Below are 72,089 nucleotides of genomic sequence, written 5' to 3' on the forward strand. Positions count from 1 at the left end.
CAGTAAACAATGGGACTGATATAGTAAAAACCATTAGTGACAGAGTATTAATAGATTGGCTAAAATCTATTTAAAAATTGCTCATTCCAAATATGCAGTGTTCCATGTAATAGAATATAATGCTAAGCTAGAAATTTGGATTTGCTTATGTAAATCTGGCTTATTCCACATAAATAAGATATGTGGCTTAAGCCAGTGACTGAATTGTGAATTTTTGTTGAATTTCTCTGGATTTATTTAAGATGAAATGAATATTGAATGAAAGTACCAGAAAATGTATTACTTTACTTATAAGATGATATGGTTTGGCTGTGTCCCCATCCAAAACTCATCTTGAATTGTAATTCCCATAATCCTCACGTGTTGTGGGAGGGGCCTGGTAATCAAATCATGAGGGCAGTTACCCTCATGCTGTTCTCGTGATAGCAAGTGAGTTCTCATGAGATCTGATGGTTTTATAAGGGACTTTTCCCCTTTTGCTTGGCTTGCTTGGCACTTCTCCTTCCTGCCACCATGTGAAAAAGGACATGTTTGCTTCTCCTTCTGCCATGATTGTAAGTATACTGTTTATCTCCAAGCTGATCAAGTTGTATATTTTAAATATGTAAAGCTTTTTGTATGTCAGTAATATCTCAGTAAGTAATTAAAAATAAAAATTTGGTCACTCCTATGTTTAAAAAAGAAAATAAATTTTCTATCATTGCCATTTTGCTAATAATTTCTAAAATCCTGGGTGTTAAAATACGTGAGATCCTTTTGTTGTGTCTATTTGTGTGAGCTTATCTTTTGTTAACGTAATACATTGTTTATTTGCTTTTTGATTATTAAAGCAATTTTGTATTCCTGAAATGAAACTTAGCCGTGATCTAGAGTACTTTCTATACATTACTGAGCAATTGGATATGCTGTTTTTTCTATTTTCTGCATGTCTGTTTATGATTTTTATTGCCCTATATCTAATATCTTTTTAATGCTGTTGTCAGATTTTGGTATAGAGCTTATGCTGGCACGAAAAAGAGTGAGAGGTATGCCCTTTTACTATCCCCTGAAAGACTGTTTTGTAAGATTGATGTTAGTTGTTACTTATAATAGAAAAAGATATTGCTAAATCTATCCTTTTTGAAAATTTTCACTTGCAGGTTCAATTTCTTTAATAGACATAAAGCTCTACACATTTTCTATTTATTCTTGGATCAGAATTGGTAAGCTTGGGCTTTTATAGAATTTTTTACTTCTATCAAAATTTTCAAATGTTTTTACATAAAGCTGCCATAGAAATTATATTTGTAGTATTGGTATAGAAGTAAACTTTTTTTATTTCTGATGTTTGCAATTTATAATTTTCATTTTTAAATTTTGATATTGATTTATCATATTTATTAGTGTGTTAATGAACTAGTGTTTGGCTTCATTAATATTTCTATATTCTATACTTGTGTTCTAATTCATCTATTTCTACCATATTTCTTTTAGTTCTATGTGAGTTTAATTTGTCACGTTATCTTCTAGCCCCTTGAAATGAATGCTTAAAGACATGATATTCAGTCTTTCTTTTATAAAATATACAGGCAAGGTATATATTAAATATATATATGTATATATATTAAATATATATATATATATATTTGTCCCTAAGTCATGTCTTACTTAATTCTTACAAGTTTTTTTGTGCCACAATTTTATTTCCATTCCATTTAAAATAATTTCTAATTTCCACTGTGATATCATTTAAAAAAATGGGTTATTTAGATGTGTTTTGTTTTAAAGTTAGAATTTTTTGATTGATTTTTTTCACTTCATACCACTGATGCTAGAGAAAATGCTCTTTATGATTCAATCATTTGAAATGTATTAAGGCCTTCTCTATTTTTCAATATGTGGTCGATGTCTATGATTATTATTTGTAATTTTAAAAGCAGGGATAATGTGCAGTCATTGAGTGCAGAAGTCTATATATGCCTATTATGTAAAGTTTGTAAAATAAGTTTTCAATCTTCTGTATCCTTAGTTCCCCTATATTCTCACCAGTAACTAAAAGGTATGTTAATATTTTCATATTATTATTGATTTATTTATTTCTTATACACATTTTATCAACTTTGTAATTTATACACTTTAAAGCTAAATTTTGGTACTTAGATACATTTAGGATTGTTATATCTTCCTGCAGAATCCATGCTTTATTTCATAAAGAAATGCCCTTTTTATGTCTTGTTATGCGTATGATTTAAAATCTTTGTCTTTTGTTAGAAGTAAATTAGTTTTCCTGATGATTTCATATATTTCTCAATCTTTTTACTTTCAACTGTTCTGTCTCTATATCTGTAATTTTTAAATACTTGTTAATGATGCTATTTTTATTGTTTTAATCCAGAATCTGATAGTTTTTTTCTAAACAGGAGAATATGCTCAATATCTATTTCATGTGTTTAGTGATCAATTTCAGTTTATATCTACAATTCTATAATTCCTTTGTTTTTATAGTTCTTCTCCTTATTTGACTTCATTTGCTTACATCAATATTTTATTGTTATATTTTGTTCTATTTATCTGATAGTAGTGTATTCCTTAATATTCCTTGGCATATTAGAGTCTAATTTAAACCATGCAATATTAGAATTTGGATATTATAATGCTCTGACCACACTTATTCCCTTTTTATATTTTGTGCTATTGTTGTCATATGTTCTAATTCCTTATATATTTTAAACCTCAGCATTTCATGAATTTATTATTTTAAACAGACAACATTCATTTTTTGAGGTTTTTTTTTTTCTGCAATACTGGATCAATGTCAGAGATAATGTTCCGTCTGTGTAAAGACCTCCTTTTAGAAAGAGGTCTTTCTATTGATAGTAAATTTTGATAATTCCATATTAATGATTATTTATTTTTGATATTCTGAAGATTTAATGTAATAGTTTTTTATACTTTCATTGTATCTCTGAGTTTTATTTATCTTTTGAGATAAACATATATGTTATTTATAACATATGTCTTTGAGAAATAATATTTAAGAGTCAATTTGTTTTTAAAAAGAGTCATTAGTGAAATGTTAAACTGAAGAACAAGCCTTAATAGGTTAAGAATACATTTGAGGTGAGACAGAGTATAGCTTACTGTATCTGATTAGCACCATAATTTGTTAAAATTACGGTGGAAGAAATACCTCAAAGAGAGAAAAACAGAAAATATTTACGTGAATATGCTATGCAATATGTCAAACCTCATATTGAACTTAATGCTCTATATATTTTCATCACTCTTTCCAGAGTTCTCTCTTCTTAAAATTCTTTCCTTCTGGCCTACCACTGATTATATGCAAAATATTCTAGTCCTAGTCGAAATTACTGGCTCAACTACACTGAGGAAAATAATATTTCCTTCTAGCATAGTGTCCAGAATGAATCTAAGTAGAAGAAGGGAAGACGAGAAGGACACAAGAAGGAAGACAAGGAAAAATGTCGACCTCAAAGAACTAGAGGAACAACACTGGAGTTATACGAAACACCCAGAATTAGAATCAGAGCAATTTGACTGGATTTACAACAGCTGATTCTAGATACAAGAACTTTACCGAGCCATTTACAATTTTTGTGCTTCAATTTCATCATTTTAAAACAGAAAGAAAGAATTTACCTTATATGCTTGTTGCTTAGATTATGAAGGAATTATCTATACAAAAAGTACAATAAAGAAGAATATAAATGTAAGAATGTAGAGGGTCACAAACATAGTTTGAAATATCCATGCTTTTCATTTTGGAGTGAGAAAAGGAAAAATACTAACTGTAAAATTAAATTCATTACTATATCAAAGTCAAGCCTGCCTATCAAGTCATTTGACAGTTAAAAATGTTTTGTTTATTCCATAAACTTTATGAAAAAACTAGTTCATTGCCAAAGGGATGTTGCTTAACGCAAAATCTCTAGAAGCTCTGAAATAGAATTTGAGTTTTATTTGCATTTTATTTTTACATTCTTACTACTCTACTAACTACATTCTGCCTAAGTAAATATGCTCAAAGCTTTAAAAGTAGGCTGAATGAATCACTGGTGGAAAAATAATGACCAGGAGCCAACATCAAGCTGAAAAAACAAGAATCCATAATCTCCATATGAGAGGAAACTGTGTGGTAAGATGGATTTAATGGGTCTGGGCTAAAATGGTAAAAGTATAATGGATGTAGCTAAAACAAACAAGGTCCAACTCTAAACCAGCACAAGAAAAACAGAGCAAGGGCATTTGATTTCATTTAAAAGAAATTAAATTTTAAATCAAAGTAAAAAATGTAAGTCATTACAATATTGAGGTAGTTAGTGGAGTTGACTGTATAAGAAATTGGCTACTACTTTCAAAGGGCTTCATCATTTTAAAGCTATACAAATATTTGTCTTGGATAAGGTTAAAATTATAAAGACATCAAAATTCAAAGAAAGTTCAATGCCTTTTGGGGGTCAGAAAGTCTGAAAATCAAAAATTCATGTATTTTCTTTTGTTCATAAGAAATGAAAAGTGGTCTTTCATTTTCTCCCATCTAATATATCAATACAGCAACTTTTGTCAAACAAAGGAGATAAACATCTGGGTTGCTATGGATAAGTTTTTCTCTTTTTTTTCTTAAGGGCAACCATGCTTTCCATTTGTCTGTAATACTAGAAATATTTCACTGTATTTTTCTACTCTATGCCTCAACTCTATATTTGACTTCATTAGATTTTATAAATTGTCTCTAAATTTTATTTTGTGTTTACACTCTAAACAAATTTATACTTTAGGGTTTTTGCCTATGGAGTCAAAATAGTTTATCATTTTCTGACTGTAATTCCTATAACATATTTAAAAATTAAAAACTAACTTTTTTCATGTTGAATTATATTGGAACAATGTTTTCTTTCTTCCTTATTTTTATATTTTTTCTTTTAAGTTTGTTCCCAATATCAACAAAAAATATATTTTTAATGTGCCTTTATTTTATCTCCACTCACATAACTCCTGGGAAAATTTTTTTTCTTGAGGATGAGGAACTATTTTAAAAATCCTATTTTCTGTTCTTTATGATGCAAAACACTCTATGCCAATCCCTTTATTTGCCTTGTGGCCAGTCTCAGTATTTAAGATGGTTATTAGTAAGCTATCCAAAGACATGTAAAAACTGAAGCTTAGAGAGGCTAGGTAATATGCTTAGCTATTAGCTTGGTGCAAAAGTAATTGCAGTTTTTGCCATTACTTTCAACTCTAAAAACCACAATTACTTTTGCACCAACCTGATACTTAGCACAACCAGCTAGTTACTGAGCAATGGAATCAAAATTGGAACTCATTTATTAAGCCAAGGTTTCTCTTTGTTCTAGTATATGAGGTTGCCTGTGGAAGAGTCAAAAAATTAAAGATCTGACTGTAGCAGTTTTGCAGTTTTTCTGTTTCATCATTTACAGTTTTGCTATTGGGGTTTGTTTTCTATGTATTCCTTATTATTTAAATTTTCAGTAACATGACAAGTTACTGAAAGAGTGAATAGTGTTTTATAAGTTAAAGGCCTACACAGGCAGATAGCTTGAAGTCAGGAGTTCAAGACCTGAATGGGAAACATAGTGAAATCCCTTCTCTACAAAAACAAAACAAAACAAAACAAAACAAAACAAAACAAAACAAAACAAAACGCTGAGTGTGGTACACCTGTAGTCCCAGCTACTTGAGTGGCTGAAGTGGGAGGATCTCTTGAGCCCCAGAGGTTGAGGCTGCAGTGAGCCATGATCGCACCACTGCACTCCACCCTGGGAAACAGAGCAAGACTGTCTCAAAATAATAATGATAATAATAGTAGTAATAATAAGAAGCTGAAGGGGTTTATATGATACAATTTATGTTATGTATTATGTTGTATATGTGTTATGTAAAAAAGAGAAAAAGGAATCACAAGATTTTCACCATGAAACCAGAATGTGTTAGTGATTTTTCTAATGGAGGTGTGATTACAGATAATCTTTAGTTTCTCCTTCATGCTAATCTGTGTTTTTTTAAATTTTCTACAATGCCTACAGATTATTTTGATACATATTATTTTCAAGAACAACTGTTACTACAAATACCAAAGTGTGCTTAAATTATCCCTATCTCATTTGTCTCAAAATATGGGAACTGAGAATAATAGTTTAAAGTATAAAGGAGATCTATCTTTATTTATGTTATTTATTATACTTTAAGTTCTGGGATACATGTGCAGAACATGCAGGTTTGTTACATAGGTATACATGTGCCATGGTGGTTTGCTGCACCCATCAACCTATCATCTACATTAGGTATTTGTCCTAATACTATCCCTCTCCTAGCCCCCCACCCACAAACAGGCCCTAGTGTGTGATGTTCCCCTCCCTGTGTCCATGTGTTCTCATTGCTCAACTCCCGCTTATGAGTGACAACATGTGGTGTTTGGTTTTCTGTTTCAGTGTTAGTTTGCTGAGAACGATGGTTTCCAGCTTCATCCATGTCCCTGCAAAGGACATGAACTCATCCTTTTTATGGCTGCGCATAGTATTCCATGGTGTATATGTACTACATTTTCTTTATCCATTCTATTACTGATGGGCATTTGGATTGGTTCCAAGTGTTTGCTATTGTGAACAGTGCTGCAATAAACATATGTGTGCCTGTGTCTTTATAGTAGAAAGATTTATAATCCTTTGGGTATATACCAAGTAATGGGATTGCTGGGTCAATGGTAATTTTGGTTCTAGATCCTTGAGGAATTGCCACACTGTCTTCCACAATGGTTGAACTAATTTACCCTCGCACCAACAGTGTGAAAGCATTCCTATTTCTCCACATCCTCTCCAGCACCAGATCTATCTTTAAATCCCATTTTGCTCCTAGCATTTAACTCCTACAGTTATGAAGTTTAGAGAGACAATAAATATAAAGCACTTGAGACAGTGCTTGGCATGCAAGCGGTGATTAATTAAGCAAGAGCAATTTTGTAAAGTAGCATTTTATCAATTTTATGAGATTCTGGGGTGCATTCTATGTTAGGAGGGATATCAGGGCACCCTAGAATGGGGTTTCGTTTGTGATTGATAGGATGACAAGGAGAACTTATGTGGCGTAGAGCTGTAGCTATGCTAATTTTTTATTTTGCTGCAGAGTTGTAACATGTCTAAACAATGCCCTGCCAACTCAGAAGCCACAAATAAGGGCACACAATTTTACAATTTGCTGAATCTTCTTTCTATTTGGAAGCTATGGGATATGACAGAGGAGGCCCTTTTAGGGAAGCTTCATTCAGCCTGTCCAGTGAGAGAGTTACTCACTTCATCCTCAAGGTGAAACTACAGAAATTGCTTTGCCTTTGCACTGCCCTAGGAACTGCTGACCACTCTACACTATTTCTAAAATGCTGATCAGATCACAGTTTCTCAATCAACTCTTTCTTATTAAATTCCTTCCAAAGCTTTCTCTGTGCTGCTTATGCTTCCATTAAAACTCAGATATTTAATTTTCATTTGTTTTATATGTCTATTTCTCCTATTACAAACAATAAACTATGCAGAAAGGGATTGTGCAACATTAGTCAATGAATTGTAAAAACTTAAAAAAAATCAGTATTTATGGATTGCTTGGAGAATGCATTGTAGTTAACTCTAAATGAGTAGATTATCATTTTATTTATTCCAAGGAAATGAAATAATCAGAGGTTTAGCAGGGGGTACTAAAAATGTTTAAATAATTGAAACTTTTCTCAATAATTCAAAAGAATAGGAAAACATTTTTCTTAGGGGACAACTTGAAATATTTCTTAGGCCATTTCTGTATAAATAATATGACAGTTGCAACAACTTTTTAGCTTTTCAAAACAAAAGAGTTACACTTCTTCCTAAATTAATAAAATATAATAGCAACATCATCTGTCTGTAGTACACAATTAAACTATACTCAAAGGCATAAATAATAAAATTCTGTTTAAGCAAATGCATTGCATTTGTTTTTAAATGGACTATTAAAGTGTGGCTTTGAAACAAGCAGCAAATAAATCTATTGTCAGATTTTTCTAAGTACTATTCTTTACTAAATTTAAGTATTCCTTCAATCATATATTCATTATGATCACTGTATATAGCCAAATGCAATCTCCGCACACATGAAAAAAAATTCTGGCAAAAGCTATGAGGCTAAGTTAGTGAATTAAAAGTCTCAGCAATTCTAATTTTTTTTCTTTTAGAAATAATTGGTGAACGTGTTCAGATAATAGAAAGGGAGAGAAAAAAAGATAAAGGCCTCCAATATTTTGTTAGGTGGGACAAAAAAGAAATAGGAATTGCTCTTTGTTGCAGAAGTTGGAGACAAGTGGTTCATCCAACTTTTGTAGTGATTTTCTAAATAATTAGATCATTTGTTCTGCAAAGTGTTCTCTGTTACCACCGATCTAAGCCTTCTCATTTGTTACTACAGTTGGAGAATTCAGGTAAGGGGTATATTTAGGATTGTTCTTTTGTAACATATATAGAGTAACTGAAAGATTCCTAGGAAACTCTCTTATAGTTCTTGTTAAAGACACATTTAGATCCCAGGCTTGCTGATGATGTGGTGGGCATGGGAGAAATGGCTGCTTTGCATAAGTGTGTATGGGGGAAGAAGGATAGAATTTAAAATTATACCCCTATGCCAAATAATTTTACTTTGTTTAGATCATCCTCTATTTTGCTACAGAATTTAATGTCTTAATTTAATTAAACTTTATGCTAAGTATTTTTCTAAATTTTACACTACATATATCCATCCCAGAGTCTCATATAGCATGTTTCATGCTTGATGTACACTAATACTAAACAAAGTAAATATTGTAAAAATTTTAACCTGTAACAATAAAAAGTGAGACAGTTGAGTTTAAAAATAACAGATCTTTCAATATTAGGAAACATAATTTTAGCAATCTGATATGGTTTGGCTGTGTCCCTACCCAAATCTCATCTTGATTTATAGTTCCCATAATCACCACGTGTCATGAGAGACACAGTGGGAGGTAATTTAATCATGAGGGCGATTATCATGCTGTTCTCATGATAGTGAGTGAGTTCTCATGAGATCTGATGATTTTATAAGGGGTTTTTCCCTCTTTTACTCAGCACTTCTCCTTGCTGCCATCATGTGAAGAAGGACGTGCTTGCCTCACTTTCTGCCATGTTTATGTTTCCTGAGACCTCCCCAGCTATGCAAAACTGTGAGTCAATTAAAACTCTTTCCTTTATAAATTACCCAGTCTTGAGTATGTCTTTATTAGCAGAATGAGAATGGACAAATACAGGAAACTGATATGGGTAGAGTGGGGTGCTGCTGTAAGGATACCTGAGCATGTAAAAGCTAATTTGGAACTGGGTAACAGGCCGAGGTTGGAACAGTTTAGAGGATTCAGATGATGACAAGAAAATGTGGGAAAGTTTGGAACTTCCTAGAGACTTGGAGGTCTCAGAAGACAGGAATATATGGGAAATTTTGGAATTTTCTAGAGACTTGTTGAATGGCTTTGACCCAAAATGTGGACACTGATATGGACAATGAAGTCCAGGCTGAGGTGGTCTCAGATGGAGATGAGGAACTTGTTGGAAACTGGAGCAAAGGTGATTCTTAACTGTGCTTTAGCAAAGAGACTGGTGGCATTTTGCCCCTGCCTTAGAGATCTGTGGAACTTGAAATTGAGAAATGATTTAGGGTATCTGAAAGAAGAAATTTTTAAGCAGTAAAGCATTCAAAAGGTGACAGAGCATAAAATTTTGGAAAATGTGCAGCCTCATGATGGTGTAGAAAAGAAAAATGCATTTTCTGGAGAGAAATTCAAGCCAACTGCAGAAATTTTCATAAGTAATGAGAAGCCAAGTGCTAATCTCCAAGAGAATGGGGGAAATTGTCTCCAGAACATGTCGGAGACCTTTGCGGCAGCCTCTCCCATCATAGACCCAGAGGCCTAGGAGGAAAAAATGGTTTCCTGGGCTGGGTCCAGGTCCCACCTGCTGTGTGCAACTTCAGGACTTGGTGCCCTGAATTCCAGTCACTCCAGCCATGGCTAAAAGAGGCCAAGGTACAGCTTAGGCCATTGCTTCAGAGAGTGCAAGGTCAGCCATGCTTAAGTGTGAGTCAATTAAACCTTTTACTTTTATAAATTACCCAATCTTGGGTATGTCTTAATTAGCAACATGAGAACTAATACACCATCCTTGTGAATAGACACAAGTCTTTTTAGTCTGAGCTAGAAGAAATTGTTCAGATAAGTATGTGGGTCTCTAAAAATACATTTAAAACAATAAAGGGCCATAGAATCTTATAATTATTTGTACTGAATTGAATGAATTTAATACTATACAGCTTTATTTTCAAAAATGTAACATACATAAAATATAGAAACATATTCCATTAGTCTGTGACTCTTCAAAATAAGAAACTTCTAGCATCAATTAATAGTAAGTAGAGACAGCAAATATGCATCATTCCAAGGCTTTTAAATATTGTTGCTATTCATCACAAGGCTATTATGTATTATCAAATGTTCAATAATGACTAATATTGTAATTAGCATTTATTTCAAACACATTATGTTATATATCAAAGTAATTATAATGCATTTAGCCTTGTTTTCAGATTTATTGCAAGTACTAAATTGTAATCATAGCTAAAATTTATTTCTGATTAATGTATTAATCTTATGTTTTATTACTTTCATAGAATGCAGGTATAAAAAATACATTTTTCAAACTTACTTCAAACTTAGTTAAAATTATATTTGTAAAATAAAAAATACCTTTGATAAGACAGCTGAAGTAATGTGTGTTTGATGATCAGAGGTTTGAATGCATAGCCTACAATTTTTTTACAAATAATATATTCACTCAATATACAAAACTCAACTGTTTTATGTATATTAACTTTAATCACCAAAATATGCAAATATTGTTTGTCTGCCTCTTTTTTTAAATCCAGAAGGTCTCATTTTTCCCATATGTGTCTCCAAATCAGATTCACTTATAGGAAAACTTGTGCTGTGCTATTTTTTATGATAATTGATTTTATTGTTTGGTAGTACATGACAGAAGAGAGAAGAGAAGCTTGAGGGAGGGCCTGTATCCAGAGGCTGGAGACCCAGTGCAAGAGCTTTCGTAGCTTGTATATAGCTATGTCTTACAGCTTTGAGTGCATGTATATTATTTGTAACTGCTTTCATATGTGATAATCTGGTCTAAATTTAGTGCAAAATCACAGGAAGCAAATATATATATATATATTTATATTTAATTTATATCTCTGAAAAGAAACAGTCCAAGTTGGGGAGTAAACTGAACCAAAATTCTGATTCAATTAATATATTAAATTGGAATCATTCCCTGAAGCTCTGGGATTACTCTCTGCATAGATATTGGTTTACTACATAGATACTGGTTTACTACAAAGAGAACTATTTGGATATTGTAGTCATCTGAAACAATGCTAACTGAAGGAATAGAGAAACCCATAAATCCATCTGTCTTGGAAGAATTAGTAAGGTAAGAATACATACATATTAGATAGAAGGAATTAAGACATTTAAAGTAACATTTCTCAAACTATTTTGTTTGTAAAAATGTTTCTTTGGAAAAGGGATATGGAACAAAATTATAAAACATCCAAGAAAAAAAGATTGTAAAAGAACCATTGCCTTGCATAGACCAAGATTTCATATACTCACACAAAAAATCTTAATGCAATGTAAATTTATAAATTGGAATATACTAAAATTAAGAAACTGTGTTCATATAAATGTAGTATTTATAGAATTTTTAAAGACTATATATGGGAAGAAAGCATTTGCAATATATACATTTGACAAAAGACTCTTATCCAGTATACATCTCTCTATGTGTGTATGCATGAATTCCTTCCAATCCAACATATTATGCCACTGAAACCCCACTAGCATGACTAACATGAAAAAGATAGATAGTTAATATTAACTACTGGGAAATATGTAAAAAGTGTCATTCATTTTCTTTCTTTTTTATTTGGAGACGGAGTCTTGCTCTGTCACCCAGGCTGGAGTGCAATGGCAAGATCTTGGCTCACTGCAACCTCTACCTCCTGGGTTCAAGCAATTCTGTTGCTTCAGCCTCCCAAGTAGCTAGGATTACAGGTGCCCACCACCACACTGAGCTAATTTTTGTATTTTTAGTAGAGATGGGGTTTCAGCATGTTGGTCAGGTTGGTCTCAAACTCCTAACCTTAGGTGATCCACCTGCCTCAGCCTCCCAAAGTGCTGGGATTACAGGCGTGAGTCACAGCACCTGGCCATTTTCAATACTGGTAAATTATTATGACCAGTTTAGCTAAAATTTTGGTAATATCTATTTAAGCTAAGCATGCATATTACCTATAATTCAGCAATTTTATCCTGGGAATTATTTCCAACAGAAATTTATTTATATATTTGCCAAAGTATATAGCAACCTTTTTGTAGTAGTTAAAAACTGTCAAACATACAAATGTCTATAATTCTTAGAATGGATAAATTATGCTATGTCCTTTACAGGTCATGTGAAGCCAGTAGTACTCTCATACAAAAACTGAACAAATAAGTATAAAAAAGGAAATGGCCGGCTGGGCACGGTGGCTCATGCCTGTAATCCCACACTTTGGGAGGCTGAGGCAGGTAGATCATGAGGTCAACAGATCGAGACTATCCTGGCCAACATGATGAAACCTCGTCTCTACTAAAAATACAAAAATTAGCTGGGCATGGTGGTGCACACCTGTAGTCCCAGCTACTTGGGAGGCTGAGGCAGGAGAATTGTTTCAACCCAGGAGGCAGAGATTTCAGTGAGCCGAGATCACACCACTGCACTGCAGCCTGGTGAAAGAGTGAGACTCGGTCTCAAAAGAAAAAAAAAAAAGGAAATGACCAATGTCTCTCATGAACTTAGACACAAAAATTTTCAACAAAATATGATCAAGTGGAATCTACCAATGTATAAAAAAATTTACACACCACAGCCAAGTTGTACTTATTTCTGGTATGCAATGCTGGTTTGATATTCAAAAATTATTCAATGTAATCTACTGTATCAGCCAACTAAAGAAGAAAAATTATTTGATCATACTAATTGGCCTAGAAAATCTAACATCCATTCCTGCTAAAATTCTCACCAACTTAAGAACAGAATAAATACCTCAACTTGATAAACAACATATACAAAGAATCTACAGCCAGTATCACACTTCACAGTGAGAGACTGCATGCATTTTCTGTAAGACTGTTAAGGAATGCCTGTTCTTATCACTTTTATTAAGTATAGTACAGAAACGTCTAGCCAGCACAATAAATAAAGGAAATATAAGATACACAGAAAAAAAGAAGAAATAAACTGTCCTTATTTGTAGATGGCATGATAATAAACATGGAAAATGCCAAGGAAGCTTACCCTTCAATCCACCCCAACCCCCCGCCCCGGCCATAAAAAGCCCTATCAGAAAAAAAAAATGAATTCTTCCAGGTCACAGCATAAAAGTCAACAGACAAATCAAATTTCAATTTATCTAAACTAATAATGAACCTTTGGAAACAGAAATTACAAACACAATACCATTTGTAATTGTTCTAAAGAAAATAATATACTGAGATTAAAAACTTCAAAAATATGTATAGTACCTATATGCTGACAATTTGAAAATGCTGATGAAATAGTTTTTTGAAAGACCTAAATAAATGGAGAGACATATCATATGCATGAATTGAAAAAGTTAACATAGTAAAGATGCAAATTCTATCAAAATTGAGCAATAGGTTTTATACACTTTCTATTAAAATACCATCACTTTTTGGTGTGTGTGTGTGTGTCTGTGTTTGGTATACACGACAAAATGTAGGACTAACATTCAGAAAACTAAAACTGGACCCCTTCCTTACACCTTATACGATAATTAACTGAAGATTAATTAAGGACTTAAATGTAAAACCCAAAACCATAAAAACCCTATAAGAAAATCTAGGCAGTACTATTCAGGACATAGGTATGGGCAAAGATTTTATGATTAAATCACCAAAAGCAATCGCAACAAAAGCTAAAATTGACAAATGTGATCTAATTAAACTAAAGAGCTACTGCACAGCAAAAGCAACTATCATCAGACAGAACAGGCAACTTACAGAATGGGAGAAAGTTTTTGCAATCTACCCATCTGACAAAGGGCTAATATCTAGAATTTACATGGAATTTAAACAAATTTACCAAAAAAAAAAATCAAGAAGTGAGCAAAAGACATGAACAGACACTTCTCAAAAGAAGACATTTATGTGGCCAAAAAACATTAAAAAAAAAAGCTCAACGTCACTGATCATTAGAGAAATGCATATCAAGACAGAAATGAGATACTATCTCATGCCAGTCAAAATGGCAATGATTAAAGTCAAGAAACAGCAGATGCTAGTGAGGCTGTGGAGAAATAGGAATGTTTTTACACTGTTGGTGGGAATATAAATTAGTTCAACCATTGTGGAAGACAGTGTGGCAATTCCTCAAGTATTTAGAACCAGAAATGCCATTTGACTCAGCAATCCCATTATTAGGTATATACCCAAAGAAATATAAATCATTCTATTAAAATTATAAAAATGTAAAAAAATGTAGGGCTAGACAAGACAAGGAGTTATTAGCCTTGATGCTAAAGGCATGGTCCATAAATGGCAAAATTATAAATTAATTATACCTCACCAAAATAAAAATAACTTTTGCTCTGTGAAGAATCTGTGAAAAAAATGAAAATCAAGCTACATGCTGAGAAAAAATATTGGCAAAATATATATCTCACAAAAAAGTTTTTATATCTAGATTATATAAAGAACTATGTCTCAAAATAAATAACTCTTATAACATTAAGAAATAAACCAAGTAGAAAAATTGGGCAAAAGACATAAATAGACATTTTACTTAAGAATATATACAGATGGCAAACAAGAACATGAAATTATTTTAACACTATTAGCCACTGAAAAAATAAAAGCACAATGAATGAGATACCTATCACAATGGCAAAATTTTTTAAAAAACTGTGAAAACACCAAATGACAGCAAGAATGCGGAGAAACAGATTTGCTGATACATTGACGGTGGGAATGTAAAATAGTACAGCCACTCTGGAAAATAGATTGGCAATTTCTTGAAAAATATTAAGCATATATTTACATATCAGCCAGAAATTACATTTCTGCTCAATAATCCCAGAGAAATAAAAACTTATGTTTATACAAAAACATATGCATGAATGTTCAGAGCACCACTATTCATAATAACTCAACATTGAAAACATCTAAAATGTCCTTCAATGGTGAATTTTTAAACACTGTGCAACATCCATACCATGGAATACTACTTAGCAATACAAAGGAACATATTATAAATATATGAAATAACTAGGATGAAGCTCAAGGCAAATATACTTAGTGAAATAAGCAAATTTTAAAAGTTCCATACTATTTCATTACATTTATTTAACATTCTTGAAGTGACAAAACTGTGGCAATAGCAAATAAATTAGTAGTTCCAGGGGCTAAAGATAAGGGTGGGATGGTGGGAGAGAATGCTGTGCAGGTGGATGTAGCCATCAAAGGGATATCAAAGCAGGAAGATCCTTGTGAAGTTGGAACTGTTTTATATCTTAAATATGGTGACAGTTACATAAATAAAAAAATGTGATTATATTAGTCAGGGTTCTCTAGAGGGACAGAACTAATGGGGTGTGTGTGTGTGTGTGTGTGTGTATGAGTTTATTAAGGTTTTGTTTTGTTTTTTAGACGGAGTTTCACTTGTTAACCAAGCTGGAGAGCAATGGCACGACCTTGGCATACTGAAACCCGAGCTTCTAATTCTTGCTAATATGTTTGACAACAAGCACAGATTTATTAATGATCCATTATGGATCTAGAATGCTCCAGAATAGAAGCTGAATAGATGTAGGTTTTTTGTTTGTTTAAGATTAAATCTAAAAACACACAAATACAGAATTCTCTTCTCTGTTTACTCATTTTTCTATAAAGCAATTGAATGGTAATCTTTTTCAAAACTGTGAATATTTCTGTTTGGAATGATTATCTCTCTGACATATTAGTCTAATATTTTCAAGCTGAATTTCATTTTCTTGTTTCTTACTACATTTATGACCTCTGTAGGTAATTTATTTCTATGTTTATTATAGTCTTTTGTCCACCTACCAATATACTATAATTCATGTGTTCCACAAACATGTAGTTTGCCTTTCTTTTAGATTTTAATCTAATGTTAAAGAAGATTAAAACTCACACCAAATCCTATAGAATTTTCTCTTTGGAAATATTCACATCCCATTCAATGACATGTGTCATTACTCTTTAGGAATTTTGAGCCCTTTTTAATCTATGAAATTGTTCTTCTCAAATATCATAAGTCAATTCTGAAAATACTATTTTATGATGTCATATCAAATATTTCATACACAAGATTTTACATGAGATAATACTTATGATACCTGAAACATCTGATTAATTTTCTCTGGAAACAATCTATAGCTATATACGGTCATCTATATTTTAAGCTGCTCAGCAGTCATTTTGAAATATCAAGTAAGCAGAGATATAAGTAGTTCCTTACAAATTTAGTCAGTGTCATCGTATAGATGTATATACATACAATTACACATGTATATGTGTATATCATATATATGTACAATTGTATGTGTGCAGACACACACACATACGCTTTGATAACTTCTATTTAGTTTAATAATCCCATTTGAAATATAGTACCAAAAATATTCTGACTCATTTTTTCACTCAAATATATCCCCCATCAACAATATAGGCAATAGAACCCATTCCTGGCAGTTTTTCAGATCTATTAAAACAATATTGATATCCAGAATACAATATATTTGCTAATTTCTTTCAGTTTCCTTAAATTATGTAAAGCACTTTTTATAATGTGTTTTGTTAATAGCGTCTAGCATAGTACACAACTTTCCACAAAACATTTCTTGTTGATAGTGCTGTTTCCTCTTCTTTCCATTAATTAATGAATGAATAAACAAGTTTGTATATTAGCATTAGTTTTACAAGTTAAGTTGATTAATAATCTCATCTTTCTTATACATTTGTCAAATAGTCTATCACCTATTATTTTTCATGTACAGATTAAGATATAATAGTAAACAATATTTCAAAAACTCAATTTTCAGGACATAATTGTCTGCCTAACAAATATTTCTAAGGTGATATTGGCCCCCTATTGGATATAAGGTTTGCAAATCCATTCCCCAGTTTCACAGGTTTCATTTCACTTTGTTGATTCCTCCCTCTGCTGTGTAGGAATTTTTAGTTTGATATATAGTTCCCCTTGTTTATTTTTGCATTTGTTGCCTGTGTTTTTGAAGTTATATTCATAATCTCTTTACCAAGACCAGTGTCAGGGAGATTTTTCTTTATGTTTTCTGCTAGGAGTTTGACAGTTTCAGGTCTTACATTTAAATCTTTAATCCGTTTTGAGACAATTTTTGTATAATTAGCAGAGAGATAAGAGTCCAATTTTATTCTTCTGCATGTGGGTATCCAGTTTTAACAATGCCATTTGTTGAGGAGACTATCTTTTCCCCATTGTGTGTTCTTGTCAACTTTGTTGAAAATAAATAGCCCATAAATGCATACATTTATTTCTGAGCTCTCTATTCTGTACCATTGGTCTGTGTGTCTGTTTTTATGCCAGTATCATGCTCTTTTGATTACTATCAGTTTTTTTCTTAACAAATTGTTTTCATTGTTTAAACAGATTGATATTGTATTTTATAAGAACTCTGCACATAAAAACCAAACACCGCATGTTCTCATTCATAGGTTGGAATTGAACAATGATAACACATGGACACAGGAAGGGGAAAATCACACAGCGGGGCCTGTTGTGGGGTGGGGAGCGGGGGGAGGGATAGCATTAGGAGATATACCTAATGTTAAATGACAAGTTAATGGGTGCGGCACACCAACATGGCACATGTATACATATGTAACTAACCTGCACTTTGTGCACATGTAACCTAAAACTTAAAGTATAATAAAAATTGTTTAAAACAACATCAAAATAGTAAAAGGATTGAATACAACATATATGTATGTGGAAAAATTCTATATATGTTAAATAATGAATACCAGAAGAATTCTATAACTTGCAGGTCTCTGGTGAAAAATGAGAACAGTAATATATTCTATATTGAGTTTTTGTGAGCAATAAATTAGGCTGAAATTTAGAATATTGTACAGTGTCTATTTCACAGTAGGTACTAAAAATTATAACTATTTTTGGTATTCTTATGGCTTTCTGATAACTGTAGCTTTGTGGTATATTTTGAAGTCAGGTAGCATGATGCCTCTGGCTTTGTTCACTTTGCTTAAGATTGCTTTGGCTATTCAGAGTCTTTTGTGGTTCCATGTGAATTTTATAATTTTCTTTTTATTTCTGTGAAGAATCTCACTGGAACTTTAATAGGAGGTTCATTAAGTCTCTAGATTGCTTTGGGCAGCACAGACATTTAAACAACATTAATTTTTCCAATCCATTGAACATAGACTATCTCTTCATAAATTTGTGACTTCTTCAATATCTTTTATCAGTATTTTATAGTTTTCAGCTTTACAGTTTTCATCTTCTTGGTTAAATTTATTCCTAGTTTTATTTTAATTTTTATAGCTATTATAAATGGGATTGTTTTTTCAGCTAGCTTTTTGTTAGTATATAGAAATTATGGGTTTTGGATATTGGTTTTATGTTTGAAATTTACTGAATTTGTTTTAGTTCCAACAGTTTTTTGATGTAGCTTCAGGGCTTTTTATATATAAGATTATGTCTTCTGAAAGCAGAGACAATGTAACTTTTTCCTTTCTAATTTGGATGCCTTTTATTTTTCTCTTGCCTAACTGTTCTGGCTAGGACTTCCAGTATCATATGGAAAAGAAGTGATGAGAGAGTGGGCATCCTTGTCTTGTTGTGATTTAGAGGAAAATATTTCAGCTTTTCATTATTGAGTATATTAGCTGTGGGTTTCTCAAATATGGTCTATTGTATTGAGGTACATTTCTTCTATACCTAATTTGTTGAGAAAAATTATCATGAAAGTATGTTGAATTTCATCAAATGCTTTTTCTGCATCTATTGAGATGATCGTATGATTTTTGTCCTTCATTCTGCTAATACATCACATTTTTAGATTTGCATATGTTAAATTATTCTTGCATCCCAGAGATAAATTCCATTTGATCATGCGTTGTTTAATTTTCTATGCTAGTATTTTGCTGAGGATTTTTGCATCCATGTTTATCAAGTATATTGGCTTCTAATTTTCTTTTCGTGTGATGTCCTTGCCTGGCTTCAGTATCAGTGTAATACTGGCCTCATATAATGAGTTCAGTGGTGTTCCCTCTTCAATTTTTGGAAGAGTTTGAGAAGGACTGCTATTAATTATTATTTAAATGTTTGATGGAATTCACCAGTGAAGCCATGTAGTGTGGACTCTGTTGAGACATATTTGATTAATAATTCAATCACCTTGCTCGTTATTAGTACGTTCAAGTTTTATATTTATTCATGAATTAGCCTTAGTAGGTTGTATGTTTCTAGCAATTTGTCAGTTTTTTCTAGGTTATTCAATTTGTTGGTGTGTAATTGTTTATACTAGTCTCCTATGATCCATTGAGTTTCTGTGGTGTCAGTTGTAACGGCCCCTTTTTCTTCCTGATTTTTATGATTTGAGCCTTCGTTTTTTGGTATTCTTGTAAAAGATATGTCAATTTACTTTAGTTTTACAAAAAAAAGAAATGAGATCATTTATACTCTGTGGAAATGTAATTAGTATAGCCATTATGAGAAACATTATGGAGATTTCTCAAAAAAAATAAAAATAGAAGCAACATATAACCTACTAATTTCATTTCTAGGTATATATACTAAAGGAATTAAAATCAGTATCTCAAAGAGATGTCTGCACTCCTATGTTCGCTGCATAATTGTTTACATTAGTCAAGATATGGAAAACCTAAGCATCTGATGATAGATGAGTAAAGAAAATGTGTTACGTGTACACACAGAAATGTATTAGGACATACTTGCATTGCTATAAAGAAATACGTGAGAGTGGGTAATTTATAAGGAAACGAGGTTTAATTTGGCCACAGTTCTGCAGACTGTGCAAGCATGGCACTGGCACCTACTCAGCTTCAGGAAGCCTCATGGGGAAAGGCAAAAGGGGAGCAAGTGGGACAAAGAGAGAGAGAGAGGGAGGTGCCACACACATTTAAATGTCTTCATTCTCAATTGTGAGGACAGCACCAAGGGCATGATGCTAAACCATGCATGGGAAATCTACCCCCGTAATCCAGTCACCTCCCACCAGGCCCCACTTCCAATGCTGAGGATTACATTTCAACATGAGATTTGGACAAATATACAAACTATATCACATATTGAAAGATTATTCAGCTTTAAAATAGGATGAAATCTAGCCATTTTCAATAATGTATATGAATCTAGAAAACATTATGCTTAGTGGAATGAGCCAGGCATAGAACCACAAATACTGCATGATCTCACTTACATGTAGAATCAAAAGAAATCTAACTTGTAACAGAGAACAGAAAGATGATGGCTTGAAGTTGTGGGGAACAGGGAGTAATGAAAATTAGGGGGATTGGTCAGGCATGGTGGCTCACGCTTACAATCCCAGCACTTTGGGAGGCTGAGGTGGGCGGATCACTTGAGGCCTGGAGTTCGAGACCAGCCTGGCCAACATGGTGAAACCCTGTCTCTACTAAAAATACAAAAAATTAGCCAGGTATGGTGGCAGGTGCCTGTAATCCCAGCTACTTGGGAGGCTGAGGCAGGAGAATCACTTGAACCCAGGAGGCAGAGGTTGCAGTGAGCCGAGATCACGCCATTGCACTCCAGCCTGGGCAACAAGAGCAAAACTCCATCGAAAGAAAGGAAAGAAAGGAAGGCAGAAAGAAAATTAAGGGGGTTTGGTCAAGGGGTATAAACATTCAGTTATAAAATGAATAAGTTCTGGAAATCAAATGTATAACATGGTAACTATAGTTAATAATCATATATACTTGAAATTTGCTAAGTGTTTTCACTACACACATAAAAAAACAGTAACTATATGAGTTGATGGATATGTCAATTTGATTGTGGTAATCACATCATAATGTGTATGTACATATATATCAAAACCATGTTGTACACCTTAAATATATTCAATTATTTTTTTAAAAATTATACTTCATTAAAGCTGGAGGAAAATTTTATACTGGAAGGCTTAAGTTGTACCAATATGTACCATTTCAATTATAAAGTATACATTAACATACAGCTCCACTGCTGCTTTGAAAAACTTAATCTGTAATATACTAATCAATTCATGAATACTTTAATTTATATTCTTTAAAAATAAGTGCTCCACTTAAATAATACACAAATATATGTTGCCAAAAAACACATAATCCATCTAAAGAAATATAAATTGTAATAGACTAGTTCTGTGGAAAAAAATTAACTCATAGAAAATAGATCTTGGCCGGGCGCGGTGGCTCACGCCTGTAATCCGAGCACTTTGGAGGTTGAGGTGGGTGGATCACGAGATCAGGAGATCAAGACCATCCTGGCCAATGCGGTGAAACCCTGTCTCTAACTAAAAATACAAAAAAAATTTGCCGGGTGTGGTGGCGGACGGCTGTAGTCCCAGCTACTCGGGAGGCTGAGGCAGGAGAATGGCGTGAACCCGGGAGGTGGAGCCTACAGTGAGCTGAGATCGCGCTACTGCACTCCAGCCTGGGAGACAGAGCAAGGCTCCGTCTCAAAAAGAAAGAAAGAAAGAAAATAGATCTTAAAACATAATATTTGTAAGGTGAGAGTAAATGGAAATCTTATAAACGTATACTGTAATTTTAGTTATGCTAGTTTTTTTTCACAGGACATTTTAGTCATTTTGGTCATGTGCAATAAGCCTAGGTCATATATTCTCTATGAAAATATTGTTGCAATTAGCAAAACTGTAAAATATAAACAACTGGGTATTTCCATTTACATAAAAATAATTTCCATTGTATTGCTTTAATATTCATATTCTTAAAAAATATTAAACTATATGTAGTTTTTTATTTTTTTCTCCAGAATGAGAATATGGCTCTTTATGCCTTTTTCTCCTGTGTACTTCTTACTAATCATTTTCCATGTGCACATGTACCCTAGAACTTAAAGTATAATAAAAAAAAAAGCCATACAAAAAGGAAAAATAAAATAAAAAAATTAAACTGTAAAAAGAAAATGCATTGAAATTAAAAACCAAATTAGCAATAATAAAAATTTTCAATAAAAAGTTTACAAAATAATTTTTAAAAAGAAAGGAAAAAGCTAAATATCACCATATTGGAATATATTAATAGTTTTTATCTTTTTTCTAGTTATAACCAAAACTTCTGTCTTCTTTGTATCATATTCTCTACTTTCAAATATTTTGTTAAGTAATACCTAATCTGTAAATATATATTAAATATTTGCTATCAATTACCATATACCAGGCACTGTGGTAGGGATGCCTTCATGTCTTCAAGTCTTAACAATATAATATCTTTATAAGCTGGAGCCATCAATTTTTAACTGGAAGTACATTCCACACTTATAAGTAAGTACAAATACAAATTCGGGAGAAGCAATCTAATACTTTGATCTTTGTTTCCATTATACTCATACTCTTTGCCTCATTTGGTGACATTGATACTTGTTTCTTCTTTGCCTCCCCCATACCCCATTTCCTCATGACTTGACTCCCCTTATTCATACTAGAATATCTGCTTCTAATTAACCTTTTATCTCTCCTCTCAGCTCTGGATTTGCCATATATCTAGAGCCACAGAAGAGAAATTTCTCCATCTCGAATCACATGGGATCTTACTAGATGGACAAGCATCCCTGGTTGTCAATATGGGGGAAAGATTAATTTCAGCCTGAGCACCAAACAGCCTAGCTCGGAAACATCTCTAATATATTTCTTTCTGCTTCAATCAATGTCACCTTCATTATCATTTCCCCCATCATCATCAATCATCAATACCATTAAACATTTGTCATGTAACTCCAAATATTCAGGACAAATAAACAAAAATAAATAAATAAAAATAAAATAAAATCAATTTTTTTCAGGGATCACAAGGTTTCTCATTTTTATTTGGCTGACTATAGTATTTTTTTGAGGTAGGTATAAATACGATATCTTATTACTTAAAATTTAATTATCTCCCTGATGAATATTCAAGCTCCTAACAACTTCTACTATGTCACACTTACGCCTACATAACTTCTGCTTTCTTGTGCCATTGTAAGTTTTACAGGAGAATGAGTGAATTTCAAATCACTCAATTTTACCACTTCTTAGCAATTCTTGGAAAATAATTTGAGGATTGAAATTTCTGCTAAAGTCAAGGATTGGTACAACTTTGAAGTATTCTTTAACACTTAAACACTTCCCATTAAAGTAAAAATTATTTCAAAGAAAAATATAGATTTATTTTTGACCCCAAGGTCAACTTATTTATTAGGTACAGTGCTTAGGATGCTCATTACTTTTAGGGGCACAGAAAAATGTTTTAATTTCCTTTAAAATGAGAAGAAAATAATAAACTTTTAAGTCAAAAAATGTGTTAATATATAATATTAATAATTTGTTCGTTATACTCAGGTAGCTGTGAAACATAAATCTAAATATTTGTGTGTGTGTTGTATGTGTCGATGTGTGTTTTAATAGAGAACGAGGCCAAAGAAGACAAAAATAGCTAGGACCCACAGAAGTCAGAATGGGGCCATGATTGATTCTACTTAAAATATATGGAGATCTATGAAATTGTTGGTGAATCTAATCGCTGAAAATACGCAGAATATTTTTTCTACAAGACATTCATATTTACCATTATATTTTCTCTATAGTTGATGAGTAAAAACCATTTTCAATCTTAAGAAAGGTATAGAAACAGTAAATTTGCCTGTGAATCTACGACAAATTTAAAAAATGTACTTCCATGGAAAAACATTTTATAAAACTTCTAATTCTCACTATTTTCTTATATTAAAGAAAGAATTGGTGTGAGGGAAATACAGTTGAATTGTCAAGCTGATTTTGTGTCCAGGAGAACCTCAAGTAAACCCTAATATATACAAGCTTACTATAATACAGGTTTATCTATAAACAGTTAATGGAGGAAAAGGAAGACTTGACCAAAAGTACTGAATAACTTAGTTTGTCCTGTGTGCAGCTGTGGCAGTCTTCCAAATGTTTATAAAATCTTATTCTCAATGATCTCTTCTGTATTTTGGAGATAATTATGTACAGACATGTTTCAAAACTAGCTCAGAAGTCACTAGTGAATACTATTGTTAGTCCTTAGGGTTAATAAAAGAAATATTAGAAAGAAAAGTGCTGGCCGGGCATGGTGGCTCATGCCTGCAATCCCAGCAGTTTGGGAGGCCAAAGTGGGAGAGTCACCTGAGGTCTGAAGTTCGAGAAGAGCCTGGCCAACATGGCGAAACCCACTCTCTACTAAAAATACAAAAATTAGCCAGGCATTGTGGCAGGTGTCCATAATCCCAGCTACTAGGGAGGCTGAGGCAGGGAGAATCGCTTGAACCCGGGAGGCAGAGGTTGCAGTGAGCCGAGATTGCGCTATTGCACTCCAGCTTGGGCGACACAATGAGACTCCGTCTCAGAAAAAAAAAAAAAAAAAAAAAAAAAAAAAAAAAAAAAAGTGCTACATTATATTATTAAAGATCACAATCTTTCTTGCATGGTCATAATTTTTTTAATCTTAATTAATAACTTGGCCTTCTGTTTCTATCCTTAATACTTTATCCTACCTTCAGATTTAAGAATAGTGATATTACAAAATACAATTAAACAGTCTAATTGAAATACATGCAATTTAATCATACTGAACTTGGTGTAGAAGCATTCAAAACATGCTGCATTTTAATTTTCTTAAACTAGGAAGCAAAAATATACTAGGCTTTAAACTGTGGATTTTTAATGTTGTACATTTATTCAGGGACCATCAGAAAGAAGCACAGGTTGTTTTGAAATGTGGTTCAAACTTTGTGACTTAGGGGTGGGGGCATTCCAGACAAAATTAATATCCATTAGTACGATCCTATAAACTCTTATTTAAAATCTTCTTTTAACATGTATTCAATATTAAAAGAAATACAGTGGAGCATGGGAGAAAGGCAATAGTGTAATTACTCTGGCTAGCTAACCCACAGTGTATGTTTCTTGTGGGTAGAGGTACAGATTGAATTGCATACGGTGATTTCTGAAACTGATGAAATTAACTAGATAATTGGGGGTGGTTTGTTATCAACAATAGATAACTGGGACTGGAAAAAACATACTTTTCTTATTCTAGACTTTAATAACAATACCTTGAAAATGCCAATACTAAATTCTATATTTGGAATAGGTTTTGATATTGGCCATTAGCTCATTAATGTAAAGCCTTTTTCTTGCCTTTTCCAGCTTCTGGGAGCCTTCTGCATTCCTTGGCTTGGGTCCCTTTCCTCCATCTTCAAAACCAGTCTAACAGCATTTTCATATCTCTATGATAATAATTTCCTCTTTTTTGAGGCATAAACATATTTTCATTGAAAATCGTGAAGAATTGAGAAGGAAAGGAGCCTGAAATTTTAAATGGTGAGAGTTGTATGTTTTATTATCATTATTATTATACTTTAAGTTCTGGGATAGATGTGCAGAACATGCAGGTTACATAGGTGTATAAGTGCCATGGTGGTTTGCTGAACCCATCAACCCATCATCTACATTAGATATTTCTCCTAATGCTATCCCTCCCCTTGCCCCCCACTGCCTGACAGGTCCCCATGTATGATGTTCCCCTCCCTGTGTCCATGTGTTCTCATTGTTCAACTCCTCTTTCTGTTAAAAGAACTCCTGTGGTTACATTAGGTTCACCTGGATAATACATGATATTCTTCTCATCTCAAGGTTCTTAATTTAATGACATCACATTTAGCCATTTCCCATAACACATTCACAGGTTTGAGGAATCTGGACATGGAATCTTTGTTGCAAGGGGCAATTATTCTGCCTCCCATACCATCCAATTTCCAAATGATGCTAAAAATAACCTTGCCTTTGATTTTCATAGTGATAGTCTCCAGGTGTCCATTTGGCTCTACCTTAGTAGAAGACTTGCACAGAAGATAGCCTTAAGCAGATTGAGGTCAAATCACAGCATGGACAGGCTTGTGCAAGAAGTATAGGGTAATGAAGATTTTCCTGTCAGATCTCAAAGCTACAGCTTTGAACGATGATAAGTTTCAAAGTGGGATCACTTGAAAAAGGCAGCAGGAGAGGCTAAGGCTTGGTTTAGGAAACAAAGTTCTGAGGCAAATAGATAATTTAAAGGATAGCCAGGCAGCTTTATCCTGAACAACTCAGCTCTTTTACAGAGAGCCCTGCTGCATAAAGTTGAAGTTACATCTTACCTACATATTGTACTGCCACACTTTTTTCAAGTAAATTAAGACTTTATTATCTATGAAAAGCATATAACCAAGAAGGCTGGCTTATCAAAGTAAAGGACCCTTCATCTACTTTATCTTCTCGGAATCCCAGGTTTTTTGAAAGATGTCCCTGCCTCCAGGGAAATCTGGTACAGTAGGTCATCAAATAATGTCATTTTTTTCAAAGTCTTTCCTTGTAACATTGATGAGAAATAAAAAAAAAATTGATTCCCTGGCAGAACCACCATCTGTGCAGTTTGCAGCTTCTCCACGTCTGTATGGATTTTCTCCAGGCACTCCAGTTTCCTCCTCTATCTCAAAGACGTGCAAGCCAGGCATACTCTAACGTCTAAATTGTCTCAACTGGAGTGAGTATGGGTATGGGTCTGAGTGCACCCTGTGATGGAATGGAGTCTTTTCAAAAGTTTGTTCCCACCTTGTGCCCTGAGCTGCTGGGATAGACTCCTGCCAACACAAACCTGAACTGGAATGAGCAGGTTGAAAAATAAATGAAATAATACAAATGATTGCCAAATAAAAATTCATTACGTAGACAATAATCATGCAAATGCACAATAGACAATACAGTAAGAGAGCATCAGTGAGCCTGCCATATTTGAGTTTTGAAATGTATGGTGATAGGAAGTGCTTCTTACAATATTTTCTTTTAATAAACATTTACTCCTTAATTTAACCCACCACATTGTCATTGCCATCACTCTTTGATTCAGTAAAAATTGAGTAAATAATTATATTTTTGTTTCTATTAATCTTTCTTAAATGTATATACAGCTCACATTTATTTCAATATGTAATATTAGAAGTTTTTTGGGTCTTTGTTTAGAAGTTTGGTGATGTTTTGTGACCAGAAATATGCTGTAAAAACTTAACTGTTGTTCAAATCAATTAGCCTATTGTAAAACAGAGTTTGTTATATGTCATTTAAGTTATAGTTTCCAAGAACTTATAGATGACATTGAGTGAGTACATCTGTATTTAGCTAACACGTGGGGAGCCAGTGATTTCTCTGTGGACACTAACATTAGCCAGCAACTTTGGCATGTTAGTCAATGGCAAAAAGATAAAAACAAATGGCTGGGGGAAAAATTTATCAACATTTTGAGAAATGAACTCAAAAGGCAGATTCCTCACTAGCAGCAAGATATCCATTGTGTACCCACTTTTACCTGTATAGACAGGAATTTGTTATAATTTGTTGTATTTATAATTATTTTTATTTTTAAACGTAGTTAACTAATTCCACCTTAGTTTTTTTAGGTGAGATTCTACAGGTCATCAGGTTCTTTCTTGCTGGCTAAGCCCTAACCTCTGGAATTCATAATCGGAGGACCTCATAAGGATTATGGAAACAGAATTTCATGGTAAAATAAGTGGAAGTGGTAAACTCTCAAGGAAACATTAACCTTTAACAGTGCTTGCTTCTAAATTTCCAAACATAAGGTTATAATTCTGAGAGGAATAGAAGGAAGAAAAACTTTTGTCCCTAAATTTTCCACTTTTCTCCTCGTTCTCTTGTCCACATCATATGGTTAGACATGACCACTTTGAAATGAAGGTGATGTTGTCTTTCTTGGATTCCATTTCCCACATGTTGAACTCATTTGGTGCAACTAAATGCTGCATGCAGAGACTTAATGAATACTTTGGATGATTATGATGACAAGGCACTAACATGGCAGACTGAATTTTCCCTCATGGGAGAAGAATCAGATACTGTATAATGGATTGAAATGCTTAAGTTCATGGCCAGCTTCAAAAGTAAGCTGAAGGAAGGACTACTTTTCAAATGAAGAAGCTAATTATTTGTGCTTGATTAGATGATGTGGGAAATAGTGTTTCTGTTTTCACTTTTAAATATCAACAAGCAAGTCAACTGATTATAGGTTACGAGTTGCTCTTTAGAAATTTGGACAAAATGATATTCCTTGTCATCGCCAATAGCTCTTGTTTGCACAAGGTTCATTTATCATCTCTTCTTGTTTTCAGGTTTGAGCATGAGTCATTGTGGTAAGGTTCTTGTATGTGGCTGATCATATTGAATGCTAATTCAGAACATGTTGTAGAATAGACATACCAAACTTCAATAATGATTAATTTTATTTAGTCTATTGCTTGAATTACTTGTAAAATATGGTTTATTGTTCTTTAAAGGATCAAATATTCTATCGAAATCCAAACCACATTAATCATCTGTTTCTAAATACTATATATCCATGCTTTGTGTAAATACAACTTGATATCTAAAGCTATTAAACTAAATTTTAAAATTCCTATTTTATATCAGATATAAATCAGCAGTGCAAACTCAAAAATGCATTCACATAAGCCATTTCTTTAGATGAAACTCATTTTATTGAATATCACTCTTTTATGTCTATTGAAACCCTTTTTTGTTGTTGGCATTTAAAAATATACTTTCATTCTGAGAACACGTCTTAGTTCTAGACACTTGAGGTCAGATAATATGATAGCACAAGAGCTTTAAAAAATTTTTGCAAACTAGTTAATCTCTGAGTAGCTTGTCCTGTTTTTTTCCTCAATTATGATTAAATATTTATGGCCTCTATCATTCACTTGCTCCTGAACAGATTTTTCCTTATTGATATAAAATGTCCTCATATTTTGCCTATATGTGCTCCATATGTCAGCTACATATTGAATCACAAATACTCATTAGCTTTCTTTGTGTATTACTCAGAACAAGAAGATGAAACATATGACTAGGGCAAAACTCATGAACACTCCAGTAATTATCATAAAAGGCACATCCTTCACGAGTAGCTGATTATTGTATACAAATTTCTACTTGCAAAATAGAAATTCACTATGCTTTGTTATTTTATTTTTAGAATTAATCCTTCTTAAATGTATTAGAGTGAAACATTAATAGAATTATGTCAGAGGATAATTTTGCATAAGATATTGAGGCATTATACCAGTACAGAAAGGTTAGAAAGTATATTGACTACTTTTAGACTTTTGTCTTATGTATATTATAATTTACTATGTCAGACATAGCAAATTTTTTTCTGAAGGAACTCTTGGAATGGAAATGATCTTAAAAGACCTGAAAAAACAATTCTTCTTTGCTGGGTTTAGGTCAAAAGTCAGCATCTGGGAGCACCATGAAATTCAAACCAAGGAAGGGAATTTTCCCAGTAATGGTCCCAGCAAAATGGGTGGTCTTATGCCAGAATAGTGTGTTTAGAATGACTATGTGTACTCTTTAAAAGTTAGGATAATAAAGAAGTGGGTCAACCAGTGCACTCATTATTTACAACTGGAATGATAATGTAGCAGCAAAAGCTCCTATGAGAATGTATTGAAAGACTATTATACTTCAACCCCTGTACATATCTCCTTCCATATGATTTCTTATTGTCACAATTCTATTACATTGTAGAAATAAAATCTGAGCAATATTTTGAACCTCATTGATAATGTATAGAAGGGATGAACTCTTTCTACCCGATAATATTTTTTAAACTTTACCACTTGGTGATTAGAATAACATCAACAACAAATAAATAATATAGAATAAAACTCAAGCAAACACTGAGTAGAATAAAGAAGCTTTATTAGATATAGGGATAGATTATGGCAAAAGAATAGTTGCTTCCAGATAAAGTTGAGGCTTTCTGAAGCATTTTTAAAAATCTGGTCAATTTGGCTGCTGTTCCAAGTCCCAATCACACCACACTGTAAGAAGACAACATATTCAAGCCTCGAAGAACATTCCATGCTCATGGGTAGGAAGAATCAATATTGTGAAAATGGCCATACTGCCCAAGGTAATTTATAGGTTCAATGCCATCCCCATCAAGTTACCAATCACTTTCTTCACAGAATTGGAAAAAACTACTTTAAAGTTCATATGGAACCAAGAAAGAGCCCACATTGCCAAGTCAATCCTAAGCCAAAAGAACAAAGCTGGAGGCATCACGCTACCTGACTTCAAGCTATACAAGGCTACAGTAACCAAAACAGCATGGTACTGGTACCAAAACAGAGATATAGACCAATGGAACAGAACAGAGCCCTCAGAAATAATGCCACGTATCTACAGCCATCTGATCTTTGACAAACCTGACAAAAACAAGAAATGGGGAAAGGATTCCCTATTTAATAAATGGTGCTGGGAAAACTGGCTAGCCATATGTAGAAAGCTGAAACTGGATCCCTTCCTTACACCTTATACAAAAATTAATTCAAGATGGATTAAAGACTTAAATGTTAGACCTGAAACCATAAAAACCCTAGAAGAAAACCTAGGCAATACCATTCAGGACATAGGCATGGGCAAGGACTTCATGTTTAAAACACCAAAAGCAATGGCAACAAAAGACAAAATTGACAAATGGGATCTAATTAAACTAAAGAGCTTTTGCACAGCAAAAGAAACTACCATCAGAGTGAAGAGGCAACCTACAGAATGGGAGAAAATTTTCGCAACCTACTCATCTGACAAAGGGCTAATATCCAGAATCTACAATGAACTCAAACAAATTTACAAGAAAAAAACAAACAACCCCATCAAAAAGTGGGTGAAGGATATGAACAGACACTTCTCAAAAGAAGACATTTATGCAGCCAAAAGACACATGAAAAAATGCTCATCATCACTGGCCATCAGAGAAATGCAAATCAAAACCACAATGAGATACCATCTCACACCAGTTAGAATGGAGATCATTAAAAAGTCAGGAAACAACAGGTGCTGGAGAGGATGTGGAGAAATAGGAACACTTTTACACTGTTGGTGGGAATGTAAACTAGTTCAACCATTGTAGAAGTCAGTGTGGCGATTCCTCAGGGATCTAGAACTAGAAATACCATTTGACCCAGCCATCCCATTACTGGGTATATACCCAAAGGGCTATAAATCATGCTGCTATAAAGACACGTGCACACATATGTTTATTGTGGCATTATTCACAATAGCAAAGACTTGGAACCAACCCAAATGTCCAACAAGGATAGACTGGATTAAGAAAATGTGGCACATACACACCATGGAATACTATGCAGCCATAAAAAATGGTAAGTTCATGTCCTTTGTAGGGACATGGATGAAGCTGGAAACCATCATTCTCAGCAAACTATCGCAAGGACAAAAAAAGCAGACACTGCATGTTCTCACTCATAGGTGGGAATTGAACAATGAGAACACATGGACACAGGAAGGGGAACATCACTCACCGGGGCCTGTTGTGGGGTGGGGGGAGGGGGGAAGGATAGTATTAGGAGATATACCTAATGTTAAATGTTGAGTTAATGGGTGCAGCACACCAACATGGCACATGTATACATATGTAACTAACCTGCACGTTGTGCACATGTACCCTAAACTTAAATAAAAAAAAAAGAAAAAAAAAACTTTTGGCTAGGACTTAACAGCTCGTGCTGATATTTTACTGAAGAAGGATGTGTATATTACTCCACAAGCATTTATTTTTTAATTTATAAAACAATAGAAATGCATTTAGTATTTCTAAAGACTGCCTAGAACTCCCTAAGAATGTGAGCACTTTAAAAGCAGCTTACATGGGTCAGGTTTCAAGAATAATTTCCTCCCAAATTATTGTCAAGTGTATTCTCTTGTTTACCAGGTGTATTACTGTCACAATCAGGACAGATATTCTTATCGGGTCTCTGTTAATGTTAAATAAGTATGTAATTATCATTAGTTTATTTGTATTTTGCCTTTCAAAAATGAGAAAAAGCTCACATATTAAAACACCTATAATATGTAATAATTAAAAGAATCAAACCCAAAATAAATGAAATAAGGAAAGAACTACACTAGATAGCAGAGATTATTAATTATCAGTTAGGTATTGATTTTTTATTATATTTAGGTATTTTTATACTAGTGTTTCTTGAAAAATAAGACAAAAGAGAAAATCATTTACTCGTATCACAAAAGAAGCTATGCAAACTCATCTGAAGAGAAAAACGTTTTCCTTGACGCTGAACTATAAAATAAATATATCAAAAGGCTTTGGATGACATAATTAACAGTATAAGTGACTTTGGTTTTGCAAAAATATGCAAAAACATGCTTCAAATGGATATTCTATAAACTGCCAAGGGCATACATTTAAATCCCGATTTAGGGAAATTTTCCACAGCAATGAAAGAATAAATGATTCGGTGTTTTTGTTTTCTTTCACCTTACGATAGTAGGTTTTTACATTTTGCAGGCATGCTTTCATAAACAAGTTTTCCCCAACTGGTTACATCTTCTAAATCTTCTGTAAGATGTTTTAGATAAGCACATTTTTGTCTCTTCTCATAAAGATTTTGATTTTGTATGTGTGGTCTAGAATGTAGGTGTTCATATTTTTAATAAGCTCTCTCATTATTTCTGATTCACAGCCACATTTAGAAACACTCATTAGATTCCCTTTTTCACTATCTTTCTCTAATACCAAAATTCTTAAGTGAGCTTTCAGAAGGTGCTGGATTACAGCCAATTCATGGTAAAGTTCTTTCACAACTGCTGTATGTGACAGTATTCTGTATTGTTTATTTAACATAGATACTTATTTGTTAGGTGCCAGATGTAAGAGATAAAAACTTTTCCATTTGTTGTGACAATTTGAGAGCTTATCTTGAATTCATGCCCAGATGGGATCATTAGACTTCCATATGGTGGCAGGATACAGGAGTGGCTATTTCTGGTCAAGCCTGCCATTTCTTTTTCTTTGAAGAGACACTTTATATACTCATAGCTTGTGGCAAAATATTCAGTTGATAATTTATAGTAAAGCAAGAGAAAGAAAGGAAAACCCTTTCTTGATCAGGAAAATTAAGAGTAATAGCAATATGCTACCTTAATCACAAATGAATCTCATTATATGTATCATAGAAAATGGACATTAGAGGATGATTGTCTTCTAATTCACATCCCACATGTTGTTTTAAAATTGGCTTAAGTGGTGGTATACAGTAGTAAGCATTAGAAAATACTAACAAAAATAAAGTTAAGAATATTAACTAATAACACAATTATGCTACTGTCAACACTAAGTTGACCTAATAATTAACAGCGTCAATGAGGACTACATATTTTGTTGAGATTACATGCTGGTGCATGAATATTTGCTATTATATGACATTTAAACATGAGAGATGGGTAGATTGCTGTAAAAAGTGTGATTTTATTACTGATGGAATGTATATCCATCAGGAATAGAATTGTTGGACTTAACACATACTTGTTCCTCCTGCAAGACACTATTTGGAGAAATACTAATTTTGAGAAGCATAGTACTATACTTACTATAATATAGAGAAATATATTCTGACAATTGCTAAGTGTAACATTGGCCTGGAATTTTAAAGGTATCTAATAGATTAAGAGACCATTCCATACATATTCTATGTTTTTAACATGTGAGTGGATCATACTTTATCTTGTCTTAAATAAAATGTTTAATAAAGGTAAATCTTTTGGCAAATTTCATTCTTACCACTAGGATAATACCTAAGTTTTTCCTGGATTCTTGCTTGATATTTTATCAAGATGTTTCCAAGTAGCTATAGTGGGAGAATTCCAATAACTAAGGCTGAGGCGTATCTATGAAATGTGAAAATTTTAATGGGTAAATGTTTAACAACTGTCCCTCTCATTAAAAAAAGCTCAGATTTTTAGCATTTGCCAATTTGAGTGGCATAAATGCACAAACCATGACTGATGTTTACATACGAATATTATTCCACTAAACATGGAGTTTGATAGAGATATACACAATTAACTATCATGAGCAGGTATGAACTGGCTCCAGCACACCACTGATATGATTAAACTTCCTATATACCAATAAAGAATAATTTTATTTTTTGTAAATCAATCTGAGTAGCAATTTCTTGTTCAACACACACTTATGTGGACACTTTAAAATGATTCCTAATTATATTAGCTTCCTGGTGTTCACACTCTTGTGTTATCTTTCCCCCTCAGTGTGGCCAGAAGCTGTGATTTGATTTTAACCAATAGGATACAGCAAAAGTTATCAGATGGCATTTACATGATTATATTTTATAAGATTGTAATATTCATTTTCCTAGGAGACTTCTCTCTTGCTGGCTTAGGTAAAGCAAGTCCCACATGGCAAAGAACTGAGGGACAGACAATAAGAAACAAGCTCTCAGCCCAGCAAGCCACAAGGAAGTGAATTTTGCCAACAACCAAGTGAGCTTGGAAGCAGATCCTTCCATAGTCAAGCTTTGAGACAAAACTGCAACCTGGATTGACCCCTTGACTGCAGCTTTGCAGAGAACAACTAAATTGTGTCCTTGCTGCTGATCCACAGGATTCTGTGTTGCTTTAAACTACTGTTTGTGGTAACACTGTAACACAAATAAACATAACCAGTACCATTTACATGGTGCTTACTATATGTCAGGCACTATCCCAAGAGTTTACTCTTTTAATCTACATAACTCAAGGATATAATTAATCTCATTTTATAAATAAAGAAGAGAACACAGAGCTTAAATAACTTGTCAGAGTTCACAGAGCAAGCATCTCCAATCAAAATATATAATATGCTTCTTTGTAAAAATAATATTTTCTTAATGAAATGGAGTTTAATAGGCCTGTATGCTACCCACATCTGAATGCCACTGAAGTATTTTCTCACAAATATTTTATACCTCACAAAATATTTTATACACAAATATTTTATATCTCACAAAAATTTTTATACCTCCTGGCAAACTCAATCAAACCAAGAAATAGGATGCCTTAATTGGTTAGACAAGGGAGAGTTAAGATTCGTTTCAGCTTGTCTGCAATCTGTTTGTAACACAGAGAAGAAATTTTTGCCAGAAGACAATTTAACCAGGGTGATGTAAATATTTTAGCCAATATCATGTAACCATCTTCTTCCCATATTAACTAGCTTGTTCCATAATTTCCATCCCCCACTTAAACAATCCTGATATTGTCTAATGTTAAAATATGTTTAAAAGAAAAGTTTTAACTTAGGCTAAAATATCATTTTCATAAATAGAGCTAAGGAAATGACAATTGATTAGAAAATAAATGTCATGTTGCCACATTACTGAACTACATTATACTATAGGATATCCCAAGTACTGTAATGTGGAATAGTGTTAGATTTTGGATAACAGATGGGAGACCAGTTTTGATGCAAAGATTTTAGTTGATTTCCGAGTTAAATCAGATATTCATCCCTATAAATTAAGTAGCAATCTTATCCCTATTCTAGCATTATAAATGCCTCTACTATATCATGTAATAAATGTTGACCATAGTTAAAATACAGAAGTGTGACATATTTCTTTGATATAACCCCATAAAAATCCCCTACCTGTCTGTCCTTCCTTAGCATTCAGAGTACTCTAGCCACATGGAACTACCATACCAAAACATTTATGAGTGAATAGCTTAATTGTTGATATCCTTATAGAAAACACATACCTATGTATGTGTAATAATTTCATACCATTGTTCAGTTTATTGAATGTTGAAGATATTAAACAGGACACTTGTGTAATGTAACTGCTCTTGGATTAGTCACAATAGAAAGGTATTTGCTTAGGTTGTCAGTTGTGACAAACTGAATCACTAAATTACCTCAATTTTAAAATTAATAAAAGATATTTAAGATATATCAATTTTTTCTTCTGGTCTGATAATAAAAGCATGGAAAACTCAGGAAAATGGAAAAATCCTATGGCTTATCAGGAAAGATGATATTTTGTATGAATATGTCTACCCTGAGAGCTTTGTCCATCTTCTTTTGTTACTTTTAGCTAATCCTTCAGAGGGGCAAAGAGAACAGAGAAAGAAAATGAAAACAAAAAGATGGCACGTATCAATCATTTATCCAGATAAACCTATTTCCATATATTGGGTGTTCTATGTATTTAAGGATATATGTTAATAATTAACTCAAAAGTTATGAGTAAATTTCATTTAGCTCAAAACGTTTCCATACACAATCTGTTATGTCAGAAAATATTAACCAAGGTTCCCACCTTACCGATAGAAAAAAATAACAAACTCCCAGTTGCATCAAATCTACAGTTTTGGTGAACGTTAGTTTCATGACCATTAAAAAACAGAGATTAACAGATGCTTTCAGATCCAAAAAATAGGCAGTCTTTTATATACAAAAGCCTTGGCACATGTCTGCAAATGCTACTGAGAAAGGTAGCATTGCAAACTGTTCAGTCTCATAGTTGATTCAAAAACACTGCTCCCTTCTTTTTCTTCTCTAACATGCCAGTCTAGAAATTCAGCTCCTGTGCCATAGGGACGATTGGTATTAGAGTCTTCCTTCTTGCATTCATCCCCTACAGTGCTGCAATGAGGATGGTAGAAATGGGAAACACGTCCCCTCTTACTTGAGCGCCTGTAGCACATTTGTTAAACTCTGTTTGTTGTCACTTCTCTGTTTAATACTAACTGGAAGTTGGTTCCCTTTTTGCAGCAGCCAATGAAATATTCATTCTCTTGAGATTATTTGTTGGTTTTTCAAGAACCTTCCTCTCCTTGCACAATTTCCCAGTGCTAGAGACTTGGCTTAGGTTTAAATTTCTTTTTAAAGCATCTCAAATCACCATACTGTCTTTTGTCCTCTGGTATGGGTTGTCCAGGGAGTAAGTTTACTTTTGTTCTGTAATAAACTACCCGCAAACTTAGTGACCCCATCACATTATTACCACTTACAATTATTACTAGGTGCTTCTTCTGGTATGGACCACCTAGTCTGATCTGTTTGGCTAGCTCAGGCATCTGTAGTCAACTAACAAGTCACCTAACCAATTGGATATTATAGGATAGCCTTGCCTATGAGTTTGGAGATTGAACAACTGAGGCAACAGGCATCTTATCTACGTGTTTTTTCGTTCTTCATTTTCTAGAAAGTTAGCAGGCTGATTTAAATGGTCACCCAAGCTTTCCAAATGTAGCCAGAGAGGGAAAATTTCAATGTATGAAAACTTTTCTAGATGAGAATGCTTCTTTTGGGAAGATTCTATGTATACCCCTCTCATTGCTTTCCACAATATTCCCAGCTGAGGAGAGACATGTTGAACAATTCAAATGAACTAATAACACTCAATTTCTTAAAATCTAGTGGATGCTAATGTGTTCACTATTTATCTTTAAATAAATCATTCAATTTATATTATTTTAACTTAACTATATCTGTATCTATATACACATATATTCTTTTATATGGTATATTTTAATATAATATTTTTTAAGAATTTGGTAATAGAAGAAATAAAAAAAACTATAAATTTGAATAGACCTACCAACTTGGCCCCTAGCATTTGCTGGCATTTGCAATATAAAAATTCATCAGTTATTCTTTCTAAAATTAGAATAATTAGAAAATAAGAGTGGATACTTAGAAATTAGAATCTTTTACAGGCAATACCTAACTAAAAATAAAGCTGATAAAATTTACCTTCCCATCTTCCAACGTTGTTTCTGGCTACAATGGGACTAAATAAGACATAGACAAAAGGGAGGTATCTAAAAAATTCTTCTGTATTTAAAATTAAATAGCACACTTATGTATCACACATGGGTCCACAAAGAAACCACAAAAGGTATTATCAAAAGTTTTAGTTGAATCTATATTATGTCCTTACTATGAATACTAATCTTTGTGCGTGTGTGTGTGTGTACTTGAAAATAATTTGTTTGATTCAGGGCTTGCATTTTTGCTCTTTATTTTTCTTAATTATATTACACTTCTATTTCCCAGTCATCTCATTTATAAGTTATGCTTTTCTGTATTCATTAACAGATTTCCTTTTATCCCACTTGCATTTTTCTTTCCCAGCCCACTTTATGTTGGAAACCTCCTCCTTCCATAGCCTTCCTGATAGCAGATGATAGAAAAGTAAATGTTTTAGTTAACCAAAACAAAAATTATGTTATGCTTAACCATGCTCTACCTCTCACATTTTACACTTAATCTATATAGAAATCCAACTGACCTTATCACCAAAATGTTTTCGTAATCTGAAACCCATGTCTACACAGCCATCATCTTGGTCTGTTTCATCATGATATCACACTCAGACTAATGCCATAGCCATCCCACCACCACGTTTTCCTTGCTTTAATTTTTGCCCAACCTGCTTTAGTGTATTTTCTACGTAATAGCCTGGGAGACAATTTAAGACGTAGTTCTGATGTCACTATTTTACTAAAAAACTTGTAGTGGCTTCACTTAGCCCTTCCTTTACCTGAATGTTCTCTCCAAAAAGTCCCTCAACTTCTTGTTGTTGCTCAAATTACATGTTTTCAATGAAGCCCACTCTAACTACCGCCCTTGCCCCATGTATCCACTACTTTAAGTCTTGCTTACTTTAGTTCTACATTTTTTCATAACATTCATCATTTGTAGCAAAGTGACCTACAAATATGTATTCACCTGTTTAGTATTTAATATCTGCATATTTTATTTCACTGGGGCAAGAAAAGTATTGTTTTTTCACTGATATAAGAACCTACAACATTGCCTGGGATATGATAACCCTTCTATAAATATTTATAAAATGAATAAAGTATTCATTTTAAAAATTGGGTCTCATAATTCATGGTTAAAGCATTTTGACTACAGATTTAATTCTTTAAACTGTGATGGATACATTCATTTAACAATGTCTTCATGAGCCAGTTTGGATTTTTAAGACATTTGTCTATTTCATTTAGATTGCAAATTATTGGCATGAAAATTACCATAATTTTATTGTCTACAATATTTATAAAATTCATATTTCCATCTTTTTTTCTATGATCAGTTTCATCAGATATTACTTTCTGCTTTCTCTCTATAACAAATGATGAACAAATTTCTATCTTATTTTATTAGTTCCTTCTTACTCTGTGTTTATTTTGCGTCATTTTTCTGTGTTTTAAAAATGGGTGGCTAGCTCATTAATTTTCTCTTTTGCCATTCCAACAGCTACATTTAAAGCTTTGATTTCGCCTTCAAAATACTGTTTTAAATGCATTCCATAACGTTTATATCATATTGTAATAATTAAGTTCCAAATATTTTCTTTAGCATGTGATTTTTTTCTTTGACCTAAGGGTTATGTAGAAATGTGCTTCTTCATTTCCAAAGACAGAAGAAAATTTTACTTATCTTATCATTATTATTACTTAACTTATCATTATTTTTGCTGAATTTCACTGTGGGTGGAGAAAAATTTCCATATGACATCAGTGCTTGAAATTTGCTAAGACTTGCTCTATGGGTCAATATATAATCAATCTTCATAAACACTCTATGTTGGCTTAAAAAAATGTACATACAAAAATTGGTATGTACAATACCAATTGGTATGTACAAAATTGGTATATACAATACCAATACCAAGGGTACAGCATTCTATATGTATGTATTAGGTGGTTTCTTAATTATATTCTTCAATACTTCTATCTCCTCAAAGCATTTGCCTTCTTTTTCATAAGCTCCTATGATATGTTCAACATCTTCTACTATGATTGTTGACTGATGTATTCTTTGTGTATGTATGATTTTTTCTTTTATCTTTTTATAATTTAGAAATTGATTTCTGATTAACTGAAACTCTTATATGAGATATTCATCTATATCTCTAAAAAGCCTTTATGTAAAAATTTTATCTGTAGTGACGTAGCTACATCAGCTCTTTTTGTCTAGTTTGCATATTGTACCTCTTCTACCCTCTGCCTTTTCATTCCTATATCTTTGTTTTAGATTTGATCTATTTCTCATGAATCAGTGACAATAATGTGTGCATTTATTTTCTAACAGTTCAATCTATACTGTTTTATTCATCTTTGTGCAAAAGCCACACTCTTCTATTTATTGTAGTTTTACAATAAGTCTTCATATTTGTCAGTTTCATGGCCTTTAATTGTGTTCTTTTTCTTTAAGATTGCCTTGGCAGAGTTTCTCTTCTGCTTGAAACGTAGAAAGTGGGAAAGGAATCTTACACCCATTTTAACAAATGAGTAAAATTTGGATAATCTAAAAAGCCACAGTTTTTATTGAATCCATCAAAGAGCTAAAGACAAAAGGCAGTGAAGAGAACCGAATTCCAACTAATGGCATAATCTTCTGAGATGTAAGGCACGTGAGCCATTTTACCATTGGCAGATCACAGAAGGAAGAGGTAGCTGTTGTAGAAACAGATAAGAAAAAATTAACTCTAATTTTAATAATTTTTTAAAGCTGCATTTGGACACAGCATCAGTTTAGATTACCTGGGATTTCAAGATACAAAGACGATCTGTGGACACATACACTTTTCTCCAAAGACATCCACTGATTATTCACAAGAAAGATCGGCTCAGGGGAAAAGACCAGAGAGCTCACCTCTGTAGCAGAGGAAAGCCACAGAAATAATTTTCTATTGACTGGAAACATACAAAACACAGCGCACTTCTCTGAGCTCTTTGCCTATATGAAGCAAAAGCCTTAACCCACTGGAAAAGAAAGGCAAACCTTCCAACTCCTGGGCTACTTCACCCAGGTAAGAGGTAGGAAATTATATTACCAGTCACCAGATCCAGGCAAAGATCCAATGCTACCATGGAATGGTAGATACAGAAGTCTTCTGTCCTTTGCGAGTGAGACTGAAATATCTCTTCTCCTAGGATCTTGGACCAGTATAAAGAAGTTTGCTACAGGTGTGGAGAGAGGAAGGTAACTTACTCTTGCCAAGCCTGTCACAGATTGAAAGCAGAAAATAGCTGCCATGCAGTGCCAAGTGTCAGGAATGACAAAAGAGCCTTCACAATCCCCAAGTGCATAAAACCTTCCTAAGATTGTGGCTTGACGAGAACTGAGAACACTATAATAGAGAAGATTCATGATTATACTGATATATAGAGAAAGAACATTTGTCAAAATATAACACTATCTCAAGCTAAAAAAATCTCAACTAAGTGTAATAGGAGGAATCTATCTTCTTCAATCTAATACAGGACATCTACTTAGAAAAGAAAAAAAAAAAAAAAAAAAGCAAAAATGTCAAATGATTCTCCAGGCCCCAACTCCAACAAAACAAATCACGAAACAAAGATATCCTCTACAGTGATATTTATCCAGTATTTAAATTGGAGAACTTAACCAATTTATATATTTTTATATTTATAATATAAATTTTAAATTTATATTTATAAGGCAAGAAAAGATACATTAAAGATTGAAATGAAAGAAACAAAACTGTCTTTATTCATAGATGAAATATTGAGATTCCGAAGAACCTACAATGTAGAAATTAGAAAAAATAGGTGAGTTTACTAGTATCACAGGATACAAGAGCAAAATACAAAAATAAATTGACTCAAAAATGTGTAAGGAAAAGCAAATACAGGCAAACCTGAAAAATAAATAAAATCAAATTTGAGGAACATTGCACTACCTGGTTCCAAGATTTATTCTAAAACCAGGATAATCATGACAATGTAGTATTGAAATAAACATAGATATATAATCAATGGAACAAAATGTAGCATCCAGAGGTAGACTCTCATATACATGATGTCAAGATAATAGGATGAAGAAGCATAGTAATTACAAAAAATGATTCTGGAACACTTGAAAATTCAGCGCAAGCAAACAAACCTCAGCCATTCCCATACTGTATGTATATATATATGCAAAAATCCAATCAAATTAGCTCGAAGGCCTAAATGTAAATAAAAACTATAAAACTCCTAGGAAAAATTATATTAGAAAATTTTTGTAGCTTTTTTGGGGTTAGACAAAAACATCTTAGGTTGGAAATCAAGATCATGAATGAATTTTTAAAGTATGAATTAGACTTCATTAAAATGAAAAATGTTTTTTTAATTGATAAATAACATTTTTACCAAAATGAAAAGTTAATCCAATACTTGGAGAAAATACATGCAGTACATCTGATAAGGGACAGACTATCCAAACTGTATGCCAAACTCTTACACTCAATAATAAAAACAGCCTAATAAATAATGAGCAAAAACTTGAACACTTAACCAAAGAAGACATTTGAATGGCAAATATGCACTCAAAAAGATGCTCGATGTCGTTAGTCAATATATAAATGCAAATTAAACCTAAAGTAAATACCACTACTACACATCTACTAGAATGGGAGGGGGAAGACGTCCTTAATAAGCGTGGGACAAGGCAGAGAACAAGTGGAATTCTCATGCATTGCCAATTGTAGGATGCGAAATGCCTTTTTAAATGTTAGCTCCTAGTAGTAAGTTGTCAGACTTGTTGTTCACATTTTTCCCAGAAATAGAGGACTAGAAACCCTTCAATTCTGATGTTACATATATTTTATGACTTGTTTACATATTCATTATACAGATTATTAAAAACAATGAGATTTAGATTGGTAATAAATCATTTGTAATCTATTGGAAATATATTCTTCTTATATATCTATATGTAACACATAATTCTTGTTATCTATTAAAATACACTTTTTGGAAATGGGTATTTTGTTATCTATTTTAATTATCACAGTATAGATTTATACAACTACTCTAATATTTAATACAGTTATGAGACTTATAACTATAGCTAGAACAATATTAAAAACGTGTTTATATTTTCAGAAAATGTTTTCTTTTAAAAATAAATGTATAATATAGTCTAGAGAAAGATCATCATTTGGCTACTTATTATGGAAACCAAACTGGATTGAGTTACCTAAAGGCAAATATTTTTGCACGCATTCAAATTTATGCTTTGCAAAATGTGTTCTAAATATTTTATTACATAAATCGAACTTCACATGAGAATGATGAAGAGAGATAATACTTGCTCTATTGTGTGAACCAAATCTGTGAATACTATACCAATAGGTTCATCAGAGGGTTTTCTGCAACCATACTCACCCTCTGAGAATATTCATAAATATAGTTTCCTTCATCTTATTTTCTGCAATTGCTTAGTATTCCAGTACTATTTTAGGGTTCAATAAAAATTGATGGTTCCAATTCCTCCACACTTTCATCTAGTTTTACGTGAATACTCATAGGTTATTTCTCCTGGATAGTGAATGAAAGATCTATAAAGAATAGAGTGAAGTCTATTATGTACTTATTGAATTTACATGCCCTCTTACAAAAATAAGATTGTACCCATTAATATTGCAACTTCCTGGCTATCTCATCCCATTGTTTTTTTTTTTTTCCTTTTGGTTTTTCTTTCTGGAAGCCCTAAAGTATTTTAAGATTGGCAGACATTATATTAATTTCTAGGCACTTTGATAAAATCAACAGAAATGTTAGCCTAGACATGACAAAACAGTTCATTTCATTCAATAATGAAAGAAAACCTGTATAAGCATGGGAACACTTTATAAATGTTTGAAATGACTGTAAATTTTGAAACTTGCAGTTTGATTCTACAAGCAATTTGTTAGCTATGAGCTTGACATAGTTATAAAACATTTGTCCATGAAGTTTGCAAGAACAAGATGTTCTGCTTCAACTCACACAACTGTGAAGACAAGATGATTGTCTCTGTGAAATTGTTACCAGTTTTGTCTGACTAAATCATCAAGCACTGTAGACTCCTCTTGGTGCTTTTGATAATTACACCTTGATTATCATCAATGTCTTCAATAAGACATCAAGTAGGTGGGTGGGAATGCCGTCAAAGTGATCAATTAAAATTACCAAGACTTTATTTTAAAATCACTTCAGATATGTTCCTAAGATGCGGTATGGATGGTGGTTAATAAATGAATAAAGGAGTTGAAATTTACATACAGATGACATTTTAGACTACAGCATAAAATAAGTCAGTGGAAGAGAGAAAAACACAGATCATTCCCTTTAAGACATTTCCATTTTTACGAGCTGTGGCAAATAATTTCCAGGCGAAGCATGAAGTCCTTCAAATTTCACAAGAAATGTTAATATATACTCAGAACTGGGCATCACTATGAAAGAATGCAAATCATTGTCAATATGCAGGGCATGTCGTACTAAGATTTTGTTGCTACTGCATAGTCACATATAACTCATAAATATACAATCATAGTACTCTAGAAATCTTGAATGCCCTACATTCAAGCCTGTGTGGCTACAATCCCCCATGATTTTGTGCCTTTTTTTCTTACAGTATAGCATCTAAAATGAGAAGTCAGCTTCACTGAGGACCCCAGACATACGTATTCTTTGTTTTGTAGAAATACATAAACCAGTAGTAGTTGTAGTCATCTGACACAAACATAATTTTCTGCTATATTGCATTCCAATCTTTTTTTTCAATTGGTTGGCTAAGTCAGTGCCAACACCTAATAATATTTAACATTTTATTCAAAAATCTTCATCGAATCCTGGATTCTAGCATTTGCTCTAATTGTTGATTGACCATTTATGCAGCCAACATTAATTTAACTTTAAGCATAACTGATTACTAGTAGAAAAGTGATTTTGTGGCATATCATGCAAACACAATCTTATTCAAAAAGATTTTTCTACTTCCATATTGACATGCATTTGGTGAAATAGTTTTTAAAAACCTAATGGTTTTGATGGATATATTGATATTATGGTTAATAACATTTTTTCTCACTCAATTTTCTATAAGCTTGAACAGTTCTTTACAATTTAAAATACTTTTACAATGATGTGCTTCCAAGTCAGTCTTTGGTGTTAAGCTCTGAGCTTTATTATTATTACTATTATTATTATTATTATTATTATTATTAAGGCAGGGACTGTATCTAATCCAGCTTTGTATTCTCAAGGCATAGAAGCAGTTTCTGATAGGTATTAGATACACAAACAATGTTGCAATGCAAATTATAAACCTGGAGTACAAGATCTGTGCCTCTCTCAGGACCTGTTTTCCTGGAAGGTAAACCATTTCCCAGCTGCTTGTAGGTTAGATGCTATTGGCAGACTTTTTCCAGATAATCCTTTAAGATGTAAAAGTTCTGTGATGTGATTTACACTCCAGAGACTGATGGTGGATAAGGATACCTAAGATGACATTTGTGCTTGGGTCCTCCTCCTTCCCTATCCTTCTATCACTATCTTATAGGTTTAATTCTGTTGAGTACACCCTCAATAAGCCATGTGCTCCTGCACTAAAGTCCATGATTTCATGATCTTTATCTAGTACAGATGTGAAAAAAATCCACTAGACTACAGTTTCCCCCAAGGGGTTCATCTCCATTCCAGACTCACACCAAAACCCAAAGTTATCTAGCCCCATTCTCCTCTACTTATACCTCCCACCCACCTATGCTGGTGAAACTGACAAAATAACTGCATTCAAAGAGGAAAGAAATAGGAAAGACCTAAGAGTCCTTGGCTCACTGTACTACTGAAATCCATCTGGGCACATGTGTCCAGCTCTCTCTCCTTCAAACACAAGGAATGTTCTTTGACTATGGCCCAGTTCTGCTACCTGGAAGTTGTTCCCTTAATGTACTGTTCTCCACATCTCTTGGCAAGCCCTCTGAGAATATCTTCCTTTTCAATGAGAAATAGCCCATGTTTGGACTGGGCAGCCTTCTCAGCCTGCTTTCTGGCTGTAGGAATTTGGCATTTCAGGCCTGTTTTTCATTTTGAACTGTCTTGGGCCCTGAAGAGGCCAAGTTGGTAGTGCTTTGGCCAGGACAAGCCTCTTAAAATGTTATTATTTTTGGAAATAAATCTCTATGTCCCAAAATTAACATCTACAATCCTTACTGAGATTTATTTCTCTCTACATTGGGTGTGGTGGGCTGCTGTGTAGGACAATGTTTTAAGATTCTCCTGACCCCTTTTGTCCAAGTAAAAGAGTGCATAAGCAATGTATCCAGCCATTCTTATTTCTTAACAAATTTTTGTTACAACCAAAGCTTTGATTTTTTTACCTTAGTGTATTTCTTTGAGAAATTTTTGGAGTTTTGGATACTCTATATTATTCTATAGAATAATCTATATTATTTAGATTATATTTATATATTTTGAACAATCTATATTATTCTATATTTCCTGGAAATTTTGCTTGTACTCTAAGTATCTTCTTAGCTCTTGCTTGAATTATTTTAGCATATTCAGCTAGAATAACCCAACTGGCATTTCCACATTCTAGATGTATCTTCATTAACATTAAAAAGTTCACTGGAAAATTTTTTTTAACTTCCAACATTCCTCAGGTCATATGTTTGCCTTTGTTTTTCTGCCACTATATAGTTCAGTTTGCTCTTTTTGAAGACTCAAATAATTTTCTCTGTCTTTTCTGTCTCAGTAATAGTTTACTTGCTATTCAATCTGCTCCCAGCCTCCTCACCACTTTTCTAGCCTTTCCTGTTGCTGAACCCCATTCCAATGCTACGTATTTTCGTGTTTTTTAAAGCATTAGATTCCAATTTCTGTGTCATTTATTTATTGCTGCATAACAGACTGTCCCCCCAAATAGTAGTGTCTTAAAAATATTATTTTATTTCCTCTTGACCTAATGAGTTGGCAATTTGGGCTGAATTTACTAATTACTCTTGAAGATACAGTCATCTTCCCCACAAATTTGTTTATAAGAGTGGCACTACCTCATATCCAGTGCCAGTTTCTTTTAGTAAGGCTGGATTTTCTTTGCATGTGGTCTTTTTTTTTTTTTTTTTTGAGACAGAGTCTTGCTCTGTCACCCAGGCTGGAGTGGAATGCCACGATCTCGGCTCACTGCAAACTCCACCTCCCAGGTTCAAGCGATTCTCCTGCCTCAGCCTCAGGAGAAGCTGGGATTACAGGCACCCACCACAACACCCGGCTAATTGTATTTTTAATAGACACAGGGTTTCAACATGTTGGCCAGTGCAGCAGCACCAGTTGTGGGGGGTCTGTCCCTTGCAGATCCCTGACCTAGCGAGGGATGAATAATGTACAGTGACATACAGATATTCTGCTTTGCCAGTCCACCTGAGGGTGTCCGAGCCTCTTACAGACTCCTTGTTGAGTATTGTAAACAGTTGCAACCAAGGCCTCCATCAGCGAGACTCACATTTATTCGGTTAGATTAATGAAGAAAGGCTTGAGTCAACACCATTAGAGGTTAATTGACATTGTGGACTTCCCAAGTAAAAAGCACTTAAGCACCAAAGGTGCATCAAAGGTTAGTCATAAGACCACATGAATAAACAAGCTAGCTAGGTAAACTATTCTGCCTTTCTTTGTTACTACTTTGTTTAACTAAAGGTAAAGGGACCAGGCTGCCTTCTGCCAGATCCATTACTGAAGTTATGCAAACTTCTTGGCCTTCTAAGAAGATTTATGTCTACCTCTATAGCTGGCTCTAATATTTTTCCCACCAGCATGATTGAACGCCAACAGGCCAGGCTGGTCGCAAATTGCGTACCTCAGATGATCTACCCACCTCCGCCTCCCAAAGTGCTGGGATTACATGCATGAGCCACCATGTCTGGCCTGCATTTGGTCTTTCATCATAAAGGAATCTGAGTTTTCCCACCCAGAAGTGCCACATCCCAAGAGGGTGAGAGGCCTGTTAATACCTAGACTCAAAAGTCACAAAACTTCATATTTGCTATATTCAATCCTTCTTTACATGTTGTAGGGTCAGCCTAGTTTTAAGGGTGTAAAAATAGACTCTACACTTGATCAGATAATCAGAATAGCTGCAAAAAAAAAAAAAAAGCATGATATAGGAATAACGGATTATTGTGGCCTTCCTTATAAATTCCAATTCTTTAACCATGGTTAAGGAATTTACTTAATGAATTAAGCTATATAATTTAATCTTTGATTTTTAATAACCTAAAATGGTTTCTTTGTAATACTAGAACTTATTAATAAAATTTACAGAGATTTCAAGCAACTCATCAGATATAGTGAACAAAACTCCAATAAAATAGCATGTTTCGTTACAAAATTTTTGGAGAATAGTAAATAACGTGTAACTAAATACCAAAAAGACAATTCATTTTATAAATATTCATATTTGTTTGTATTCATTGTAATTATTTTTCCTCAGGCTTAGGAAATTTTTTTTTTTTTTTTTACCAAGTTGTCTGTGTCTTGTTTTAGAAACCTCTAACATTTTTTTGCATTTGCACATCTTTAGGCATCCTATTTTATTTTTAACTATATGTGCTACCTTTAACAATAATAAACATTTTGAGGGTTCATTACTTAGTTGGTTGAAATAGTCTCTGAAAATTATTTTGCCTACATATAATTAAATCCATTAAAATGGCTTAATAGCATCATAAAAATGTAGGCAGATTAATATTCATAGTTCACAATGCGAATGTTTCTAGAGGTGAATTCTAAGCTTATATGGTTATTTTAACCAAATTACTTCAATAATACTGACTTTTCCTTTTTTTACTGTGTAAAAGTCTAAATTGGTTGAGACAATTCCTGTACCATTAAAATTATGTTAAAAACTATTGAAATTTCTTATTGTTACCATCAAAAACTGAGATACTATCTCCGTTATTACCTATTTCATGTTTTTCCTGATCCAAATATAGTGTATATTATTATGTATATGAATCCACATCTTAAAACATCTTAACATCATTTACAAATTATAAAATTATTTGCTGTTTTGCTAGGTTTCCCTTCACTTTTATGAACATTTGTAAAAAACTAGTCTACGAAATTAATTTAATATTTTTATTATTTTAATGAGGTGTCATTATCTATACCCTAGTAGGCTACAAAATATTAATATGACTCTTCCTCTTCTAGTTTGCCTTCTAACTTTTCTCTATTTATTCTTACTTATGTCTTTATTGTCCCTGCTAAAAATATCAATTGTGCGAATTTATTTGAAAATCTTCAGAAAAAATACTAATATTAACTAGAATTAAAACTAATAACTAAAATATCTGTAGTAGCACACACATGAACTAATTTTAGGTAAAAATGAAAGCCATAAATAATGATTATATTTTTATAAACAGTACTGCCTATGATGCTTGCTATGGGCTGCATTTTGTTCTCCCAAAATGTATACGCTGAAGCCCTAACCACCAGTGTAACTGCATATGGAGACAGGGCTTTTACAAGGTAACTATGTAAAATGAGGTCATAAATGTGAGATCTTAGTTCAATAGGATTGTTGGCCATATCAGAAGAGGAAGATATCTCCACTCTGTCTCTTCCCCCATGTGCATCTCTTCCCCCAAATGGCCCCCTCAGGAAAGGCCATTTGATCACACAGAGACAAGGTAGCCTTCTACAAGCCAGGAGGAAAGCTCTCACCAAAACCAAACAATGCTGGTGCCCTGACGTAGCATTTCCATCCTGAATACTCTAAGAAAATAAATTTATGTTGTTTTAGCCATAAAGTTTATGGTATTTTGTTATGTCGGCATGAGCTGACTAATATAGGACTTTAAAGTTTTGTTTCATTTGGATTGAAATTAAATGAGTTTAAGTTTTGAAGCCATTCTTCTTCAGTCTGATTCTTCAGAAAATAATTTCATTAAATTCTCCTGGGGAAAGGGTTCTATAGTTAAGTAAATGGGGATAGGCTGGATATCCCCATTTATTTCCTCTTGGAAACTCAAAGTATACATTCATTTATTACAGTCTTCTAGAATCTTACTGTTTAATGTTGTATAACCCAAATAAAGCTAGGCTTTCTTGAGATTAAATTTTAATTTAAATTTTATCTCAGCATGAAGACAGAACAAAGGAAATCTCACTCAAAACATTAGAAAGTAGTAGTCCTTTAGTAAAAATTTATTGCAGACATAGATAATGGGGATACAAAACTCAACACAAAATAACGTAACTTTACTTATATAAATCTCCGAATCCTACTCCACATGGAGGCACCACTTTTCTCCCCTGTTCCGCTCTAAAATTCCTTGAAAAGTCGTATCTCCAAACTTGTTTTGATTCTCTTTCTTCCTTATTCAGATTTATGATGGTACAATTACTTTATTATTTAGAACATTCTAGACCTTTTCTGCCTTCTCCCACATATATCTTCGTCTATCATCTCTAAAGATTGATAAATAAAAGTTCTTGTTCAGAACATTGTTTTGATGTTTTTGATGTTTCACATTTGTTCACCACGTACTTCACGAATTTTGCTACCAAGCATCTATCAATACTATAAGGAATGAATATTCTACAGGATACAAACAAGGAATATGTATTATAAACATGGTTTTGTGTTCACATGGGTTGAATCTTCAGTTATTCATATAAATGGAATTTCCACACAGTAGATGCATAAGTGCATGTTTAAAAATTAACTGAATATTGCCATGACAGTATTAAAAGATGCATATCAAGCTTAAATGTTCTCTATTGGAGCAAAACATAATCACCCTGAGATTTCAATTGGTGCAAATACTTCACTAGTGTGGTAATGACGACACAAAAACAGTCAAGAACATCTATCTAGACGTAATAATTCTTGTCCTCATTTATATATGTTGTGTATAATCCCATAAATGCACATATTTGTAACATAATTGAATTACCACCATTCATATTCTAACCATAATCGATTTTGAAACACCAGATTTCCAAAGACCTTATTGTCCTTTCCTGCAAGAGCTCACAGTGCACTTTTTTACAGTTTAAAATAAACAAAGCTCCACTCATGAAAGATTGACTACTATAGGAATGTCCCTCTCCTCATTAAACAATCAGAAAGCAGGAAAAAAATATAAAGCAATGTTAGCAGTGTTTCAGGCATGGGGTAACTGGCCTCATAAGACTCAGATCCCTGAAAAAAGAATTGCAGCAGCTTACTGGCAGCAAGCAGTTTCTATGTCATATCCCAAAGAAATGAAACTGTAAAGTCTTACTGAATTGGGGGTGGATGGGAGAACTACCAGAAATCGGTAGACCAAACAATTCGCATGGCTCACAAAGGGTTAGGAACAGTTTGCTGTCAGCAGCTGTGGAGAAGGGCCCACCCCTCGTGAGGTATTGGATAGATTCCTCAGAAGGATCTTATCTTAGTAGCTGTGCTAACTTAGCTACAACATAAAGATTGTAGACACACCATGGCAAAGCTTAAGAGCAAGCCTTTAAAAGGGCCAAACTGATTCACAACCTGTTGACTACACATTAGAACAATATTTAGTTTTCTTTATAAGAATATAATCTATCACCTAAAAAAACAAAATTCAACAATAAAAATTTACTAGGCATGAAATGTGCCAGGAAAACATGATCCTTAAGCAGGAGAAAAATCAATCATAGAATCAGTCAGAAATACAGATAATTGAATTAGTTAGACAAGAATCTTTAAATACTATTATAAATCTTATAAATACGTTTAAGAATTTAAATACACAAAGATGATTAGGAGCTAAATGAAATTTATTTTAAAAGATCCAAATTGAACTTCTAGAAAAGAAAAAAATCTGATCTCTGAAATAAAATAATATACTGGATAAGATTAAAAGCATATTAGAATAAAGGAGAAAATACTGGAGAACTTAAAAGTGGGTGAAGGATATGAACAGACATTTCTCAAAAGAAGACATTTATGCAGCCAAAAGACACATGAAAAAATGCTCATCATCACTGGCCATCAGAGAAATGCAAATCAAAACCACAGTGAGGTACCATCTCACACCAGTTAGAATGGTGATCATTAGAAAGTTAGGAAACAACAGGTGCTGGAGAGGATGTGGAGAAATAGGAACACTTTTACACTGTTGGTGGGACTGTAAACTAGTTCAACCATTGTGGAAGTCAGTGTGGCGACTGCTCAGGGATCTAGAACTAGAAATACCATTTGACCCAGCAATCCCATTACTGTGTATATACCCAAAGGATTATAAATCATGCTGCTATAAAGACACATGCACAAGTATCTTTATTGCGGCACTATTCACAATAACAAAGACTTGGAACCAACCCAAATGTCCAACAATAATAGACTGGATTAAGAAAATGTGGCACATATACATCATGGAATACTATGCAGCCATAAAAAGGATGAGTTCATATCCTTTGTAGGGACATGGATGAAGCTGGAAACCGTCACTCTCAGCAAACTATCCCAAGGACAAAAAACCAAACACTGCATGTTCTCACTCATAGGTAGGAATTGAACAATGAGAACACATGGACACGGGAAAGGGAACATCACACACTGGGGCATGTTGTGAGGTGGGGGGAGGGGGGAGGGATAGCATTAGGAGATATACTTAATGTTAAATGACGAGTTAATGGGTGCAGCACAGCAACTTGGCACATGTACACATATGTAACTAACCTCCACATTGTGCACATGTACCCTAAAACTTAAAGTGTAAAAAAAAACTGGAGAACTTAATGTCATACTAATAGAAACCATAAAAAATGAATCACGGAAAGAAAACAGTATTAATTGAAAAGCGAGAATAGTGCCCAAGTGAGCTGAGAAACTAAATCAAGAGGTCTAAAATTTATGTAATATGTGTCCCAAAAGGACAGAGTAAAGAGAGGGTGACAGAAAAAAATTATTCCAGAAAATGGCTTAAATATTGTTTAATTTGATAAAAATCCACAGATTAAAGCAGCTCTATCAATCTAAAGGAAAATGAATGTAAATAAAACCGCAACCAGGCACGTTATAATCAAATGCCTGAAAACCCATAGGAAGGAAAAAAAACTTGAAAAGAAGCATGAGAACAAAAGATTATGCAGAGGATTAAAACAGACTTCTTACCAGAAACTATACAGGTTATGAAATAACTGCTCTAAAGGAGCAAAGGAAAAACTGTTAACCAAGAACTACAAACTTAGTGAAAATATCTTTTAAAATGCAGACAAAATAAACATCTTTAGAACAATATAGGTAAAGATAATTCACCATCAGCACCTAAATTACAAGGAATGTTCAAAGAAGTGGGCAGAAGCCAAATGATGGCAGAACAAAATAAGGATCTATGCAAATGAATTAATGTACCAGAAATGGTAAATACACAAGTAAATTAAAAAATAATGTTTTAAATCTCCTTAGAAGTTAATTGACTGCTATGGAAAAACTAATACCAATGTATTGTGAGACTTATATGTAGAAATAAAATATATGGTAACAGCACAAAGGTCAGGAAGCAAGAAACGTATCACTGTAAGATTCTTTTTTTTTTCCTCCCCCAGACGAAATTTTGCTCTTGTTACCCAGGCTGGAGTGCAGTGGGGTGATAGCGGCTCAGTGTAATCTCCGCCTCCCAGGTTCAAGCAATTCTCCTGCCTCAGCCTCCTGAGTAGCTGGGATTACAGGCATGCACCACCATGCCCAGCTATTTTATTTTATTTCTTTTTTTTTTTTTTTTGGATTTTTAGTAGAGACGGGGTTTCGCCATTTTGGCCAGCCTGGTCTTGAACTCCTAACCTCAGGTGATCTACCTGCCATGGCCTCTCAAAGTCCTGGGATTACAAGTGTGGGGCCCATGCCTGGCCGTAAGGCTTTTATATGTGAATTTAATGTTAAATGGTGATAAATTAAAACACATACTTTAAAGTCTACTGCAACTACTAAAAATAAACAAAAAGTTTAGCTAATTAACAATAGAGGTTAAAATGAAAACATTTAAAATCTACTCTTTTAGCAATTTTGAAATGTACAATATATAACTATTAACTATAGTCTTTGTGCTGTGAAAATAGATCTCTCAAACTTATTCCTGCTATCTAGTGCAAAAGAAAAATTGAAACACACACACAAAAACAAAAACAAAAACACACAATCCAAAATAAGGCAAGAAAGAGTTAAAAGAATATGAGGCAAACGGAATACAAATACAAAATGATAAATTTAAGTGAAAATTCATTGTTTTATTTTACTTTCTAAATTACATAAAGTAAAATCCCTCCCCTTTTGAAAATATACAAGTTTCTATGAATTTTAATACATGTAAAGAATTGTGCAACCATAAACACAATCCAGGTAATAAATGTTCTATAACTTTAATTCCTACATCCTATATAACTGCAATCTTTACATAGTCACATGCTTTCCTTCACCCCTAAATCCTGTCACTGTTCTTCATCACTATAAATTTGTCTTTTAAAAAAACATTATACAGATGGAGTTATACGATATATAGCTTAGCACGGTAAGAAGAAAAACTAATGGTAGCACTCACAGTAGCTCTGAGTTATCTGAGTGTCCCAGAGAAATCAGATTAAGGTAATATTTCATGGTAGGACCTATGGAAAAACGTATGGAAGGCCGGACGCTGTGGCTCATGCCTGTAATCCCAGCACTTTGGGAAGCTGAGAAGGGCAAATCACGAGGTCAGGAGTTCGAGACCAGCCTGGCCAATATGGTGAAACCCCGACTCCACTAAAAATTAAAAAAAAAAAAAAAAGAAGAAGAAAAAAGAAAAAGAAATTAGCTGGGCATAGTGGCAGGCGCCTATAATCCCAGCTACTCAGGAGGCTAAGACAGGAGAATCGCTTGAACCTGGGAGGCAGAAGTTGCCGGGTGCCGAGACTCCAGCCCGGGCAACAGAGTGAGACCACGTATTAAAAAAAAAAAAAAACAAAAAACAAAAACCGAATTGAAGAAAGTAAGAACCATCTCTCAAGAGAAATAATATAATCCTATGTCTTATGATATTTCCAAAAATAATTATTTAAATGCGACATTAGCTTACAATCAAACATTTTCTGGAATAGCAGAAGAAAAAGAGCATTAATCAGAATCAGTTAAAAAAAGATCTACAAGAATTAAGATCTTGAAACTATCTGATACAGAATTTTAAGTACCAATGCAAAATATATTGGCAGGTAAAAGACAACATTACAAATTTCAGCAGAAATTTAGAAATTATTTTAGAAATGCATGGTAAATTTCTGTGGAATGAATTGGTTTCTTATCTTCTTCTAAAGATTAAAGCTGTTTTCTAGTAACACTATTATCTCATGGATTTTTTTTATAAATTCAGTGTTTTTCAGTCTACTGCACTCGTTAATCTTTTGGAAGCTCATATTCTCTAAATATGGACACTGGCAGACCCCCCACATGGATTCTTGTTTCCTTTTGGCACTAACCCAGTAACCTTTTATTGCTTCCTTGCTTTCCAATTTGGCAAAATATGCCAGCTTCTTTCTGTACATTTTCTGACCCTGACATGCAATGATTACTTCAAAGAGTACATTTTTTCTTTTTGAAAATATAATTTAGAAACATGTTTTAAAAACATGGTGTTAAACAAAAATGCAACATAACCTATTTTTAAAAATGAGACACATTTGCGTGTATAACTGTGAATGGGTCTGTACATGTAAATGTACTGGAAAAACATATGAGCATTTAAATAATGATTATTTCTAGTTTTCGGATAATTTCCCTTTTTTATACTGAAGATTATTGCTATTTTTTTGTATTAAATAGTTTTGGAAAAAACATTTGTTCAAAGAATCAAAACATTTTTCTTCAAACTGAAACCAAAGCAAAACAAACTAAAATAAAAACAAACAAAAAGAAACCTTAGTGAATTTGGCATCTGCTTTCATGTTGAGTCATGCTTAAAAGGTCAGTAAATTATATCTGTTTGATCTGCACGGACAATTTTTTAATCAATCCTCTTTGCATAAACCCACTTCCTCTTTGGCCTTCTCCGCCTTGTTTTGATGCAGCACAAAAGCCCTCACCAGAAGCCAAGTAGATGACAATGCCATCCTTCCTGTACAGCCTGCAGAACCAAGATTTGAGAGAATTCTGTTCACATTTCAGACTGAATGCAAGGGAAAAGAGATTTTATTTTCTTTTATTAAATAAGATTCCAGTTCAAGATGGCTTACAGGAGACATTGAACACCTGCTCTCTCCAGAAAAAAAAGAACCAAAATTACAAATAGACAAATTTTAAATAGAAAACCTAGGCAAGAACACTAAGTCCAACAAAGAAGTCATGAAAAGCACTTCAAACACAGCAGAGGAAACTGAGTATATAGCTTGGCCAAGATTGGCCAGGAGCTTAGAAGGGCTCAGTCTTGCAGGGAAAGAATAAACAAGAGAACTTCAGTTGTCCACATTTCCACCATGGACTTCTGGATTCCAAACCAGGAGAGAGTTCCTCTAGCCACAGAAACCCTGACACTAGCATTACTGGTGATCTGTAGACCCTGTGAGGGCACTGCTTACTGCTCCGGACAGGGAACTTGTACTGGGTTACTCATCCCTCCAATATCTAAGTGGCTGAAGCTGGGCACCTGGGGGAGCACACTCATCACAGGACTGCTTTCTGCCCTAGAAACCATAATTCCCATATCTCTATATCCCATGAGTGCCCAGTGTCCACCTGGATGACTACAGCAGCAAGGTGCTGGCTGGACTCAAAGAGGCTGTGGAGTACCCAGTACTCTAGTGACAGGGAATAATATTCTCTGGAAAATGGACTGTGCAGTACGCAAAGTAACAGCTAGTAGGACAAAGAAAACCAAAGCATGTGCTTTCCAAAAGCCAATAGCTCCCTGCCTGGGGCTGTGAGAAGTGACTCTGTCCCCAGCAGCAGCACAAACTCTATGCTCAGCCCCACAGGGGGAGAGTGAGATCCCCTCCCACCAGCAGAGTGGCTTCTACGCTCTGGCACATGCGTAGAGAGCCAGACCTATTCTCCCCTAATACACATACCTGCGGGCACAGCAACTGCTGCCACCGGAAGCTGGGCTAGGTGAGCCAGACAGCTCTCTGACTGGAACTGTGAGTAGTGACTATGCCTCCATTGGCAGCATGGCCTCTGTTCAAAGGCTCATGAACAAAGGGTGGACTCCCTTTTACTCTTTGTGAGGCACTGTGGTGCAGTTGCCACAAAGTAACTATATACAGAATATTAAAATGAACCTCTATCTCTCACCGTATACAAAAGTCAACTCCAGATGGATTAAAGACTTAATGTAATATATGAAACTATAAACTACTAGAAGAAAACACAGGTAAAACTCTTTAGAACATTGGTCTAGGAAAATGTCTTATGTCTAAAACCTCAAAAGCACAAGTGACAAAAACAGACAAATGAGATTATATTAAACTAAAAAGCTTCTGAACAGCAAAAGAAACAATAAATAAAGAGACAACCTCTTAAATGGAAGAAAGTATTTGCAAATTACTCATCTGACTAATTACTCATCCAGGACTAGTATCCAGAATATACAAGAAACTCAAACATCTCAACATTAAAAAAAAAAAAAAAACTGCCTTTAAAAAATGGGCAATGGACATAGATGTTTCTCCAAAGACTAAATGGCCAACACGTATATGAAAAAATATTCAACATCACTAATAATTAAGGAAATGCAAATCAAAACCACAATGAGATATTATGTCATCCCAGATAGAATGGCTATTATTAAAGGATAAAAATTTCATTCTGGTGAAAATGCAGAAAAAAAGGAACTCTTATACACTGTTGGTGAGACTGTAAATTATTACAATCACATGGAAAATACTATTTAGATTTCTCAAAAATCTTAAAATGGAATGACTGTATAACCCAGCAACCCCACTATGGAGTGTCTATTGAAAGGGAAAAAAATCAGTATATCAATTGGATACTTTCACTGGCATGTTTATCGCAGCACTATTCACAATAGCCACAATATGGAATAAACCTAAGTGCCCACAATGAAAAAATGGTTTAAAAAGGTGATATATATACACAACAGAATACTATTTGATCATAAATAGGAAATGAAATCATGTCATTTCGGCAACTTGGATGGAACTGGAGGTCATTAAGTGAAATAAGTCAGACACAGAAAGACAAATACCACATGTTCTCACTCATACGTGGAAGCTAAAAAACTTCATCTCATTGACATAGAGAATAGAAAGATAGATACCACAGACTGGAAGGTAGGGGAAAGAAGGAGAGGAAAAGAGGTTGATTATGGGTACAGAGAGAGAGTTAGAAGAAAAAAGTTCTAATTTTTAATAGCATACTAGTGTGACTATACTTAGCAACAGTATTATGTATATTTCAAAATAACTAGAAGAGAATACTTGAAATCATGCCAAAAATAAGCCCTGAAAGTGATGGACATCCCAATTACCCTGACTTGATCATTATACATTATTTGCAGATAACAAGCACTCACATTTACCCTTTAAATTTGTAAATAATTATATACCAATAAAAGGGAAACATATTTGTAGTGCTAATTAATAAGATATAGAAAACTTATACAAGGAGTCATTTACGTGACGTGAGAATAAGCTCTTCATAATATTTGACATTGTTACTATTAGCAAAATTTGTGTTAGTTGGCGTAACATTTCAGGATGAACTGGCTCAATGCAAATAGATTTATTTTCGGGGTAATGATAGTACATACTTGTATCAGTATTTAAATATATTTTCCTAATTAAACAAAAATATTTTATTAGTCCGTTCTCATGCTGCTATGAAGAAATAACCGAGACTGAGTAACTTATAAAGAAAAGAGGTTTAATTGATTCACAGTTCCACATGGCTGGGGAGGCATCAGGAAACTTACAATTATGGTGGAAGGTACCTCTTCATAGGGTGGCAGGAGAGAGAATGAATGCAAGAAGGGGAAATGCCAGACATTTCTAAAACTATTGGATCACATGAAACAATCATGAGAACAGCATGGGGGAACTGCCCCCATGATTCAATTATCTTCACCTGGTACCACCCTTGACATATGGGGATTATTACAATTCAAGGTGAGATTTGGGTGGTGACACAGAGCTAAACCTATCAAATATATATAAGGATATTGAAGCATTATAAAACTAAAAATTGAAAATAATGTAAATGGGGATACATAGAAAAGTAGGTATAAAAATTATGAATACCTGTAAGAGGTATTACTAAATTACTGTTTTAAAGAATGAAGATCTATCTATATCTACATCAGAATATATCTCTATGACAGTATATGTATGTAATATTTGTATGTATGTATACATATGCAGAAAGATACAGCATAATCTCCAAGAAGTATGTGAAAAATCTGTCACAGAACAAGTTATTTTTAATTTTTTAAAGGATAATATTAAGTGCAAAGGATAATATTGGTGCAAAAGTGATTGTGGTTTTTGCCAACCTAACAGATTTGAGTGTTTACATATGTAGCTACACACACCTACTCTGTATTTAATTATGGAAATATAATTATATAACAGAATGTTAACATCAATTATCTCTTGGGAAATGAATACATTAAATTCCTGAAGGAGGGTTTCTTTTATTACTTTATGTACTTATATACTGTTTGCAATTGTCCCATAGTCACCTAATAATTACATATTTTTCAAAAGCATAACATTTATTAAGTATGTAAGTTGTTTTACTATACTCACGACATTCTACAAGTTTCACCAGTACGAAATTCCATAATATTTCATTACCACTAATAGAAACCTTGTACCCATTTGCAGTCACTCCCCATTTTTTATATTCCTCCCAACCTCTGACAACGAATAATCTACTCTCTGTGTTTACAGATTTTTCTATTCTGTACATTTCAAATGTAATTATATTATATGTGGTCTTTGTATCTACCTTCCTTGGAATTGCTGAATCATATGGTAACTCTATGTTTTTGAGAAAATGCCAAACTACTTTCTAAAGTGACTGTACAATTTTACAATTCCACCAGCAATATATGAAGGTTCCAACTTTTCTACAACTTTACTAAGCCTTCTTATTGTCTGCCTTTTGAAAATTATAACAATTTCAGAGGGTACAAAGTGATATCTCATTGTGGTTTTGATTTGTATTTCCCTAATGACTTATATGTCAGTTTACTTCAAGTTGAACATAATATTTGATCAGGTTTTCTAACAAAGTCACAAAATTTATTTCAGGAAGTTTCAAAAAGATCCTGATTCCCTACATAATGCCCCAAACTTATATATATATATTTTTTACAAATAAGAAATAGAAGAGAAATTATTTAAAGACAACTTTTTTTTTTTTTTTTTTTTGTGAGAGAGGGTCTCACTCACCACAGCTTACTTCAGCTTAGACCTCTCGGGCTCAAGCAATAGACTCAACATTTGTTTCACACACAAAAAAAAAAAAAAAAAAAAAGTGCTTTGAATTCAGACCACTGAGGGACTTTGTTAATTGTATAAATATCAATTTTCTACCCATTCATTAATCTTTAATAAAAATGTAATTTATTACATAAGTTAGGGACTCATTTCTTCAGTACTGTGTAACGTAATTGCTACCTTTACTGGGAACTTTCATGAAAGTGTCATCGTATAACTGCGAATATTATTTGCTTTCTTAGTGTCATTTATTTAGACCCACTTATAACAAAATAAAAATAATGCAATACATACATTCTAATGTAAACAATATATTTATTCTTCGTATGAGGTGTCATTCACATCTTATAAGTCAAATTTATGTTGGTTATATATCTTCAAGAATTTGTGAAAATCCTTATGAATTTACAAAGTAATATTCAATATTAAGTTAGCATTTTTAGGCAGGGTTTTCATGAAATTGATACATCAGTTCAATGTAACAATAGTGTATTATTGCAAAGTTTCACAAGTTAAGTATAGTAATGATAATTTTAAAAGGTAAGAACCTTTGGTTTCCAGTCTGGCACATAATGCTGGCCAACCTACAGGTTCTCGAGAAAACAACCAAAGAATTGCCAATATAACAGAAAATAGAAATCAATGCCAGAAAGGAAAAAGGTTGTTTGCATGTGAGATACTTAAAGGAATGTCGAAAGATAATGTACAAATGAAAGAGAATACTTGAAGTGCATTAAAGAGGACGTGAATCACCTCATGTGAAGAAAAACTTCCTTTCTGTAATAAGTGGAAGACACAAACAACCGGCTGAAATGTTCTCCACTCAGAGAATTTGGGACTGGAGGAAGAAAACAGGTTAAGGTTGACTGGTATTTTGGAGTTACCACCCCATTCATGCTTACAGGAGATGTTTCAGACACCTCAGACTAAGGTTGTAGGGCCTTGGCAATGCACAATGGTTGGCTAGATCTTATGAAGGCAGTAGCAAGATAATTCTAAATGAAGGCAGGTAAGCCAGTTAGAAAGTAGACACTGAAACTAATTTAAGCTTCTTCAAGGAGAAAAATCTCTCAATAGCAGAGGAAAAGATACTTGGTCTATATACTTCAGCCCATTATTCCTTTTCATTGGCACCTGGGATTCTGATGTAATAAAGTAAAATTACTCTTAACTTTTCTTCATTTGTTTGTATCTCAAAGACTTACGTAGGGACACCATGATCTTTAAAAACCCATATAAAGTAATGATTCTAGACAAACAGAGACTTAACTTCCTAAGAATGGTGAGCAAACAGAAAATTCAAAATATTTTTTAAAATAAATTGGAGGACCAAAATTGTTTCCTTGTTTGTATTGGCAACAAGAAACAATGTGAACATTTTCAAAAAATCCCTTTTTTATTTTCAAAGAAATTTAAGAAGCTAATCATTTATGCAATTTAACTGGAAGGTCATGACAATGGAATGGAAACATTATTTAGAGAAATTACCGTAATTTATTTTTGTTAAATGTGTGAAAGTTTAAACATATTGGATCCTGCCATAGAACAATCCACAAATTAGAAGACAAAACAAAAAAATTCTGCTACACAGAGAAATGAAATAAAAAAGTGAAAATTTATTAGTAGCAATAAACTTATAGAAAAGATAAAAAGTAATACATATGTTATATATGTATTAGTCTGTTTTCATACAGCTATAAAGAACTGCCCAAGACTGGGTAATTTATAAAGGAAAGAGGTTTAATTTACTCACAGTTCAGCATGGCTGGGGAGGCCTCAGAAAACTTACAACCATGGCGGAAGGCAAAGAGAAAACAAGGCAACTTCCCAAGACAGCAGTAAGGAGAAGTGCCAAGCAAAGGGAGGAAGAGCCCCTTATAAAGCCATCAGATCACATGAGAACTCACTCATTATTATGAGAACAGCATGGGGGAAACCGCCCCTGTGATTCAATTACCTCCACCTGGTCTCTCCCGTGATTCAATTACCTCTACCTGGTCTCTCCCCGCCCTGTGATTCAATTACCTCCACCTGGTCTCTCCCCGCCCTGTGATTCAATTACCTCCACCTGGTCTCTCCCCGCCCTGTGATTCAATTACCTCCACCTGGTCTCTCCCTTGACCTATGGGGATTATTGGGATTATGGGAATTACAATTCAAGATGAGATTTGGGTGGGAACACAAAGCCTAACCATATCAATATGTATCTGGAGAAACCCATAACATAAGCTTGGCATATAAATGTAGTTTTTTTCTTTTATAATTAACTTCAGATTAATTCCTTCTGTCCTTAACTAGCATGTTTACAGGTGATCTGTATCTCTACTTTGAGACTTCTGCTCACAGAATGATATAAAAACATCAGAAGGTTTCAGTTACTTTTGGAGTTATACTTCAAAAGCCCTAAACCCTAATGTGGGAAAGAGATAACTGTGAATTTCAATGTGTTGATTTGCAATATGTTCAATATATTGTTCATTAGCACTTTGCTGCCATCACTGCCACATGCTGTAGCTTTAAAAAACAATTTCAAAGAGGCTGATGAGCAATTGCTGTAGAAATGTCCTTAAACAGGCACTGTGGGACACTCCACTTATATCATATACTCAGCCAGTTTTTAAGTTTTAAGCTAGGATCTGTGACAGCATAGCCAAGTCCAGAAACCCTGGCAGGTTTATTTGTACTCTAAGCCAGAAGGTAACCAACTTACTGGCTCTTTCCTTGAGTCTAAATCCTCAGCTTAAACTTCTACTTCCTGCTTTGTGAGTCCTCCTTTGGGGCTCATGAGGATCTTTCCTTTCTATAAACTTTGTTCTGGGCCACTCTGTGCTAATCCAATGAGGTCCCCTGACTTCAATTCTGGAGACAGAGATTCTGATCTTGGTTTCTGCATTTATAATATGTCCTAGACAGAGCCAGCTATATAATTTTTGGGCCTCAATGCAAAACGACAATGTGAGGTCTGAGAACTGCTCCTTCTTTATCTATGACTTTTTCCTTCAGGCTTATTTTAAATAATACTTAGTGCCAAAACTAGAGTACATATCCCTTTTGTGTGCGAACTACCTACTCAAATTTTACCGTAAATCGTCTCACTTTCTAAGGGCCGGTTTATTTGCCTATGCACACTTTAAGGCTGATGGTCATGAAGAAAGGAAATTTACCTTGGTTACCATTGTATCCCTAAATGTTTGCACATTGTAAGATACATAGTAGATTCTCAATAAATATTTACTAAGTGAAACAGGAAGTATAACTATTAGAACAATGAAAATATAACCAAGGTACCACCATTTATTAGTGAACGTTTAATCTATTAAACATCAATGAAAATGGAATTGTGCAGAACCTTGCCTACCTATATACTGGATCGGTTCTATATGGCCTTATTTTTTTGCAAGCTGAAGTGACATTGTACAAATGACAAATACGGGAACGCCTATGTAAAATTATTAGGTTGGTGCAAAAGTAATGACTCCCAACCTAATAAGTTAGCAAAGGGGACTGCAGAGGTTAATAGTGTCAGTACAGACTCATGATGGAAATGTGTGACTCTTTCAGTAAATTAAATTTGCCTATTTCCGTTTTTGTCATTCAATGTCTTTTACTAGTTCTTTGGACTTCCTTACTGATTTTGAGCTTCTCACAAAAAGATGGGCTCATTACAGCCCAGTAAATTTTAAAAATAATAACCATAAATACCATATATTATACAGAGTAAGAAAAACAACATTTAATGCCTGAGACTAAAATAACCATGGAGAAATTCAAATACTCTGTATCAAAAATAGGCAGAGCTGACTAGCATGAAGGTTGGTGAATGTGGAAGTCCTTAAGTTAAAAGTTAGAAAACAGAAAACTGCCTGTAGGATAAAGAGGATCATATTAGAGGAGGATCAAATGGAGCCTTACAAGAAGCAGGTGAGATTACACTTGCAAACCCATACTTGTAAAGGGACAGCAAACATCAAAGGTTCAGTTGAACTGAGCATGTTTTCCCTTTACTGTGCTGGCAACTGTAAATTGTTTCCTAAAGAATTGTTTCTTACTGAAATAATTAAATGCTCATTACATAATGATAAATAATAACATAAAAAGCAGTTAAGACCAGATGGCGGCAGAACACAGAATGATGCTCTAGTTTGAAGATAAAGGAGCTTAAACTTTTAGAATCATTAAACTGCTTGGTTTTGAAAGCCTTTTTTGCCAATATAATTGAAGAAAATAATTAATGCACAACAATAATGAGGACAGCTCTTACACGCTTTCCTTTTGTTTAATTTTTATCATTCTTGATGCGTTGCCAGAATTTTGTTTTTTATATTAATGCAGAGTGCTCCGTATGTTGGATTTCTTTCTCCTTTAAATGTGGGAAGAACTAATTTTTTTAAGAAGCAGAAAATTAACAGCCCTATATTTGTCTTAACCCTAGACTTTTAATAAATAGACATTTTAGATCATGACTGAGGCCATTTAAATATTTAATATCTCTCACTGCTTCTACATTGAAAAACTGAAAGCTAGAGATTAGTTCTGCTCCTCAATGTTGCCAAGTTCATTTCTACCTAAGAGATAATTGTATTTTGCTCAGTCCTCTGTCTAAAATGCTCACTCACCAGGCCCTTGTGTGGCCCGGTCTTCCTAAATATACAGTTTTTTGTTCAATATCACCACCTTGGAGAAGGCTTCCTCAACCACCCAATTAGCTCACCCTAGTCAACCTCTATCACAGCATTGTGTTTCATTTTTCTTAATGTAATGATTTACGAGTAGATCAATATCCAAAGATCTATATCCATCTATAAACCAATCTATATGTACCTCTATATCTATATCTATAATTTGTGTAATTGCTTACTATTTTCTCCTATTAGAAGTTTCATGAGAAGAGATCTTGTTCTGTTTTGTAAACTATGCTGTGTCCATTTCCTAGAAGAGTACCTGACATAACTGGGTGCACAATAAATACTTTCTGATGAAAGAATGTATGCTTCCATACATGAATGGAAGGTACTTTGGCATGTTGATAGGAGGAATAAAAGAAGATACTGTAAAATTGCAGCTTGAACAGCTTCATCTCGATCCTAGCTTAAGTTCAAGAATAAATAAATAATTGAATTATTTGTGAACACTGGAAAAAAATAGTAAATCTTAGAACTCAGAATCGTGAAAAAGGCATATGATGTTATGATACATGTTCATAAAAAATAGAAAAGAATATTTGAAGAGAAAAATAAGTGTAAATTCTTAGATAACCTCATCCTTCAATGAAAATCTCTGCATATTTTAGTCTACACTTGATGACAGCACATGCCCTGATATCTGAGTGCCTCTTTATGTCCTGATTTTACCACCTTAATAGCTTGATGTCCTTGTTATTTAGTCTTTCTGATTCATATTGGGATTTATTTTACTCCTAACACTTTATAGAGTTAGGATCAAGATTGACTAACATGAACAATGTAAAATGCTGCATGCAGTGTCTGGCACATGGGTGCTTACTATTGCTGTTTGTTTTTGTTGTTACCAGAAATTTCTATGCCTATCATTAAGTCATAATAAATGGAATTATTTGTATCTACTTTTTAGTACCAAACGCTTTTTGGATACATCATAACATCTTCACATTAATACATGTAAATTTGCTGCATTATAATTACTACTGTATAATACTGAATTTTATGTACACCTGAAGGTTTTTCTAGTCATACCCATTGTAAGATATTAAAACATTTATTTCTTTCTTTGACAATATTCTATATTGATAAAGCTTAGATATGGAATAACATCAAATGTCTCAAAGTAAAATGATATAGTACACTTTAATATTATGAAAAAATTAGAAATTGGACTTAATTGTTCCCAAAGAAATAAAAAACTGACCCAGGAATCACTATTGATTTTTCAAGGGTATAAGCATATATCTAATACACCGTAGAGGAAAGGATTTCAGATCTCTAAGGAGGAAAATCTTCCACCAAGGAATCTGGAGTATGAATGTAGTGCCAAAGTCTAAGTAGTGAGGAGAAGCGCTAGATGAAGGCTCATACATGAGTATAATCTTCTAAACTTATCACAATCTGTTCACGCTAGCTCTGTGGTTGTAATTTAGGTGAAAAATTGAAAAAGAAGAAACACTTTGAGGCCAATGCCACTTCCACTGAATGTATCACAGAGTAGGAAGGATATGTTTATTTAATTTTGCCAAACTTGACTTCCTGGGGAAACCAGAGGAGATGTGCCCCAGTCCTGGAGTTCATGAAGAAATCTCAGTAGTCCTTGTGTTCCTCTGAGGCCATGTATCATAAAGTCCCTGTCTAAATAGCTGTAACATCCACAAACTGTGGGAGTCTCCTGTTCAACAAATCTCTGTATTTACCACCAGAAGCAGTAGCACTTGTAGCACCTCAAGAACATCAGTCATGAGTGATGAACCCAGAATGGATAATCTTAAAAACAAACAAACAAACAAAAAAACAAAGGGAAAAAAGGGTACTGAGCCCAAACTGGGGGGAGTGGGAGTGGGGGAGGGGTGGCATAAGGATTCTTTGTTAAGTAGCATTGACTAATATAAATAAATAAATGCTTTCAAAGTGTTTTATTTTTGCTTGGTTTTAGACATTTAGAATGTGAGAACATGTGGCTTTCAAGTCGTCTTTCAGGTCTTTTGTTCTCATAGATGAGCACAAAATCATTTAAGAATCATTTAAGAATTCTGAATGAGGAAAACACAATAGGCTGTGGATAAGAAGTGAGAAGATGGAGATACACAGAATGTGCTTGTCTTTCTACATCTAACCTGTGCCAGTGGCAAGAGACTGACACAATGTTTCATATTTAAGGGGATGAAGGGAAGTTTTCTGTCAAAAGAGAAAACAAACAAAGCTGTAAAAAGATTAACATGCAAGCAGGCAGAAGCTATATATTGCAGGAGATATATATATATATATCAGCAGTAGCTGATATATTGTGATTACATTCATGTCTCTAATTAGTAATTACCAAGACGAGGAAGCCTGGGACAAGAGCAGTGACATATATTTTAGAAATAACAGACCAAAATTGTATACAGTGACCATAACAATCAATCAGCAATTTCAATATACTACAGGGAATATATCTCACAAATGTGCCATTTTTATCTTGCAGAATAGGCAAGGTAGGACACATAATATTACAAAAATGGTGCCATTTCAGAGAAAAAATATGTATTTGAAAATGACAAGCATATAAAACAGGTAGTTGTTGTGAAATTTGTTTCTAAGCATTAATTTATCAAAGTTGCCATGGTGATATTTTTAGTTATGTGTTACTTCTGAAGTATTCTGGGACAGTATCCAATTATTCACTAATATAATACCCCAGTGTCTTGAGTTAAAGAGACAGCAATAGAATACTAAAATATTTAATACTACATCTTATTTAGAAGTAAATCAATAATGGTTATAACTCAATAACATGTCTTAGGCCTGGCAACATTGTGAAATGAGTAATCCTTGTATCTCTTATATTTATTTAATATCATAAATTTTGTAGATAGGCTAGTAGTTTTCAAATCAAAAAAATCAATAATTGTGAAATTATAAATCATTATCAAATGAGTTAATAACTGTACTAAATTTTTCTTATAATTACACTTGATAACAAAATATTAAGGAAACTTGACCTTAGACTTCATTGCTAATGGACAAATCCCAACAGAAAACATTTAATTCTAAAAATCATTGCCTTTAGAGAAAAAGTAACATCTGTCACCTTATTTTTTCTATTTAAATATATAGAGAAAATAATCTAAAAATAAAAATGGAAATATTTTGTATTTGATGCTATGCTTAACATGATTTTATTTTTTAATATAATACATAATGTCAACCAGTAAGAAAATATTCATCACTATAGTATATTATTAAATGGCTTAAATATCTTGTCTTTTTCAATATATTGTAAATTTCCTCAGTACATAGATTATGTTTTATTAATTTTTTATCTCTAGTAACTATAGCTATATTTGATATTAAATATCCAATAAATTTAACTTATTTGTAATTAAATCCCTTGTGTACAAATCTTATTACTTCTATATAACAAGGCAAATAAATGGATAATGTAGAATTCTGGTTTGTAATTAGATATGTAGAATATCAAAACAAAAGTAACAATGTTTTCTATAGAATATTTTTTGGTAATTTTCCTTGTTTTTGACAGCATGCCTCTAGAAATGATCTGAGAACTTGGAAGTAATCTGGAAAAACATTATCACACTAGTCTAATCTTTCTCCAAGAGTGAGAATATCGGATTTCAATACTATTTCCTAATGGGAGAAAAAGTAACTTTGTTTTAAATACTCAAAACAGAGCAGTATATACCAGGCAAGCACAGCATTTGTGCACAGTAAAACACAGCTTAGATCCATTAATGAAGAAAAAGCCCAATTGCTTCCTTTTATTCTGCTCATCTGACTGATGTAGGTTAATTTCAACAAGCTAAGCCTAACCAAGAGTAAGGCAGTTGCCTATACTTTCATTTAAATCTTCTCATCATCTAAGGCAGGCTGGTGGCCACCACAAAGCCAGCCTCCACACTCCACAATGCAAACAGGAACTCAACCAGGAGCTAGAGCCAGGCGATCTTGGTTTGTTTTGTGCCTCAAAGAGGGAAAGAAACTGTAGTGGCCAAATAATAAAAAAGGAAGTCAGCCACTTTAAATGTATCAGATTATGTATTTTCAAATTTGCAAGTATGAATATGACATTTAAATTTTTTTAATACAGAACAAAGTCAAAGCAGAAACTTGACTGTATTCTCTATTCACTCTCATTGTCCGTAAGGATGATTTTGTTTTCTGAAATTATACTATTCTTCTTTAAAAAATCAATCAATCAATCAATCAATCTTCTCATCATCTACACTCCCTTTGGTTCTAGTAAACCTGACCTCAAACCTGGTAGAACTCTAACCTCTATTTAATGTCTAATTACCTTCCTGTAGTCTCTAAGCATGATTTATGGCTGGCTTAAGGTGCATGAGCATGGCTGTCAGATAAGGAAAGGCAAAGTTTTCCTTGTGCATATATACATAACTGAAGACACAGGATCATCAGGGTCTCTTGTGAGCAAAACATCTCAACAAATTTCTCACTAGTAAAAAATTGTTGGCATAACTGCCAGAAAATAGAAGAGGCTCCACAATTACTAGCACAAAAGAAAGGGGCCAGAGTGTGAAAGTTAAAAAGATGTGGTGAAGCTAAAACTAAGGAACAATGGCAAGTCAATTTAAATTAAATCATACATTCTGTCTGTGATGTATGAGGTTTAAATTTTCTGATCCAAGATCTGGATAAATGATAGACAGCTCATGAACGTGAATATGTAGAGACTGCAGAAGTATGTGAGCCAACTAATTCAGCCAAAATAGCAACATAGGGAAGAAAATCATATTATTTTCTATTAAATTTGATCTGTTAGTTTTCATACACATGCATGCTGTATCCATAAAAATCTAACTAGTAATTCCTGGAAGTTATTCAAGTGTTTAATTTTTATTATTCATTTCAGAAATAAGTGTCCTTTCACATTATACATTTATAATGATTGACTATTGTTTTTCATCAGTTCCTGGCATATAATAAGAGTTAAATAAAAGCTAGTTATTACGATTAATATTATAATAGTATTTACTCTATGAAGGGCTGGTGAAATATATAACTATATATAATTTACAGACTTGCCCACAAAGGGACTTGAAATCTAGTTAAGAAAACCAAACATGGAGGCAAAAGATCAATATAGCACAGGATGTTTAAAGAGAAGGGGGTCATGACTAATTTCTGGAAAGAATTTCCAAGGTATAAAATATTTCAGTAGGACCTGGAGGAATGGCTAAGAGCCAGGAAAGTACAGATAAATGGACATTTCAATACAGGAAGATTAATATGAGCAAATACTCTGGGACAAGCTCATGTAAAGTAATCATTGTTAAATTAGAACTTTACCTAACTTGGTATCCTTCATTCACAGTAAAGTTATTATCCTTGTATTTCTTATCTTATGAATCTGAATATGGAATATTCATTCAAGTTTGCTACTCATTTTCTTCAATATCCCTGTTCTTCTTTTATACTCATTACCTACTTACACTTGAGAAGAGCTATTGTTAATGTAATTGCTATTGTCAATGTCATTGCTAATATAATGCAGACTAAGCAAGGCTTCAGAAAGTACATTGCTATTGCTACTATTAAAATTTACCAGAGCTCACTGTTGATGGGGTACTTGGCAGAAAATTTTTCTAAAAAACTGCTCATGTTTGAAGATATAACTATAAAAATACATTTAAAAGATACAATGTAGAGATTATATTAAATTCTGTTTATAAATAGAAGCACAGGATATACTTTTTTGCCTTCAGAAAAATATCAAAAATCCATATGAGTGTATTAAAATAATATGTGAGAATTGAAACCTATATACAACTCCAAGATTTTAACAGATTTAAAGTGTTCACTGAAAATGACATCTATTATAAAAGAGAAATGGACACATTGAAAATTAATGATTAATTTCATAGATATGCACTATTATTCTGAATGAGTTCCCATTTTACACTTTTTCTCTGCTCAAGGGAAATAAATTAAACAATCGTAGATAATTAATAACATGCAATTTTACATCATTTGTTTTTCAATGAAAAATGATAACACATTAAGCATCAAAATGAGAATGATCCATAATGCATCTGTCACACATGAAAAGATGAATATATAAGTTAATATAGTCATAGATTAATAAACTCAACTTCTTTGTCAGTAATATTTCCATTCATAAGTTGAGGATAAGAGCTCAAACTCAAGGCATGAATTACATCTGTGGCAACAATAAATCAAATTGAAATACAATATGTATTATAATAAATTGACAGAAGATGGTGGGAAAAATGGAATAAAGCCAAATGACATTCCCTTTTTAAAAATCAATTTAAGCTATAAAAAGGAATGAAGGGGAAAAGATACCTTTAATTAATTAGAAATAGTCACATCTCATACCACAGATACTTAGAATTGCTGATGAATATAAGAAAGTTTAGACCATGTAAAGCAAACATAAATTTATAGATGCACAGAGTACAGAAATATGTTAAGTATATGGAATCTAAGGTTTCCTTACTTGGAGAGTAAAGTCTAGTTTGGTTAGTGTGAGAGAACCTTTTTGCAGCATATTCTATATGTGGAGGGAAGTTGTAATAAGACTAAGAAAGATCCACACCAATTTCAAAATTAGGTGTCAAACAGCTTTACAACTGCTTATCATAGAAAACTGAACACATATAAATAAATTCTAAATCAACATGTGAGTCAGTCAATTGTATAAAATATTTTCATAGCAAACCACAAAGAGATCACCTGCACACCCCAGTGGAAGGGGATGGCACAGGACATTAAATGAAGAAATGCCCCCAGGAGAAAGTTCTCAGATGAGATGGGTAGGTGTAATAAAAGGGCATATATGAACAAATTTCTTCATAATTTATAAATAAGATATTT

General features: G+C 33.4%; 1 long non-coding RNA gene across 2 annotated transcripts; it reads left to right on the forward strand.

Annotated features, from left to right (window-relative positions):
- The first annotated feature begins 419 nt into the window (after nucleotides 1–419).
- LOC103782988 (uncharacterized) lies at nucleotides 420–30,006 on the forward strand. 2 transcript variants are annotated; one of them, XR_008625424.1, is made up of 7 exons: nucleotides 420–554; nucleotides 984–1,025; nucleotides 1,140–1,202; nucleotides 2,009–2,038; nucleotides 9,120–9,214; nucleotides 25,579–25,752; nucleotides 26,825–30,006. It is a non-coding gene; the product is annotated as an uncharacterized LOC103782988 (long non-coding RNA). The 2 variants fall into 2 exon arrangements; XR_008625425.1 differs by lacking the exons at nucleotides 25,579–25,752; nucleotides 26,825–30,006 and adding an exon at nucleotides 15,803–17,680.
- Nucleotides 30,007–72,089: the final 42,083 nt, after the last annotated feature.

This window comes from Pan paniscus, chromosome 4, assembly GCF_029289425.2.
Source record: "Pan paniscus chromosome 4, NHGRI_mPanPan1-v2.0_pri, whole genome shotgun sequence".
In the NCBI taxonomy this organism is placed as follows: domain Eukaryota; kingdom Metazoa; phylum Chordata; class Mammalia; order Primates; family Hominidae; genus Pan; species Pan paniscus.